The 56,034-nt window shown below is 38.0% G+C and overlaps 3 protein-coding genes and 1 long non-coding RNA gene across 5 annotated transcripts; 3 read left to right on the top strand and 1 right to left on the bottom strand.

Moving 5' to 3' along the window:
* Positions 1-23,686: 23,686 nt before the first annotated feature.
* On the top strand, positions 23,687-25,020 carry LOC103405226 (B-box zinc finger protein 32). Its single transcript, XM_008344201.4, has one exon. It carries the CDS (start codon positions 23,945-23,947, stop codon positions 24,755-24,757), a length of 813 nt encoding a protein of 270 aa, XP_008342423.3. The 5' UTR covers positions 23,687-23,944; the 3' UTR covers positions 24,758-25,020.
* Positions 25,021-27,242: 2,222 nt separating this feature from the next.
* On the bottom strand, positions 27,243-29,860 carry LOC103405225 (beta-glucuronosyltransferase GlcAT14C-like). The gene is made up of 4 exons (XM_008344200.4): positions 28,943-29,860; positions 28,579-28,654; positions 28,346-28,455; positions 27,243-28,164 (listed from the first exon to the last, which is right to left on the bottom strand). The coding sequence occupies exons 1-4, from the start codon at positions 29,481-29,483 to the stop codon at positions 27,614-27,616; spliced, it is 1,278 nt and encodes a 425-aa protein (XP_008342422.3). The 5' UTR covers positions 29,484-29,860; the 3' UTR covers positions 27,243-27,613.
* A 3,740-nt stretch (positions 29,861-33,600) lies between these two features.
* Positions 33,601-39,189, top strand: LOC103405224 (uncharacterized). Its single transcript, XM_008344199.4, has 9 exons — positions 33,601-34,090; positions 35,045-35,254; positions 35,423-35,525; positions 36,873-36,952; positions 37,036-37,113; positions 37,510-37,601; positions 38,134-38,245; positions 38,541-38,666; positions 38,752-39,189. Exons 1-9 carry the CDS (start codon positions 33,671-33,673, stop codon positions 38,860-38,862), a joined length of 1,332 nt encoding a protein of 443 aa, XP_008342421.3. The 5' UTR covers positions 33,601-33,670; the 3' UTR covers positions 38,863-39,189.
* Positions 39,190-39,953: 764 nt separating this feature from the next.
* LOC103405223 (uncharacterized) lies at positions 39,954-53,451 on the top strand. Of its 2 annotated transcripts, none has more exons than XR_524406.4 (4): positions 39,954-40,433; positions 40,543-40,687; positions 40,972-41,038; positions 53,186-53,451. It is a non-coding gene; the product is annotated as an uncharacterized lncRNA (long non-coding RNA). The 2 variants fall into 2 exon arrangements; XR_001786205.3 differs by lacking the exon at positions 53,186-53,451 and adding an exon at positions 50,473-51,778.
* The last annotated feature ends 2,583 nt before the right edge of the window (positions 53,452-56,034 follow it).

The raw sequence follows: 56,034 nt of genomic DNA on the forward strand, positions 1-56,034 counted from the left end.
GTTGGCCAATAGTATCCTTGGCGAAAAGTCTTGTGTGCTAGGGATCGAGACCCAGCATGATCTTCGCAGACTCCTTCATGTATTTCCCGAAGGACAATTTCCGCCTCCGCAGGTGTAAGGCATCTTAGGTATGGCAGGGTAAAACCGCGCTTGTAGAGTTGGTCATTAATGATCAGGTAGCGGGCAGACTTGTATCGAATCTGCTTAGCTTGGACTTTGTCATTTGGGAGGGTGCCATGGGCAAGGAATTTATAAATTGGGGTGATCCAACTATCTCCTTGTTGTAAATTGCACACCTCCGCGACCATGGTGCTTGGTGCTGCCAACAATTCGACATTAATTTTTCTCCCAATCTTGTCTTCCACTGCCGAGGCAAGGCGAGCCAAAACGTATGCATGACTGTTTACCGCTCGAGGAACTTGGGTGATCTGGTAGTGGAAGTGCTTGAGAAAAAGTTGTGTTTGCGCAAGATATGCTGCCATGGAGCTATCCTTAGCATCAAAGTTGTTCGTGACTTGGTTGACCACTAATTGGGAGTCACTGAAGATATCAATTTGTTTAACCCCAAGGTGCTTGGCCAAACGTAAGCCTGCTAGAAGGGCTTCGTATTCGGCCTCGTTGTTCGATGCCTTGAATTTGAAACGAATAGCGTATTCTATCGCCACTTTGTCGGGGGTAGTGAGGACTAATCCTGCTCCGCAACCCTATTGGTTGGATGAGCCATCAACATACAGACTCCATGTTAGGGTTGTTGATTCTATCTTCTGAGCTTCCGATGGTAATGAAGCTACTGCTTCAGGTGTAGAAGCAATGTCAACAAGATATGTGAAGTCGGCGATGAAATCTGCTACTACTTGCCCCTTTTCAGCTGGTTTTGGTTGGTAGGAGATGTCAAACTCACCCAATGCTATCGCCCATTTGATCATTCGCCCAGACGTGTCAGGACTCTGGAGTATCTGTCAAAAAGGGTGATTGGTAAGCACGATGATGGCGTGTGCTTGGAAATAAGGGCGAAGTTTTCGAGCAGACATGACCAATGTTAGAGCTAATTTCTCAATGTTGGAGTATCGTGTCTCCGCATCTTGTAGGGCCTTGCTAGCGTAGTAGACGGGCAGTTCGACACCACTGTCCTTTCGAATAAGAACAGAACTGACTGTTGAAGCCGAAACCGATAGATAGATAATGAGAATGTCACCAACTTCTGGTTTGGAGAGCAGATGGGCTTTACTCATGTACTCTTTGAGGTTCCTGAATGCCTTGGCACATTCCTCCGTCCATGTAATGTACTTCTTATTTCCCTTGAGTGCTTTGAAGAAAGGAGCACATATGTCTGTGGCCTTAGAGATGAATCTGGTTAAGGCTGCCACCTTGCCAGTAAGGGTTTGGATGTCTTTTGAAGTTACTGGCTCTTTCATGTCGAGGATTGCTTTGATCTTTTCGGGGTTAGCTTCAATGCCTCGTTGGCTAATCATGAAGCCTAAGAATTTGCCAGAGCACACGCCGAAGGCACATTTGTTGGGGTTCAACCTCATTTGATACCTTTTTAGAATGGTGAAAGTTTCAGATAGGTTGGTGATGTGTTGGTCAGCATGTTTGCTCTTGACTAGCATATCATCAACGTAAACTTCCATGCTCTTCCCAATCTGTTCGGCGAACATTGAATTGACCAGTCTTTGATAAGTTGCTCCTGCATTCTTTAGGCCGAAAGGCATGACTTTGTAGCAATATAGTCCCCTGTCAGTAGTGAAGGCTGTGTGTTCTTGGTCTGAGGGGTTCATGAGGATTTGGTTGTATCCTGAATAAGCATCCATGAAGCTCAAGAGCTCACACCCTGCCGTAGAGTCTATAAGTCTATCAATGAGAGGAATGGGGAAACTATCCTTTGGGCATCCTTTGTTTAGGTCGGTGTAGTCGACACACATTCTCCACAAGACCTTTTGAAGCAGGAGACTTTCCTTGGTCAGATTTTTCTTAACAAGGACAACATTTGCTACCCATGTTGGGTAATTGACTTCACGGACGAAACCTATGTCCTTGAGTTTTTCAACTTCTGCTTTCATCGCCTCGTATCGTTCAACATCATAAAATCTTCGCTTCTGTTTTACTGGTTTGGTCTTGGGATCAAAACTCAAGTGGTGACAGATGATATCGGGAGAGATGCCCGGCATATCTTTATATGACCAAGCGAAGACCTCGGCGTTCTCTTGCAAAAATGAGATCAGCGACAACCGAAGGGGTGGTGACAAAGTGGTGCCAATCTTCACCATGTGATCTGGATGGTCTTTGGAGATAGAGACATTCTCTAACTCTTCAGCGGGTTGTGCTTGCTGGGTGAAGGAGTCATCTCGAGGGTCATCGGGGTTGACTGTTGCCATCATGAAGATCTGAGTTGGCTTCATCTGGACTGGTCTTTACTGCTTAGTTATGTATAGAAAGGGTCTCCTTGGGGACAGGCAGGTGTTGCTGCTTAACTGAAGTGTTGTAACATGATCGAGCACTAAGTTGATCTCCCCTGATGTATCCATTGCCGAAAGGGGTTGGAAACTTCATCAACAACATATGTGTGGATACCATGGCCTTGAGATCATTGATGCCTGTGCGCCCAAAGATGACATTGTATGCCGTCGGGCAATTGACCACTAGGAAGTTAGTGGTAATAGTAGCTGTGTAGGGGCCTGTACTAATGGTGAGGGGTAAGTGTATAGTCCCTAAATGTTGCACGATATCGCCAGAGAAGCTTATCAGAGGAGAAATCGAGCGATCGAGCAAGTGTTCAGCTACATTAAGTGCCTTGAAAGCTTCAGCAAACATGATATTGACTGAAGCACCTGTGTCTATCAGGATTCGTTTCACATCAAAATTTGCTATGTACGCCTCCACGATCAGCGGGTCGTTGTGAGGGTAGATGATACCTCTTTCTTCTTCAGGGTAGAAACATATTGGATCCCAGTTAGGCTTTTGATACTTGCCTCCCCTGATGTCTTCCACGTGAAACACTTGATGGCCAGGTCTCAAAGTTCGTTCACTGTTTTTCATGGCCCTATTGGAAGATTCAGACATGGGTGTGCCGCCGCTTATGGAATATATCACATTCACCTGGCGTTGGTTACGGTTATCCCTTAGAGGGTGAAGGAGAAACTGATCAATTTTTCCTTCACGTGCCAAAGCTTCAATATGATCACGGAGGATGATGCACTTCTCGCCATCATGGCCATTATACTCATGGTAGCAACAAAATATGCCCGTGTTCTTCGTGGACTTGTAATCTGGCTGTCTTGGCATTGGCTTTGGTATTAGGTGAGCTATACTGGGGTAGATGGCCGCACATATAGCATTTAAATATGTGTATGTCTCATACCTCAGGATAGGGCCTGTCTTGACACGTGATTGGCCCACTGCGTTGATTGCCTGGGGACGGGCGTTATTGTGACGATATCCTGAGTTATCGCAATAGTGTCCCTTATTCTTTTTATTAAAATGAGATTGGTGAGGATGGAAATCTTTCCTTTTGCCCTGGGATTGATATGTCTGCTGACTTGGCGAAGCATTAAATGAGGCAGGGGGTGTGCTGCTACCGTTTGGAAGGTTGAGGCCTTCTCATTCGGTTGGATCTGGTCCCCACTCCCTACTTGCTGATAAGGGGTGACTGTAGGGGGTTTCCCTTGATATGTCTTTGCCTCGGCGGAGGCATGGTTGTAAGCTTGTGTCATCACCTCAGAGTAAGTCTTCCAAGTGTTGGCGTTGATCATGTACTTGAAGAAACAGTCACGTAAGCCTGCCGTGAAGGCCTTGAAGACGGTCTTGTCATCTGCCTCAGCGCAGTGAGAATACTCATGGCTGAAGCGGCCAGCATACTTTCGTAATGACTCGTCCGGCTTCTGGCGAATAGTGTACAAGTCATCTGCGGAATGCAAGCGATCGATCTGGAAGATGTGTTGAGAGACAAACAACTTCCTCAACTCTTCAAATGAGTCTACCGTCTCAGGTGGAAGACGGCAATACCAGTTTAAAGTTCCGCCAGAGAGGGTGGAGGGGAAGATAAGGCACCGTTCTTCGTCGGTGTGTCTCCGGTATACCATGGTGGACTCAAAGAGGTTAAGGTGTTCAATCGGGTCTTCCTTTCCAGTATAGAGTTGTAAGCCAAGCTTCTGCTTTGTCTTTGCTTAGAGGGGGGTGTTGAGGATCCTTCCTGTGAGGGGGCCAGGCCTGGGTTGGTTCCAGTCAGGTATCTCGGCTTGACGTTCAGCCTTCAACTTGTTTACTTTCTCCAGGAGCTGTAGGACAAGGGGGTCCTGAGTGGAGTCATGCACCACTGAAGTTTTCTTCCGTAAGTCCCCATCGCCTCTTGTAAGTAGGAAAGTTTGATCAAGATAGCGTGATTTTTCCTTGGACTCGCCATACTCACTCCTAGAGTGAGTATGTCGGAATATTTCTGAGTCCCCTGTACCTTCATGTTCTTCTGGGACTTGTTGCCCATTCCCTAGATTGGCTGCTGGCCCGGGTCGTGGAAGAGGACCGAGTCTTTCAGAAACTTTTGGGTCATTGATCTTCGAGCTTATGTGGATGAGATTCTCTCGACGTTGCTTTAGGAAGTCTCGACAATCGCGATTGACGGCTTTTGATCCTTCCACTCCCTCTGTGAAGAGGTGCTTTCCTCTACTTCTTCTGCTTCGGGTTGAAGCAGCTGGGTTGAGAGAAGTCTCATGTTGATTATCACGTTGATGTGTAGCTCGATCCCTATCAGGGATGTCCTTGTTGGATATCGGTGACCCTCCGTGTTGGGGGGCATTCAGATGATTGTTGACCTCAATAGGGGCGACGAGCTTGTGTGTTTGAGCATGCCTAGCCTCGTGAAGCATCTCGAAACGTTTTTCATATTGTTCCTGGAGGACCTCATTCTTCATCGTTATCTTGTTGTTCTGAACCTCTAGCTCATCGACTTTAGCTTGAAGAGTAACTCTATTTCCTTCCTGCTTTCGTTGCTTCATACTAGGTCCAATGTGGGTGTCATTCTGTGTGCTATGGCTTCTTTCGCTCCACATGTCGGAGAGAGATGCTTGACCAAAAGAAAGTGTACGAGCGGTGGAAACCAGCTTGACAAAGCTAAAGATAGTGGGAATAAGTGTCTTTCCCACAAACGGCGCCAAATATTGATGCACAAAATCAGCGAGGACTTTGGTACAACAGAAAGTGTCAGGTTCGTGACCTTCGCTTGGTTGCTTCGATCACTAGTGAAGATAAGTACGTAAATGAATAGGGACAAGGAAGCAAACACAAGATGTACGTGGTTCACCCAGATTGGCTACGTCCACGGAGTAGAGGAGTTCTCATTAATTGTGAAGGGTTTACACAAATACATAGGTTCAAGCTCTCCTTTTGTGAATTTTAGTGAATAGTTTAGTACAAAATGACATTAGAGATTATTGTGGGAGAATGATCCCTATTTATAGAAGAGAGTTTCTAGTTTTGTTCTGACATTGACACGTGTCGTGTTGTGATTGGCTTCTGATGTTGACACGTGTCGCGCTGTGATTGGCTTTTGATATCGACACGTGTCGCATTGTGATTGGCCTCCTGGTTGAAGGGAAGCTCTTCTGGGTCCTTGACGGTATAACGTTGACCGGTGCTCAGTAGTTTCGGGATTGGTCAAGTATGGTACAAACACACCCCAACCCAACTCCTAAATTTTCACTTTATTTCTTGCTATGTGGTTTGATTTTGAAGGTTTGCAGTAAATTATGAAGTTGTGAGAGGAAGTGAAGAGGGAGGGAGGGAGGGAGGGAGAGAGAGTCGGACAGGATAAGGAAAAGGGTAGAGACAGGGGAGAAAAACGAAGGAAATAGTTTGACCAAAATAGGCAAATTCTAGAAAACGAAAAAAATAAAAAATAAAAAGTAAATTAATTTTTATTATTCTGTTTTTTAGTCCGACACTGCACCAAACGCTTCACTAAGCTGGTCCAGCTTAGTCTAGTCTAAGCCAGTCCAGCTTAATCCATGCAGCTAGTCCAGTCCGAGACAATCCGATGCAACAAACGCACCCTTAGAGTTCATCTCTTTCATTATTATTATTTTTCATTTGATTTAATAGGTTGTCAATCCACTGTCTCATAGTTCAGAGCTTCATTTATCACCCAGATGTGTATTTGTTTACGTATTTGGCTGATTTCGTTGATTTGTGTATTTTAATATTGAATTAATGGAGAGGGAGCAACCTCCAACGCTGACTAACGGTTTAGGAGGAATTTAGGTTTATGTGTGGCTGTGAAGTTTAATATTGAGTTATTTACATTTACAAGCCATGAGACAGTTTTTGCCTATTCTACCACTTGGTTTTTGAACTGCACAGAATGATACTTTTATAAAATTGACGGTTAGCCCGTGCATTAAATGGACTGTTTATTATCTTTGAGTTAATTAGATTCAAGTAATTGAGGCTAACTAATGTTTTGATCATCAATTGTTGATGTGCTACTTATCTAATTGGGTATGTTGTATATATGCATGACCTGATGGTATTCCGTTAAATTACTTATATGCAAAAATTGTTTTCTGTGATGGTTCTAAATGATTTGTTAGATGCTTATTTGACTTCAGTTGTTTTTCTTTTTCTTCTACTAATATTTTCCTATATGTTTGATTTATAGGCCTCTTGAATTTTGAATTGTGATTGGAAATTGAAATCCACACATGGAGTATAGGTAAAACCACTACTTATATTTCTTATTACTTTTTCTTTAAATGTCTTTTGAGTCTAAGATTGAGTCTCTATAGATTGTAAATTTCCGACAGTTATGCATACTTCAGTAATACAAGAAAGCCAATGTTTTTCTTTTAGGTATAAAGAACCAAATACGTTATATAATATATATATATATATATAAAATATATATAATATAAATATATATATCTTCAACGAATGCTTTGCTGTTTTTACTTTTTAATTGTTTAGTTTAATGGCTGTTTGGATCCTTAAAAATATTCTTTGTTCAAATGTCATTTTGGATGGATAGTTAAATTGATATAAATTCTGTCTTTTTGGATGGATAATTAAATCGATATAGAATCCAATTTTAAGCCCTGAAATTAGAACTTAGTTTTTTTCACATGAAATTGAATTTTTCCAGGATTGAGAACTCTCTTTTTGTTCGAATTGTATTACCAGTTTTTTGTGTGTGTATATATATATATATATATATTTTTTTTTTCATCTAGCGGGTGGACTCAAAAGACATCAAGTATGCAGGGGAATGGTAGGATTATCATTTTAAAGGTAGAGGTCAACTCTTTCTCTCATGTTAAACTTCTATTGTGGTATTTTTATCATTAAATTTTGGTGAAAACATTGTTTAGTATAAAGTACAAGACTAGTTTGCCATGGAGCTTATAATAATCTTATTGATGCTCAAATCTTATTTGGCCAATTTGCTGGAACTAGAGTGTTATAAGGTTACATTCATTCTTTTGATGTTTAATTCACTTTTCAAATCTACGTAGATAAATACATTGAAATTGTATAAGTTGCACGTAGAACACCGTAAACATAAAAGGGTCTTCTGTATGTGCGTGAGCGCGTGCAGGGAGGCTAGTTAATTTATATGTCCATGAGGGTGTTTTTTTTTTTAAATCAGATAAAGGTTAGGCTTTTTCTTTTTTTTTTTTTTTTTGAGAAAAAAGTTTTTATTTATTGGTTTTAGTTTTTATGGATCTCTATTTCTGATTTTTTTTTATAAATTTGGAAACAAGAGTAATTGGAAATCTTATGATACATTTTTTATCAGAAATCTTCTGATATATTTGAAATTGGTTTCCTTTTCTTACAGATCCCCATTTTTCTTTGTACATTGTCATTTCAAATACATTGAATGGTCATCAAGTACATTGTATTTGACCACCAATTAGCAAGATTAGCATTAACTACCCTGCCAAGCAGTTACAAACCAAAAAAAAGGATAACAAAAATCTCACCCAGAAAAGGAAAACAAAAAGAATGGAAAAAGGGGCCAAAATTGCATAACTGAGCATTCCAAAACCTAAACCTAACCCTAACCCTATATACCCCTATACTTCACCAACCGTCCACCCTCCCTATAAATTGACCCAAATATTGAGTGTTTGTGCACACACAAAAAGTAAGTGGTCTTCTAGTGTGTAATCGGGGTTAATCTAGAGTCCTAGACACAGTTAGAATGTGAATGGCAGCTTCAAAACCTCTAGGTGCTGGTGAAGACGAGGCTGATGAAGAATATCTTACGGTTCTCAACTCAACTATCGAATCGTTGATTTACCAGAGAATTTACCAGAGAGGTATTATATATAAAGGCTTTTTAGCACCTCTCTTAAGGAATTCTACGACCTCTTTATTTATAATTTGTGTTGTTAAATTTTTTATTCATGACCATATGTTTATTTATGTTATCATAATTTGGTTCTTGGATCTAGTTCCATAGTTTTCAGCTTTTCATATTCATCTTCAACTTCTAATATAGTTTTTGGTGTCGTTAATTATAATCCAAGATCAAAAAGTAAATATAACCTCTAAATATATACAGGAAACTATTATTGGCACTCGAAAAATCTAATTGTGCATTACTTACAAGAGTATTTTTCTTTATAAACTTGGTGTCTTGGATACATTCATCTATATGACAAAACCACTCTTTTAATGCAGAAGAGGGAGCTAGTCGAAAAAGCTGTAGGGGTTGTCCTCGTGCTTCAACATGCAAGGGTTGCACTTCTTGTGTGGCTCGGGTTAGTTGGGTTTCTCAATTGTCGCTACACAGACTGCAACACCCGCACTTGTGTCTACCTGATGCAGTACCAAAAACCTTAAAAGCAGTGGTAGAGCCAGAACTTGTCGGAGAGATGGCGAAGTTTATAAGGGTAGGAGCTTTTTCCTTCTTTTCTATCTCCGCTTAGTTGTGTTTTTCAATTGTCTCTACACGGATTGCAACTGCTGCACTTGTAGTTATGTCTACCTGATGCAAAACCAAAATGTTATAGAATCCCCCAACCCCAGAAGCCAGCCTCTCCTTGTTTTGGCTTGGTTCCTTCAGCTTGAAAAATGAAGATTTAGGGCTCGTTTGGTGGACTAGACAAGTGTAATCTGAAATTGGACATCGAGGCGCATGCAGTACCTATAAAGATAGCAGAAACACAATGGCCTTCAGGTATCGTTAATTGAGTGCTTGGATTCAAATGAATTTTCTTTAAAATATCAACTGAGATATATAATTTCAAGTAGAGGTCCTTTCGAGTGACAATATAAACCTTTGAAATTGTTACTTTGTAAATATTTGTAAATTTGTATAGTTCTGTATAATGTCTTGTTTGAAAATGAACAGTGAATTCTTCGAGTTTTGATTATGATATTGTGTTCATATTAAATCGAGTGATGCTAGAGAGGTCAAATTTATTTTAGATTCATATTAAAGATTCGGGTTATGTTAGAGATGTCAAATTTTTAGACAATCTATTATAGATCACATGATGTGGCGGTTAATGATTAGACTCTTTGTTTAAAATCATTAAAAAAGGAAACCGACTACTTGTATCATACTTCACCAATCCTAAAATTACCAAGTACCGGTCAACTTCAAACCTTCAAGGACTCACTAAAGGATTCCTGTAGAGGCACCCCCACCGAAGTATGAGAGTTTATCTCCAACCCGGAGGCCAATCGAAACGTATCACATGTCAACATCAAAATAAAGCTCCTAAAGTCCCACATCGACCGTGGACAAAAGCAAGCGACTCTCCTCAACTATAAAAGGAGATTGTTCTCCTACAATTAGTCCATAATGTCATTATTGTACTTAAACTTGTCATTAGGACTTACTAATGATGATTATGTTTGAACCTATATATTGTGTAAACTCTTCACTATTCATGAGAACTCTTCTACTTCGTGGACGTAGCCTAACTTAGAGTGAACCACGTACATCTTGTATTTGTTTCCCTATCTCTATCTCTTTACATATTATCCTAACTAAGTGACCAGAGCAACCTTGCGAATGTCACAAATTTGACACTTTACGTTGTTCCAAAATCACTCTGATTTTGTACATCAACACCAACCATCAACTGTCATATCATGTGATCTACAAAAAAATTCTCAAAATTTGAACTCGCTAACATTTTCTAAAGATTGAGGCATACTAAAATGTTTTGATGATGCCAAGTAGTCCTATACTCCACAAAATAATTTTGATTAAGCTAAAATATCCAGCTTTCAGATTAGGGCTCAAGGTCAACACAATCCTGACCTAACTTTTACACTTCGGGCTCGGGTTCAGGTTGGGCTTCATTCATGTTCATTTGGGCTTGGGTTTAATTGGGTTAGGGTTTGTAGCAACTTAGTTTCCAAGAATTTCTAAAAAAATTAAGCCAAGTAGCATCAAAGCTAGCTAACTTTAATTTCATAAATCAATCTACTATAAAGATTTAGGATTTAAAGACTGAATATGGGCTGACTAATCAAAGTGGATGAGGATCCTCTTCGGATCCTCTTTGTGGGGATCCTAGGGATCCTAAGGATCCTTACATCCTAACCGTTCATCGTACATCGTGCGGCCATTTTTTATCAGGTACTATTTATGTTTAATTTTAAATAAAAAAAGTCAAATGATTTCTAAACGCACGATGTACGATGAATGGCTAAGAAGTGAGGATCCCTAGGATCCCCACAATTTGGATCCAGGTGAGATTCAAATCTAATCAAGGCCTCTTATTCTCTAAAAGCTTAAGTAATTATAAAGGGTAATTTATTAAAAAAAATATTAGAAAGGGCGTTGGTTTTTGGATTTGGCTCACTTACTTAGGTGTATTATAAGCATTAATTGATGGGTTACAATCTGGTTAGATTGGGTTTCGTTAGTCGGGCTGGGTTAGGGATGGACGGGCAAATGATCAACCCAACTCAACCCAATCAATGAAAAGGTTGAAATTGGATTGGGTTCGGGTGGGTTATGACAAAAAAAAACTCACTTGTTCGGGTTTAAAGTCGGGTTTGACATGGGCGGATTAGGATTGGCCCAACCCAAGTTGCACTTTTTTTTTTCAAATTAAGGCTGATAAAAAATAATTTAATAAATAAATCAAAGTTTGGTAAATTTTAACAACATTAGGTTTCGTTGAGAGTATATTTGGGTCAATTTAAGCCCAATTTATCTCATTTAGCCCAAACTAATAAATTGCAACTTCTCTCCAAGGCCCCTTTCAAAAGACAAATTATTTCCAAGTCCACAACATACATGTCATCCAATTTTTTTTTATCTTAATAATCATAATTTTGTTGTGGCCTATATTTAACTGACATGGAGAGAGGGCCAGCGACATAGAGAAATAGAGAGAGAGAGAGAGAGAGAGAGAGAGAGAGAGAGAGAGAGATGTGTTTGTAGGGTTGTGTAGAGGATGTGTTAGTCCCTTTACGCAGTGCCTTTATTTATAGTAATAAGGGAGAGAAGAAATTCTTCTCCTCCAAAGAATACAAGTCCTAATAGGGAAGAATAACTAGAATCAAATTCAATCTAGGATTTATACAATCACACTTAAATAAGAAGTTTATAAGACTTCCCCTTGAGTGTGTAAATACTCAAGTAGATTCGGCATCATGTAGAGTTGAGGAAGTTGACTCGTCGGCACTGATTATGGGAACACACTTGTCTCAAATAAGGTAGGAACTTGCATATGGAACTAAGTCTCACAAAAAATCCTATGACTATGGTAAAAACCCAAGTAGGGACAAAATCCATAGTCTAAGGAAAAATGAGTGAGTAATGCAAAGTCAAATAAAACGACTACGGGACGTCATCAGGGATATGATCAACCCAAGGTGGGTGCCTCGTCAAAACCTCGTTAGGTAGCAAAAACCTTGTGGGAAAAATGCTCCTAATCATAGGGAAAAATAGTACATTAAGATTAAGCAAGTATACTTCAGGATACTCCCCCTGAGTTTGACATAATTCCAAAGAGAACTAACAATGCTACAACTCATAAAGTTTACGCATACCAATTCCTTGAACAAGCTTCTGAAACGTGGCTTTCAGTAGTGATTTGGTGAAGAGGTTGGCCAGATTGTCTTGTGAACGGATTTGCGTGACTTTAATCTTATGATGTTCTTGTTGTTGACGTGAGAAGAAAAACTTCAGCGCAATGTGCTTACTATTGTCTCCTTTGATGTAACCCTTCTTAAGCTATTCAATGTGTTAAGCGCAAAACCGGAGGGGTCTTGGAACAACGTAAATCCGACCGTGAATCTGCAAGAAAGTAAATAACACAAGATGTATCGTGGTTCACCCCAATGTTTGGGCTACGTCCACACTGATATAGTATTTCTCTGAGAGGGAGAGAGAGCCTCTGTAATGAGAGTGAGGCTATTCTCTGAATATGAAAGGGTGGAGGGGATGAAGAGGCTTAAGAATTGGTCTCCCTTAATGAGGAGAGTGATGGGTCCTTTTATAGAATAAGGGCTCCTCACTTATTACATATTTGCCCCTTTCTTTATTACATAATTACATTTGTGTCCCCCGAGTATTTATACGAGGTCTAAATACGGAGGCCCTAAGTATGGTACAAACACAATGCATGATGCATTGTCTTCATAGATTGTCATCAGGACGTCATCGACGGGATAAATATCGTAGGAGTTTTGAATATGGCCCACAATTGCTCTCAGCCAGAAGCATTCTCAAGTTACTTCATGTAGGGTGAGAATTTCAGCATGGTTAAATGAAGTGGCAACTAAGGTCTGTTTAGTTAACCTCCAAGAGATTGTGGTGCCTCCAACAGTAAAAACATAACCCGTTTGAGAGCGCGCCTTGTACGTATCAGATAAGTATTATGCGTCGGCATAACCAACAAGGCGAGAATCAACTATAGATAAAAGGGTGTGACATCACTTGAGGATCCGTAGGGATAGAACAAGCCCAGATCCGTAGTACCTTTAAGGTAACAGAAGATGTCTTTAATACTAGTTTAGTGTCTGCGTGTCGGTGCATTACTGTTTCTTGCCAAAAGATTAACAGCGAAAGAGATGTCAGGTCTATGCATTGAGTTAAGTACAATAAAACGCCTATTGCACTTTGATAAGGAACTTCAAGCTCTTAAATTTCTTCATCATCATTCTTCGGACGGAAGGGATCTTGTTTTGCATTTAGCGATCGAACGACCATAGGAGTACTCGAAGGCTTCGTTTTATCCTCGTTAAATCGGCACAACACCTTCTGGGTGTAGTTCGATTGATGTACTAAGATTCCATCCGAACAATGCTCTATCTCGAGACCCAGACAATATCGAGTCTTTCCTAGATCTTTCATCTCAAATTTCGACTTTAGGTGTGCAGTAGTTCTCTGGAACTCTTTAGGAGTTCTGATGAGGTTCATGTCATCGACATATACTGCAACGATCGCAAAACTGGAATGTGACTTCTTAATGAACACACAATGGCATAATTCATTGTTCATATATCCCCGACTAGTCAAATACTCACTCATATGGTTACGCCACATTCTTCTGGATTGTTTCAAACCATAGAGTGAACGCCTCAGCCAAATTGAGAGCGTGTTCTGAGGTTTGGAAATATTTGATCCAGTCAATGTAAGTCATTCAGGAACTTTTATATAAATTTTCGTATTAAGATCCCCATAAAGATACGCAGTTACTACGTCCATCAGCTGCATACTCAGTTTTTTAGAAACTACCAAATTGATAACGTAGTTAAAAATAATCACATCCATAACGGATGAATAAGTTTCATCATAGTTAATCTTGCGGCATTGTGTGAAGCCTTGCGTAACAAGACGAACTTTATAATGCACAATTTTGTTCTTCTCATTACGCTTCCGAATGAAAACCCACTTGTAGCCAACGGGCTTCACATGTGGAGGAGTATGAGCTACAGGTCTAAATACCTCCCTTTTGCAGGCGAATTGAGTTTGACTTGGACTGCTTGTTTCCAGTTTGACCAATCAGTTCTACGTCGACATTCATCAACAAAACAGGGTTCAATGTCATTGCTCAACATGATCTCAGTAGCTACTGCATATGGTAATACGTCGTCGATGATCATCTCATTTCTACAACAAACATTATCCAAGCTAGCATAATGGACCGAAATCTCACGATTTTCTGGAGTTAGATTCGTCTCTTTAAAGATGCTTCCGTAATCTAGAATTTCCTCATGAGTTAAATAGAATGAGTAGGCGATAGTCGGATTCACGGTAGGCTCTTGAGATGCCTGTGTCGTGGGTTTCCTCTTCCGGGGGTGTGAATCCTTTACACCAAATGGTCTGCCACGCTTATGTGTAAGGGCAGATGATTAGCTAGTTACTAATGTACGTTGATCGGCCAAGGTGGCATCTCAAGCCTTTAGGAGAGAAGTTTGTCGCACATTTAGTACATCCATCCTTGCAGGCACATTTGCAGCTGTAATATGTGATCTTGTCACTCGCGCTAGATCGGTGAAAGCATCTGGCATGCTTTGAAGATATAATATATTCAAAGTCTTGGATTCGACAAACTTCAGAATTATATTCATTCATAAACTTAAAGTCTTGAAAACACAGATGCTACCAATCATTTCTTGCTTAAGGCAAGAGGATTTCATTTTGGTGATCAAAGCAATCAGCCAAAGCAACCCAAAATGCTTGTGGATCTTCCTCAGCAAGGTACTCAATTTGCAATGCGTCTTGAATATGTCTTCAGATGAAGATCATGGCAGTGGATTTCTCAGCTTCGCCAACTGATTGCCCGTTTCATCTTCAATGGCAGGACACAAATTCTTTGCAGTGAGGTGGAGTTTTACATCTTGGACCTACTTAAGGTAGTTCCTGCCAGAGACCTCTAAAGCAATGAAGTCGAGTTTGTTCAAATTCGGCATGTCTTTATCACAAAATAAATGGACAAGAATGTGGTTAGTGTAATGGAGAAAAAATCAATCCATTCACATAGGAGTAGAACATTCAAGTTCTAATAGACATTTATTGGTTTAAATTTACATGAAAAACTTCGGGTTTTCATGGGTGATGTTTTTAAAGAAAACTTCAGATTTTCAAACAAGGCATGTTTCTAGAAACTTTAGGTTTCGAAATAATTATGAACTTTAGGTTCATATATTCTTGTAGACAAACACAAATTTATATACATAAATATGCAACAAGAAAATATGCAAATAGGTCTTCAGGGTATATTATTATAATTGAATTATTTATTTGGACTTAGGGCCAAAATTAAAGTGGGGGTGAAAAATTATAAAACCCATAGGCCTAAAAAAATAGGCATTTAAACTCGGGGCCCAAAATAATGGGCCAAACCCACGGGTGGGCTAATTTGAAACTATGAGGTCCAGGCCTAAAAATTGGGCTGGAGTATGCACGGGCTGATCACGCCTCAAAAGAATTGGGCTGCTAGCTCATTTGTAGCAAACGGGCTGCAAGAATATGCCCAAATATAAGGGGCCCATATGGGCACTGATCAAGTGCGACAAGGAGTATGCTGGGGATGTAAGCCTATTTAGAGGCATGCTCTGGTGCTTTGCGGTGCAATGCATCGATGTTCTGGCTTCAGGCTGGAATTCGGTGCGACGTAAATGTATAAACCCAGGGAGACGGAATCCAGTGCATCACAGGACACGAGGACACCATAGCTATGGGCTGGTGTTGCGGGCTGAGTCCAATAGAGGCACAATTGCGCTCTGTGATGCGGGCTAGGAGAAATAAAGCCCAAGTGGGCTTAGGTCAAGTCCAAAACACCCCAGGTCAGAACTAGGTTGTGTTGCCGGGGAAAGAAAACGGCGCCGTCGTTTCAAGTGGCTGGGTTTTGGGACATAGTTCTTGGTGCAGGGCCGTGGGTTGGACGATAAGCCAATTCCTAATGACAAAGGGAGTAACTTGACATCGGGGGAAAGGAAAAAGGGAAACCCATGAAATTCAAACTTGAATAATACCCAAATTCGATGAAATTCTTCTGGAATTTCAATGATTTTGGTTCAAAAATCACGGCACCATGTCGGATTTTGCCAGAAAATTGTACGGCAAGGTTGTGGTCTCGCTACAGGCGAGTTAGGGTTTCTGGGTTGGACGCCATAGGCGTTAGGTTATCCAGTGGAGCTCGATGACTCCATGAGTGGCTCAGGTCATGGATTCGAAGAACCCTAAAAAAAAATTCAATTTTTGTTTTCTTTTTCAATTAATTCAATGCATATTTAATCAAATAATTGAATGCATGGACATATATATGATACAATTCATGGCAATATCAATTCACATAATTCAACAATTATGGATATAATGCATATACAATTTATGTAGAATCTAAAATTTGAAAAACATAAAGTTGTGTCATGCATTATGGTAAATGTTCATGCTATTAGGACTGCAAAAATATCGAGATAAAAATCGTTGTTTTGAAAGAACATGATTGCCTGATGATATTAATGAACTGGTTTAATGCAGAAACCTTCCACGTCAGATTCCTAAGCGCAACAGTAAAAGCGTGTTGATAACGTGTTGTGGCTTATATTTAACTGATAGGGAGATGGGTCAACAATACAAAGAAAATAGAGAGAGAGAGATGTGTTTGTAAGGTTGTGTAGAAGATGTGTTATTCCCCCTATGCAGTGCCTTTATTTATAGTAATAAGGGAGGGAAAAAATCCTTCTCCTCCAAGGAATACAAGTCATAATAAGGAAGAATAACTAGAATCAAATTTAATCTAGGATTTACACAATCACACTTAAATAAGAAGTTTATAACAATTTTTTATTTTTTTAACAACTTGAGATCAAGTGGAGAGTAACTTACATGGAACGAGTTCACCGTCACGTGGTGTTCCAATTTGATAATGCTATATCTACCACATATTTGTGGAGAGTAACTTACATGTTGGTTTATTAGAACAAGACACCACAGTGGTGGTGAACCCCTTCTATGTACGTCATTCTCTAGGTTGTGAGATATGCTACATCTACCACATATTTGTACCATCTCTCTAACAGCAGTAGGTTCCGCTAACATATGTGGTTCCAGTCTTTATTAAATATATGGTGCAAATGATGGTACAAATATGTGGTAAAAATAGCACTTTTGTTTATTTTCTTGTTCATGAAATATATGCATATCAGAACAAGTTTGATGGCTTAAATGTGCTAAAAAAATAAAATAAATATAGTAAAAGCATAGCTAAAAATGTCAATTTAAAGGCTTATAACTCAAGTAGTAAAAGCATTTATTCATGCACTTGAGATTAGTGGCGGAGCCAAAAATTCATGTTAGGAGAGGCGCACTTTAGATCAAAATGGACATAATATATATAGAAACTATCTCGTCATTTTGGTCGCCTTGGTATTAAATTCAAATGTGAGTGTCCATGCATTTATTCTTTATTATACATGGTCAACTATATCAAGAGTTGAAAATAAAACATTATTAAAAGTACACCATTTATTCTTCATTCTTGGTATCAAATTCAAAGGTGACTGGCCATGCATTCTCTTAGTGACCAAGAGAACATTTTTCTAAAAACATTAAGGCATGAGAGCATTTAAAGGGTTTTTTGTGCTAATTTGGAAAAAGGAAATATTTTTCTCTTCTTGATTTCATCGATGATCTAATAGACGTAAATGAGAAACTAACCAAAATAATAAGTCTGCAAGCAAAGGAAATAATTGCATATAGTCAAGAAACAAAGAATATGATCAACTAATATTTTTTATTTTTGAAATGATGATCAACTAATATTAGTATAGAACTATAGTTTCAAATCTTTAATGTAAAAAATTTAAGGCTTTGTATTTGTTGGATTGAAGTTAATTGAACTAACCAATACAATTACAAACTCAAGTCAATAGTGGTATTATAAAATTAATTAATGATATTAGAGGTTGTTAGTAAAAAATAATTTGAGGATAGGCCCAAGCTTAGTCTAACCTTAAGGTGGCTCCGCTATTGCTTGAGATCTTAGGTTCGACTCCATCTATTATTAATTGTATCCAAACAAGTAATGATTACACACACAAAACATTGTTAGTATTTAACTCATTGTCTTATGTTTATAAACTAATAGAATATTGATACAAACAAATTTTTAGTTTAGCAATATTTTTTCTTCCAAAAACTTAATAAAAAATCGAATCTAAATTTCTCATCCGAACCCACAGTTTAAAAAAAATACAAATAAATAAAAAAAATCTGATAGTACTAGTTGATTAAAACACATGTAAAATGTGTTTGTATATCTGTAAGTTGGGCAGGGAAAATCGCCATGTGACAAAAAGCACTAGTGTTTTTCAGTTAGGCTTTTGTTAACACATGCACAAGTTAGGGATGGATAGTTATGGTTGGCATGGGGCGATCAAATAAAGGGGTATGATACTCACACATTCATTTTTATTTCTCTCATACTTTTTTGGTTTTCGATCATCTGATCGGATGAGTTGAATAAGATCAATTAACAGAAATTAACAAGGGGTGTATGAGAAGTAAAAAATGATGTGTGGATAACACACCCCCAAATAAATAAATAAACATGTTTTAAACTCCTAGCTACAAGCCTAGAACCCTAAACCCAACCACATGTCTTGCTCGTCTCAGACGTCACAACCTCACAGTTAGGTAGTCTCTGAGATTTTAGAGGTTTGAAATTCATAAAAATGCCCTTTTTATGATAGTTTTTTGAAAAAAGTTGGACAATACACATGTTAGAAAACAATAACTTAAATCAAAACAAACTTTAGGACTAACTGATTGTAACTTTACAATGTCATTAAATAATAAGTGAGAAGAAATACAAACATAACATTCACTGAATAATCAAAAACACTTTAATCTTAAACAACCAAACAAGAAAAAAAATGTTTCAAAAACTCTAATTTCAATGTTTCACTTGAATATATAGCATTATTATATAATATAATTGAAAAAAAAAATTGTTTTTTAATTAGAGTGTTGTTATTGGCACTTCAAATATCTTGTTGTACACTCTAAATTTTTATATTTAGAAAGAAAATAATTTACTCTTATAAGGAGTGCATAATGAAAATTTTAAAATGCTAATAAAAATATATTTTTTTTTATATTTACATATAAATTTTAGATGACAAAACAATTTTGGGGCCCCAAATTCGCAGTTGTGTGCAATTGCACCTCTCGCTACCTTTTGACGCCCCCTCTGCACATAGTACCTTCTTTCTTTAGGCCATCTCCAACCGAAGGGTCCAGAGGGCCAGAGGGCCGAAAATAGCCCTAAAACCGTCTCCAACCGAGGGCTAGGCCAGAGGGCTCTGGAATCTGGGAGGGCCCCACGGGATCGGAGAGGGCTGGCTGCTTTCGGCCAGCCAGCCAGCCCCGGGCTGGCTATTTTTTTTTTTTAATGATTTCCTATTGCTGTCGGTTATAGCCGACAGCATTAAAGATATTATTTTTTTTTTAATAGTTCTACTATTAGTGTCAGTTATAACCGACACTAATAGTTTGAAATGTTTTTTAATATAACGGCTAGTAGCCGTTGTATTATTAGGCCTCTTTTTTTTTCTTTTTTTTTAATGAATTTAAACTTCTTTTTTTTTTTTTTTAATGAATGTAAACTTCTTTTTTTCCCCTTTTTTTTCCTTTTCATATGAATCAAATTTTGTTTCATATTTTTTTTCCTATAACTTTTATTTCACAAAATTTGTTTCATATTTTTTTTCAATTCTATTTTTTTCGTATAACTTCCTAGGCCATTTATACAACATTAAATTGTAGTTTTTAAATAATAAATTATGTTTGGCCCTATGGCCCTTTGGCCCTCGGTTGGAGACGGTTTTTTGTGACAGGGCTAAAACGAGCCCTTTGGACCTCTGGCCCTCGGTTGGAGACGGAGGCAAATATGGCCCTGTACTGTTCATTAAAATATTAATATCTTGGGGAATCTTGGAGGGCTAGAGGGCTCAAACGAGCCCTCTGGCCAGTCTTCGGTTGGAGATGGCCTTACATTCATTCTTGTATTCTGCCCGTGAAACTTATGGCATCATCCAATAAATGCAAAACCATATGTCAAAACTAATGATAAATTTGGTCTATAACCAGCAAAGTGTTAGGATTAGTCACGCACACCGACCGAATATATTTTATTGATTTCCCGAGTCTAATTTTTGGATCACACCATGGGCATTGGTCTTTTGCCTGGGAATCTTTATTGTAATCTGGCTTAATTAGGGGATTATTGTATGTTGATGGACTTATGTTGGATTTGCATAAAGAGAGAGAGAGAGAGAGAGAGAGAGAGAGAGAGAGAGAGAGATTAACTTTGAGTCAATCGTATATGTTACTTAAGAGAGGGATTTCCCTTTTTATACAATAAATGGAGACTAGTTCTGGTGCCTGTTTTGCATTCTTTTACAACAAACTGTAGTCTCCATTCATCAATCCATCTTTTGCAAAAAAATCAGTTTAATCCGAAACTTTATCCATTAGATTCTCATAGTGAAGTTTTAATATTTCTTAAAAAAATATATTCGTCAAATTATTTGATCACGACTAGATGTCTCAATCATTTTCAACTTTGATAATATTTTGCAATGATATCTTCAAAATGGAACTTAAAAAGTAGTCAGTTCATATAGTTAAAATTCAATGCAGAACATGTCCCGTAAATATTTTATAGTTTCTACTAAAAACAAATGAAGATCTATTTCGTTTAAGTATTATTACAATATGCATGTCAATGTAACAAGGTTAGCATGAAACTGAAGTCACATATTATGAATAAAAATTTAATACTATTAATTATCGATGCACATGTTAATGAAATTTGGTTGTTAATTTATTATAACTCAACATACATTAACGATCAAAATCAGCCAACACGTTCCAACATAACAAACCTTATTATGAGATTCTAAGAAACATATAGACTACCCCTACGTAATTTAAAAACAACCAACACATTACAATTTATGTTGTTCTCTCATTGCCCAAAACGCTTCAACAAAATCTCAACCATTCTACACCTAGTGTAACATTTCAAAAACGAGAAATACGATACCTTTCTCTAAAACAAACCTCGCATGCAATTGTTTTTTGTACATTGATTTTGTGCACATAATAGTGCGATACCTTTTGCATTATTACAATTTGAAGCATTTAAGAAATAACTCAGTAGTTGGAGACGAATAAATTATGAGTTCAATTTCTGATGTTGATGAATCGCACGAAGATGGTCAGAAAAGCTGAAATACCTCTATGAGTCTTCTTAGATTCCAAAACAATAGACTGTTATATTGAAATCATCAGCAAGTCCTCATTTTCCTTTTATAAAAGGAAAAAAAATAATATTATACAATTTGAGTGACAAATAAAAAAAAGGGAAAAAGATAGCTCCGTCCCACCTACAAATCATTCCCATTCCAATCACGCCAAACTTGCGCACAACCACCGCTCCCTTCGGAGGTGGATTGTGCTCTTCCATTTCCATACTCTTTTCATTCTCTCTTGTTTTGTATGATTACGGTTAAGATACGCTAATATTTTATATTCTTATTACTTTTTATTTTATTATTTTTATAAAAAAATTTAATATAAAATATTAACATGGTTTAACTGTGACCACACAAATAGAAGAGTATAAGAAGAGTATGAAAATGAAAGGGCAGACAATTCAACTCCCTCCCTCCCTACCTACTGCGTGGTTCTGCATCAGCCGTCAGCTTTCGCCGCACACGTGGTGCTCATCGGCAGGGTCCCCGCTGGATTTAATTTTTCCCCATTTTTTTAATTCCTTGTGCTGTCACTTGCAGTGGTTGAATCGCTTGTGTGGTTGAAATTGGAGCTGGAAAGTAACTGTGCGCTCAGATTTGCCACGCGTCGGTTTACCGTATGGCGAGGGGTCACGCTTCACGGAGGAGCGTTCTCTCTACGCAATGAAGGCTATGAAGCAGCTCCGCCGTGACCCCACCACCCTCTGCAATATCTTGAATAAACTTGCTTGACTATAAGTTTTTCTTCCCCACTTTATGATCATTTATGTTTTTACCCAAAATTCAAAAATATCCTTTTTCTTCTTTTGTTTTCTTTTCAAAAAAAAAAAAAAAAATCTAATTATGTTACATGTTTTAAACCAGACGGTAAAACAAAAACAACAGACTTTATTCTACTAAAATTTTAAATGGAGTCAGATTTATGAATCTTAAAACATTACTGTTGATTTTACGGCAAGTTTAGTTTTCATTATCATAGCAATTCGAAATGAAAAACAAAACACCATTGTCGAGTAAGGTAAATCATGTATACTCTAAAAAGTTATTTATTTGAATAATCGGAATTTGACTCCAATTATCCCCTTTAAAATATATATATATATATATATATATATATATTGTTTTTTTCAACGTAAAAGTTTCTATGAGTATTAAAATGACATTGTCAAGAAGTTCTCAGCAAAAACAACTTCCAAAATTTTGCAAGGTGTTTGGAGGATGTGATTTCCAATGATGGTGAGGTAGTCAAGTAGTGACACGTGTCAAATAGTGATATGTGTCAATAGTGACACGTGTCTCCGGAATGTCGTTCCAACTTCTGGTTGAGTATTAGTTGCCGTTGGGGCCCTTGAGGCTCACTTCGCAGTCGCACCACAGTTGGTAGCAGCCCGATATTTAATCAGAAGAAACTCACATTTATTGTTTAATATTACATAGGCCAAAAAATATTTCAAAAACCATAATTTTTCCCTTTTGCTAATTTTTGTTATCGTTTTACTTAATTCACCCTCAACACCAAATAATATTTTTGATAATACCCTCATCACCAAATAATGCCATAATGTATTTTTAGTAGAGCTCGAATGTTAGTGGGTTTGATGGTTAATTATTGTAAGAAAAAATAAGAATCATATTCACATCAGAGTTTATTTTTAGTTTTTCTTAATATATTTTAATAAGAAGATATTATCCTTATAAATGAGGAAATATTACAAACTCAGTGATTATCTATATAAAATACTGCAATTGAAATATTACTTATGATTCTTTTCCAATGCAATTAGTTCTTGAGGGTATTTCTCTACACATTCAAATTTAGAGTTCAAGCAACAAGCAATATTCTTGCATTTAAAAACCTCGGTGTGAACTTTGAAAATTGTTATTTGTTACTTAAAGAATTTAAACTGTAAAATCAATGGGTCAAAATATATTAAAATTATAGAAGATGGTAGGTTGTTCGATTGACACTAACTCATAATTGCTTATGGTTGTTCTCTCTTATTTGAGCCTAACCAAATTCATCTAGAGTACGTTGTTACGAATTCCTCACAACTAATGTATGCGTACAATCACACCCAAATCCACTTTCACAACGTTTTCAAACACTTCGTGACCTTATATACATGGAAGTGATTTTCAGAGTGTTCTTATCTCCTCCCACAAGTGCAAACAACAAACCAAAAATGTCGAACGCAATCCTAAATATAACGCAACAATACAGATAATTGGAAGGAGACAAAGAGAAAGCAAAAAAATTTCAAGTGATCTTTATTACATTGGGTGATTTCATGTATTCGAAGTTTACTTTATTGGTATTAATATAAACCGATAATAGAAGGTTTGCTAAGAAAAATAATTAATTGGGGATTAAATGAATAATCAAAAGTAAGAGGAGTGAAGGTTGCAAAACCCAAAAGTTGGAATATTATATATATATATATATGTAGAGAGAGAGAGAGAGAGAGAGAGAGAGAGAGAGAGAGGAGGTTTAGTATGTGGACAGAGACTGAGTTGAGTGTTTGAGGAGGAAGTCTTAAAAGCCAAAATACGGACACTCAACTCACACACAACCTTCTCATCCTCCATAACCGCATTTCTCTCCATATAATCCCCCTCGCCACACCCACATATCCTCTCACCGCACCACCTCCCCGAATTCCCAAATCGTCTCCGAACTTCCATTCCTCTTCTGCTCTCCGCCGGAAATCAAGAAATGAAGAAACTTTTCAGGGCTTGCGAACTCTGCGACCAGGAAGCCTCTTTCTACTGCCCTTCCGACTCCGCCTTCCTCTGCTCCCGCTGCGACGCCCGCGTCCACCAGGCCAACTTCCTCGTCGCCCGCCACGTCCGCCACCCTCTCTGCTCTAATTGCAAATCCGTCGCCGAAACCCCTGATCATCACTCTCTCTGCTCCTCCTGCTCGCCTGAAATTTTTTCCGGAGACTGCGACGGCGACGCCATGTCGTCATCGTCGGATTGTTCCGCCTGCATATCCAGCACAGAAATGGGGACCACAAAGACCGGATACGAGAATCCGAAATCCGAGAGCTCCTTGACGGAGGTTTCCGGTTCAAATACTCCGCACAGATTCCCCGGCGCGAAGAGGAATATGCTATGGAAATTCTCCGGCGCCAAGAGAAATTATAGCGTACCGAGTGCGCGAGCACGAACTTCAAGGCGAGTGGACGCGAGAGCAGAGGGCAGTTTCGTAAATTGGTGTAAGAGCGTTGGGGTGAACGGTAATTTGGCGGCTGCCGTGGTTTCGACTGCTTCAAATGCGTCGGGATTTTGCCTGGAGCGGTTGGCTGGTGTGCCTCTGAGAGTATCCCTTGCGGCGTCGTTTTGGTTCGGGTTGAGATTCCGTGGGGATAGATCGGTTTCTACGTGTCAGAATCTGAGACGGGTCGAGGTGCTATCCGGGGTGCCGGCTAAGCTGATCCTAGCCGTTGAAGCTAAGCTCGGGAGTGAGCTGAGAATTAGGCGCGCACGACGGGACGATCTGGAGGAAGGCTGGGCAGAATGCTGAGACTTGGGTGTGTGGAGTCCTTTCGCACGTGCGAGTGCAATGAACGCGTGTGAACTCTAAGTGTCAAGACTCAATTATGATGGTGATTAATTAGTCAGTAGAACATTTAATTAGGCACCAGCTGTGGGGGAAAAGGATTAAATTAACTTTGTAATTTCGTTTTTTTTTTTCTATTTTTTTTAGATCACAACCCGAAATTCTTGAAAATCGATCGATCTTGGCCGCATTTTCATCATTAATTTTGGTTCTTATTAGTGGTTTAATTCTTGACCGTTTTATGGCTATTTTTTTGTTGTTGTCAAAGAGTAGACAATATTAAATTCGAATTGAAATGTTTACATCAAATGCCAAAACATTAAACAATCATTCTTGCTCATAAAAATCTCATACATGGACACCCTCCACACGAGTAGATAATATTGAAATGTTTTATGGCTATTAATGCTCTAAGACCACGAGGGCTCAAAGTCCTACGGCCGAGGATTTTACTTTATATTCATGATACGACAAGAGTTTGACTCTCGAGTGACCTCTCGTCCACATTTTTAGATGTGAGAGCAGAAAATTAGCCACACATGCCCCATTTTTTCTTGGTGAAGTGTTAAGAGAGATTTAAATGTGGACCAAATCTTTAGTAGGCGATGGTTGTGATGTCCTTCAACGGATCCAACAACTAATTAACCGTAATTTTGAAAAGAAAAATCTATTTTTACTAGAATGATGGGATTCCGCCAATAGGAATACTAAATAGGCAAGTTGATTGACATAGTAATGGAATTGATAAAATAGGTCGGTACCTTTTTTTTAATTTTAAAGAGCCGATATATTAATGACTTGAAATGAAAATTACATCAAATCTTGGATGAGAAGATCGTGATAATAACATGTGGATTCTCGAACTAAATTACTTCGTTGACACTGCAAACTAAGCTAATCTATAGGGTTTCCCATTATAGCTTTTAGGGAGCCGCTACCTAGAACACGTCCTCCCGCAATCAGACCAATGGCGGAGCAATACCTAGAGTGGTCGTTAATCGCAGCAAGAGCATGAGCATATCACTCTTGACCACAATCTGTTGTGCACCCATACGCTCTGCTAACCAGGGTCCTTCCCAAACTGCCATCAATTCGATCTGCTACAGACACAATACCTTCTCTCCTCCAAGCACTGGCTGCCTCAAAGTCCTGTGCCAATCACGAATTACAACCCTCACAACTTTTATAAATCAGATTCACCAACACTCGGTATGTCGGTCCAATAATGCACTATTATGTGGAGAAGAAAAAATTGTATTATTGTACCAAAACGTACAATTGTGGTATAGTTGTTCCGTGCGAGTCACTCTAAAAAGAGGGGTCAATAATAAAGTAAAGCAGATATTAACAGTTAATAATTATAAAGGTGAGGACTGAAATGTGGGGAATTCTGATTTTTGAGGCATTGAGAAGGTTTGGTGGAGGAGAAAGAAACAGTCAACAAGTTTGGTTGTGGCTGCGGTTGGAAGTTGTTGCAAGAATCCAATGAAAAGAGAGATTAGTGAGGGGATTATTTTCAACCATAATTAACTAATTCTTAATTGGTGTTAATTAAATGATTGTCACTGCAAAGGGTACATTTCCATCTTTGTACTACCCTCATCTATAATTATATGTCTAATCTAATTACGTAAAGGTATAAAGATGTTGAGATCGTCTCTGAATTTTTATGTCCAGAGTTTAAGGATTCGGAGATTCAGGTCGTTGAAGAAAGAGAGATTCGCACCCTTGATTTGTATGAAATGAGTAAAGGAATAGGCTAATGAGGACCGCATAATTTAAAATGAATGGCACAGATCTCTGGATTCAGGTTGTTTAAGATGTTGACCCTGCATCACATTTTTTATTTTTTATTTTTATGAAAAAGACACATCTTTAGTTGGTTGAATGTCAATTATTTTCTGCATCCATGACCAGTGACGTTTCTAGGTTTTTCTCTTCGCCGGTAGAGAGAGAAGAATGTATGACCACACATCAAGAAATAATATATATATATATATATATATATATATATATATATGTGTGTGTGTGTGTGTGTGTGTGTGTGTGTGTGTGTGTGTGTGTAACTTGACATTGTTTAAAAAATATGTTCAAGCCTCCAAGGTACAAAATATGGAGGTTCAAGGAAACAGTCAGTGAGCCTAAACATAAGAAAATTATCGGAAAATATCGTCCTATTGTATTCGTGAGCATTTTATTACAAAGTTTAGAGGGAGGGGACTTCAAAACTTCGGTGCAAGGGGCGGGTAAAATGTCCTAGGTAGCCCCATATATGCACATAGTTCAATGATTTTGAATAATGAAAGATAATTATCAGCTGTCATTGGTTTTATGGTCAAATAATATTTATCTGCACTTATAAGCGTGAAGTATTAGTATAGATTGCTATAAAATGACGAGTTCAATATTGAATTAGTGTTAGTTGATTGTGTAACTTAACCCAACCACATGTCCTCAATATCGTTCAATAATACTAAAAATTATTGTCAGTTAGCAACTTTCACAGCCTTTTCGAACACAGGCTAAAAGAAAGTTTAATCGAACATCAGAATCTGTCATCAAATGCAGGGGGAGAGAATGCAGATCTTATCTTCCTGATTCACTAACCATACATACCTCAATCAAGTAGAAAGCCAAGCCTTCTACTCAAATGCAGTTTGAAGTGTTATTTTGTAATACACACACACACACACACACACACACACACACACACACACACACACACACTTATATATGCGTATCATGATGATATATATATGTATCATCATCATCATCATCATCTGATTCAAGAAAGATTCCAAATGCAAGCTTGGAAAATTATCAGTGTTCTTGGCAGTGACCGGTTGTCAATCTTCCTTCTACAGCAAGCTTAGCCAAAAATTCTCGGAGACTAACGCCGCGAGGACCCGGGGTGACATGGTTAATGTTGCCCCAACTTGGACACAACTCTTCCTTATCAGGTGTTGAATTCTCTAAGCTCTTACTTCTCCCTATGCCAGGGCACCATTCTCCCGGAACCAACCCTTTCGAAGTCCGATTCAGAACACTCTCATCGATCTTGTTTAGCACTGGATCATCATCTGTTTGAAATGGTCTAGCAAAGGCCGCTCGACTTGCTAACATTTGATCATAGTGTGACATGTTAAGGACTTTCGCTTTTCCGAGTGCAGACGTGTCCCAAAGAATGTACCTTAGGTCATTGTTCACTGCAGAGTTTTTGAACTCAGGTGAGCTGCAGATGATTGTGTGGAAGTAGGATTCAAGAGGGTAAGGCACGTTGCTGAGGTACATCAGCAACTTCCTGGGAAAGTTATCCCATCCCTTGACACAGTAGTCCATGAAATCTCTGGTTAAAATCGGCCAAGGCGAACCTATATATTTCACAAGTTATGATCAAACTTTAGAATTTTTCCAACTTGCAGCTGTTTTAATCTTATAACACGTTGAATACGAGAAGTTTTTCAGTAACACTATGTGTCAGTATGACTATCACGCTCAAAAGTTTCTCTTTGAATACGCATTTCATGCTCAATTTCAGTAAGAGCAACTTACCTCCAAAGATTTTGAAAGCATCTGGCATGGTTCTTTTCTCTACAGCATACAAAAGTGGAGCAACCTCTTGAAGATATAAGTTAGGGTCATTAACGATTCGATCTGTTTGCCTGCGGACAATCAGCTTCCATTTAGAAAATTCAGGACATCGTAAATTGTCAGTGAAAAACGCAAGGTGCCTAATTCAGGACATCGTAAATTGTCACTTTAGTCAAAAGGCTGATATTTCTTACTCTTTCCAGCCAGTCTTGTTTGTAAAATGTATAAAATTGGTATTCCTTGGCAATAAAGCGAAAGCATGGAGCAGATCTGAACAGAAAGAGTTCGAAAAAATTCCTAGTCAGTGAATCACGTTGATCAATTAACCAATATGGGTTTCCAAACTAAAGTGATCAAGTTCCCAAGTGTGCATGCATTTTATCGAAAACGAACGAAATGGTTATCAAACTCGCCCTGAGGGTACTGAAAGCCGAAGATCAAATTTATAAGCCAAAACAGATAATTAAATCCTTAAACCTTTCAAGCTTGATTTAAATGATGTTCAGCATTAAGTGACTTTGCCGATAATATAAGTGCTTTTGATGTGAAAGCACTTACCATCCTGATTCATGAGGGGATAGTCAGAAGCACTTAAAGTGATGAACCAGTCCCAATCTGTACTGAGCTTTAGATGCAATGCTGCAGCATGAAGTGTGGCAGCAAGAGCAGAAGACCCCATCTGGATGAGGGCAAAACTTTTCCCAACAACATAAACATTTCCATAATTTCGAAAAACTTCTTCGGCTTGAACAGAGAGAGCTAGCTGCCCTCTATCATAATCCGACGAACATGAATCAAGCTGCAGCAAATACCGATTTCTCGGATGATATATTGCCTTCAAAAGCCTCAAAATCCTCTCACTTTCTCCTTTAGTTCCACATATCCAATAAGCAAAGATAGGGGGGTTGGCATTCCCTTTCAATGGCACTCCCACTGATAGTTGGTTTTTGTTTCCATATCTAGAAAACACATTGGGAGATGATCTTGAAATTGCTCCCAACAAGATTAAAGTAACCAAAAGTGCTAGGATCCATAGAAGATAACCCGAACACCACGAAGAAATGTTTGATGTTCTCATTGAGGGAAGCTTTAAAACCATTCAAATGCGAAGATCTTGGCGTAGTCAAGTTGGCTGGACTATGCTTCCCCTACGCACTAAAGTTCAAATCCACCTTCACCGCAGTTTAGCTTAGATTAGAATATCGCTCTAGTGAAGAAGAAAAACCATTCAAATCCAAAAGCTTGGACAAAACCTTAGAGATGGAAGTAGCTTTAGTGCTCGTAAGAAGAGGAAAAATGAATCCATGAACTTGAAAAAAAAGGTTGAGTTTGGTGAAGGGTTCATGGGATCAAGTTGTACCAAAACAAATGAAAAAGGCAGCTGTGGGAACACGGTTGGGGAGACTGGTTTCTGAAGAAAACAAGGAGATATTTTGTCAGGCCTTCTGAAAAGAACAGAGAGAGAGAGAGAGTTGAGATGTGGCTTTTTTGTTGGTTGAGATGTTAGTGTCATCATAATCTTGTTAACCGTATGCACTTTGATCGTACATTTGCGTAGCACCGCTTGTCGGTGTAACAGTGAACGTTTTGTCATTGGCTGAAAACTTTGAAATGCTAGTTTTTTGAAAGACTAAAAATATATTCTTGGCGTGGTGCTTTTTCAAGGGACCAAAAAACAGACCCGACGATGAGCACCCATTAATTTCACACGGATGATATCAAACTCATTGGGTGTGTTAATAAGAAATACAGGGGATGATGACCTCGTTGGAATCAAACTTGCACACAGTTGCTTATGTTTTCGTCCCTCGTTCGAGTAAAACCAATTTTTTTTATGTTGGTTTTCTAGTCCTAAAGGTAGAGCATTGCAAAAGTTCGACTCTCGTTTTTTTCTTATATATTTACTTCTTTTCGTATTTGAAGAATGACGATATTATTGATACTTCAAAAGCGTCATCATTTACCTCTACTTATACAAATTTTCTCGTCTTTTTATAAATTTGGAGTAGATTATGATCTTTGCTCCCGATAGATTTTTCAGTGTGACCGGTACACGAAGTGATACATTACGTGTCACTATACAAATGGTGAGATATGTGTGTTATAAAAGTAAATAACTTAAAAAATAAAAAATTTCACCACTTATATAAAAATACGTGGTGTACCACCCATGTCTCCATCGCACTGAAAAATTTCTCCTTTGCTCCCTATGAAATATGAGTTAAAAAATATTCATACTATAGGGCCTAGGGTTGGGTTCGGTTCCGTTTGGTTCGGTTTTTGGCCGAAATCGGAAACCAAACCGAAGTTACTGTTGGGTTTCGGCCGGGTTCGGGCTTTTTTTTTTTTTTTTTTTTTTGTTTAAATCTGAAGCTTGAAGAACGTGCTTCCCTACCTTGAGCATTCTCAGTGAGAAATCAACCTGTAACATCAGTTATTAAAATTAACAAACTTGTAGTCAAATCCATGAAGCATTCCTATAATGAACACATGAATTAACAAACCTGCAACATCAGTTATTATAAAAAATAAAATAAAACCCACAATTTATTCTTTTTTCCTGTTCACCCAGAAAGCCAAGAATTAAAGCTTTACCTCCATCTTGCAGATCGAACAAAACAAAATCAAGTACATACCAGGCAATTCCCGTGGCTCACATTTGTAGAGGTCAACCTTTGGATAATTTCTAGCTCAATGGTGCGACCATTGATTTTTCGATCTAGATAGTAAGCAACAAGCTCTTCATCCATTGGATAGAATTTGAATCCAGGAGGAAGACTCATGGGTGCCATTGCAGTACTCTCTTAGAGTGAGAGAGAGAGAGAGAGAGAGAGAGAGAGAGAGAGAGAGAGAGAGAGGAAGACTCATGGGTGCCATTGCTGTACTCTCTGAGAGTGTGAGAGAGTTGAAGTTAGAGAGAGAGAGAGAGAGAGAGATATGGGAATTGGGAAAGATGGTTTTTTCGGCCAGGGTTAAGGAAAGATGAAAGATGCGAATTGGGAAAGATAAAAGATGGGGATTGGATGAAAGATGGGAATTGACAACGTACTAAGCAATTATGATCCAACTTATTTTAAATATGCTACTCATAATGGTATTGGCAAGAAAAAACTTGCTATCAAGATGGTTTAAGTGGAAGATACTCAACCAAGTGGGAATGGGTTTGAACCTTTTTGGGTGTAATATTTTTTTTTATATAATTAAAATATATTCAGTTCGGTTAGGTTCGGTTTGGTTTTCGAACCTCAAAAACTGAAACCGAACCAACCCAATTCGGTTCAATTTGGTTTCACAGTTTCGGTTCGATTTTTTTTTCGTTTCGGTTTTTTTTGGCCTCAGTTTGGTTTTTGAACCCACCCCTAATAAGGCCAGTAGTTTGGGCCAGTCAAGTTTCAATTTATGTCTTATCTTTATGAAGCCCACTATGTGGGCGGGTTGAAATGCACCTGACCTAGTTTCCATCACCTCTCACTGTCAATAATACACCTCTCACTAGGGGTGGGCACTTAGAATCAAAAATCGAAACCGAACAAGAACCAAATCGAACTGCACCGAACAGTTTGGTTTTGCGGTTTTGAAACCGAACCGCAACATAGAAAACGGTTTGGTTTCGGTTTTGGCTTTTGAAAATCGCACCGAAACCAAATCGCACCGCAAATATTAATAAACATTTAATTAAATGTCTATATTATATTTCATGTTTTAATTGGTTGTTTGTTAGAATCTATACACTTAGTATGAGACTCAACCACACTAGAATCTCATCATTCATCACTTTCTTTCATTCATTAACTTGAAGGACCTTTGTTATTTTATACCATCACACACACATATATGTACAAGGGTGGACTAATCTTGTTATCAAGAGTCGAACAATGATCTAATGAAGTCCACTCATTTGAAGCATGATATCACATATTATAGTATTAAAGTTTTGCTCATGTTTAATGAATTCAAATTTATTCAACTTGTTTTATGATAAACATTGTACGAGACACCCTTTTGTTGCACAAACATGTTTTAACATCACAACTGCATGCAACATGCTAATTGTTTACATAACAAATGTCTTTTTCTTATTGCTATTGGGAAATGCTTATTAATATGTTAAATTGCAAATTGTACATTTTTTCTTAAAAACCAAACCGAAACCGTTTCAAACTGCACCGAACCGAACCAAACGGTTTGGTTTCATTTCAGTTTTGGCTTCAAAACCACAAAAAAATTCAGTTTCGGTTTTGGTTTCACTCAAAACCGCACCGAACCAAACCGTGCCCATCCCTACCTCTCACTGGCATGCATTTTTTGCAGTCCCTTAACCTTTACACTAAAGTAACTGAAGAACTCTCAAGAGAATTCTGCATCGTGGCATTGTTGACAAATTGAAGACCCTTTTTTGCCTCTCTGTTTCCCAAATTCAAATTCAGCTGACAAAAATGAGACGTAAATTGAAAAATGGAAACAGTATGAGCACCTTAAATTCAAGAAAACAGAAATGGATAAGGCTAGAAAAATTACCCGCACTCTGTTGCGGGTTTTGAGACCGCAATCCACAACAGCTATGAATTATTTCCATAAAAAGATACACAAAATCTGGATAACAACAACTAGCAATGAATCATACTCAATAGGCAGCAACAACACAATCACATCCTCAATCACATCAATCTAGAAAATGCACATTTTACTTTTGTAAATCCCACGAAGCCACAAATCAACACAGGTATTTCCAAATAATTCAAAAACTAAACAGATAGCTGAACCAACATGGTAGAATAAGAATTTCGGTTTGCATGTACATTCTATTTACATTACATCAACAACCTGTGTACAATCAAAATGCTGGATCTAATAACAACCTTAACAGAAGTATGAAAGTGTCCTAGAATTATGATTTCAGGTACCATTCTGGGATAAAAAAACTTCGTATACCAAATGCTAAAACCCAAGAAACTTCAGAATAGTAAACTAAGATTAACCCTAAAAATTAAATTAGTGGGTAATTTGTGTCCTTTTAATTAAATATTTTTTTAAGTGCTTTTAATTAAAATAAAATTTAGTGAAGCTCTTTCAGTTAATTACATTCGTTCATCCTACGTCGTGCGTTTAGAAATTATTGTAAATTTTTTTTATTTAAAATTGAATATAAATAGTACTTAACAAAAATTTGTTACACAATATATAATAAACAGATATAATTAGAGGATCCCGACAACTCGTAAAAGAATCCGACGAGCATCCTCACTTCATAGTTTAGGACCCAAATTTATCACCTTCCTCGATTGCATGCCACATCCAAAAAAAAAAAAAAAAAACACAGATTTTGGGGCAAACAACGTAAGACAAACCCAAGACAATCACCATCTCCAACCCCAAAATCTGTCACTCAGTTTCGCCTCCGCAGTTTACAGTACATCCAACCAAACACTTAATCCACCCTCTTTCTGTCTCTGTACATTCTCCATGGAAGCCCTCGCAAGCTCTGCCTTCGTTCCGGAGGCGCACCCAGTTCTGAACAACCCTACTTCAATCAGAACGCCGAATAATCGAAGTGGGTTTCTGAAAGTCAGTCAAAGTTCTCGTTTTTCTGGGCTTCGGGTTCGAGCTCTGTCCGGGGAGGCCTCTGGGTCCGGCGAAAGTGAAGAGCTGAGGCCTCCGAATAATGGGTTCGGCTTGCTTTCCGAAGACACTCTCTCTTTCTCTCAGGTATTTGCTTTTGCTTCTTTCTCTGCATATGTTTGTCTTTGTGTTAATTTGTGAAGTTTTCAGCAATTTTGTGAGTGTGTATGTTTTTTTTATTAATTTAAAATTTTGATTAAATCGTATTTTGTGTTAAGTAGTTGTGGGAAGTGCAAATAAGTGGAAATTGGAGTGTAAGTTGTTGATATTGGTTTAGTTTTTTATTTGTAGGACTTTTAAACTTTTGTGATCTAAGAAAAAGTGAAGAATTTGACATGTATTGGAACCGACATATTGGTTTTGCTGAAAAATCAACAATCTTTATCAAGAAAGGAATCTGGCAACTATCACAGATAGCTAAAATTGTGAGTTAAATCCTTGATATTCCAAAACATTGCTCAGCAATGACACCGACAAGGGCTATTCTAGAAATATGCCCCGGTGCTGGAGCAATATGTGAACAATGCCTGGTTTCTTCGAACCATAGGTCATACAACAGATTGGTCCGAAACAGGCAGACGATTTAGTAGAGAGAAACTTTTTGCGATGCACATTTAGCCAATTCACAATGAATGTCACTGAAAATTCAACTTTAAACCTTCAATTGTATGCCTCCATAGCCTGCTATTAAAACTGCATTCAGAAAGTAGGTGAGTTTGGGACACCATAGAGCATTGCCTCCCTTGCCAACTTGCCACCCTTTGTTTTGTGGTTAAATGATTTTTAACAGCGAACCAAGCTCTAAATGTTGCTTTGGAATGACCTCTTCAGCACAAGGTGGTTTTTGACATGTAGTTCTATTACATATAGCTTCAATGTGGAATTATAAACGCTTGAATTTTTTTTAAGAATTGACAATTAGGTCTCTCACATTTGTTTTGCAGTGTTGGTCCCTTCTTTTCAGTACATATATGTTTTATAGTTCTCTGATTTTATAATTGTATCTGATCATAGTCTGTTTCTGTTTTTCTTGTTCTGAAGGGCGATTTAAATCACTTCGAAAGTAGTGAGAAGAATGTGGATGAGGCATTAATGGTAGATATGTCTCTTACATCCCCTTCTGCTAGTGGATCAGGAGGTGGAACAAGAGCTGGGCTCTTTAGAACTCCAATTTCTGGCGGGGTACAGAGTGCAACTTCAGCTCATGGTTTACCCCGTCCCGCCTTAGCTGTACGCAATCTTATGGAGCAGGTAGAGACACTTTTTGTTATTTTTGTTGATTCTGAATGAATATATATATATATATATATATATATATATTTTTTTTTTTTAATTTTTTTTTTCACTTGAAGAGGATTTAATAAGCTAGCTGATTATTTATTTTTAAGCTGCTAAATACGTCTTGCTTCCTCATTCAAGGCCAGATTTGCTCATTTGTGCACCATAATGTCTCGCATGCACCACAGGCGACAAGGATATCCATTTGGTTCTCTAGTTGATTTTGCACCTGATTCATCAGGGCGTAAGTTATTGAACTTTTACATTTTTCTTAATCAGTTTTTTGTCATCCTTCGGTAAAAAAGAATTTGCACATAAAGTTTAAGTCTAGGTGGTCTCTAAAAATCCTCTTCACCATGTTTTTTATTATTGGGTTTTTATCACAAATGGTCCTTAATGTTGTGGAAAATCATAATTTTCGTCCTTTATGTTTTGATTCATTGGTCCTCCATGTTTGTTCCCACACCAGTTTGGTCCTTCCATCCAAATTTGTTTAAAGTTCTGTTTGTGTGCTGAATTGGCACATGTGTGCTATCCCACAACACCAATCACATGACGCCACATGGATTTACGCAAATAATTAAATTTTAAGAAATGTTTTAATTTCAAAACTGAAAAAAAATAGGTAAAGGAAAATGATAAACCGTTCACATCCCCTCTCTGCTGAGGCCATCACCGTCCCCCTCCTCCAACCCATTCAACCAGTCAAACCCCCCTCCTCTAGCAAAAAAGGAAAGATGAAGTTGGACTGGAGAATCAGAGATGTGCCTCAGCTCATTTGATTCAACCACCAATTCTTTCATGGGTTTCATTATGAAAACCATTAAGGTGTGTCTGTTTGGTTTGTGCTGAGGAAACAAGATTTGGAGATAAAAGGGGAGGGGGGGGGGGGGCTTTGTGCCTCACATAGATAATTGGGAAGGAGGTTGGGAGATTGGGGAAGTCTGTAGGTGGATTTTTGGTGAGTGGTGAAGGGCATTGACGGGCAGGGATGTTGAAGGGTTGCAACTGGGTTGGAGTGGTTGTGCGGCCAAGGTCGTGCACCCAGACCCAGAGTTTTTGGGGGGGGGGGGGGGGCAGGGATGGCGGATGAGGTTTTTGAGTTTTGGGTTGTGTGTTTTAATAGGTTTTTAAGTTTTGGTGGATGAGGTTTTAAAGTTTTTCTTTATGGTTTTAAAAACTTTGAGCTATTAAGTTGATTTTTTTCCTAAATTCTACATAGCAACAAATAAGTATAGTTGTGGGTCCTGTGTGCCATGCCAGCACCGTAATGGAGTTTTTAACGGATTTGGATGGCAGTGACCAAAACTGATATGTGGGAGCAAACATGAAGGACCAAATTGATTGAAGTGAAATATAAAGGACGAAAATTATGGATCTCCAAAAACATCAAGGACCATTTGTGATAATTAGCCCTTTTTATTTGTACAACTTGAACAGTTGCATGGAGGCTGTTTAGCAGTCTATTTTGTCTTTGTTTACGGTGGTTGACAATTTGAACTGTCATCCTCTATATTGGACCATTTTGTTTTCTTTGATCTGTATTTTGGACCCCCGACTCATCAATCTATTATTCGTTGATGATATGCAGATCCTATATTTTCGTTTTCACCATTGGCTATCCATACTCGGAATTTGTTAGCTGATCCAAGATGCACACTTGTTGTGCAGGTTAGTGATTTGATTGCTTCTCTTTTGGCTTTATTTACTCTATTGTTCTCCATTTGGATATTGTTAAAAGTTAGCTCGTGTAGATTCCTGGATGGAGCGGCTTGTCAAATGCAAGGGTAACCATTTTTGGTGATGTCTACCCACTTCCAGAGCATGAACAGGTGATTTTCTAACCCATACCCTGGCAAGGACGTATTTGGTTACCTGGGCACAAGTTTATTTTTCTTCCACTAGCCACAGTGGTGATCTGCAACAAGAAGCTCTCACCTGTAAGAAGTGAAAATGTGAAATGAATGATTTAGCAGATAGTAGTGAAAAGATTAGGTGCTTGAAGCTCATTTTTGGGGTCAATTCTTCGTTTTTGGATTAATTCTATAGTTGACTTGCAGTTTGCCCTTAGAATCCGGTCATGAAAAGTTTGAGTTGTCAGCGTATTTATAACTCGCAGCTGTTGCTGCTACATGTTTAGCTTACAAGTTAAATATGTGTGATAGAGGACAGACAATGTATTACTAGACAATTAGCAGTAGGTTCATTGCATTTGGCTGTGATTGTAGGAATGGGCTCATAAGCAATACATAGCAAAGCATCAACAGGGGCCTTCTCAACAATGGGGAAACTTCTACTACTTCAGGATGCAGAACATAAGGTTGGTGAATTGTTTGGGTTTGAGTAATTAGTGTTGTTTATGTTGATTCCATGACTAAAAAATTTCTTGTGTTTCATGTTGTTTTCTGCGCATTGTGTCTGTAATTGGTTTTTGACTGCTAGGCTCTTCTGAACCATAAATTATCAAAACCAATTTGGGACAGGGAACTTTTTACGGACTCCTGAAGTATACCTGTGTCAATGTCCTCTTAAAAGCATTGTTCATTTACAACTGGGGCGGGCTAGTTGTATTTCTTATTACGTGGTAAAGTTTTGACCATGAATCATTAGGTAGAATCCACGGTGCAGGATGCTGCCCTTCTATTTTGCTTGTTCTTACAGAATGGAACTTTTAGGGCACAATAATAATGCGTGTTGGAGTGGGAATTTGTACCTAACGATGAATTAAGTGATGCCTTGACCATGTAGAAGTAAAACTCCTTGGCCAAATATTTCCATGTTTTCTGAGGTGATCAAAAGTGGTACTAAATTCATTTCTTGGCATGCTGAAACTTTCTTTTGATTTCTTGCAGCGACATATATTTCATTGGTGGCTTTGGCACTGTTGCTTGGGTCGACGTCAAAGAATACGAGGCCCTGCAGCCTGATAGGATTGCAGTTAATGGAGGGGAGCAGAACCTGAAGGTAAACACTCTCAATTTTTTTTTTTATTTGAGAGAAAATTATGTAAAGGCTAATAGGAACTTTTGAATTTTCAATAATCTTAACCACACGTATGCATAGTGCTGCAAGGGATATTTCCTTCGTGCTTTGATTACGCTGTCGATAGATTTTGGTCAACTTTTAGCATGCTCGTCTTTATCTGCTTGTATGGGGCCTTTAAGTTGATTGTTGTTTTCCCCAAGTAAATTTTGCAGATTTGCATATCACTCCTCTTTGCCAGTTAGGCCTACTCAGTTTTAATTTTCTATTCATCTAGGAACTCAATGCAATGTTTTCGAAGCCCCTAAAAGAGCTTTTATCCGCCGAGTCTGAGGTGGATGATGCCGCTCTCATATCCATAGACAGCAAAGGAACTGATATTCGGGTCCGCCAAGGTGCACAGGTAGGTTTCTAAAGTAACAACCTTCTAAATCTCTAACATTACCCGGTTTCTTATGATTAAAAATGACCTTCCACTCCGTTTGCAGTTCAACGTACAGAGGATATCATTTGACGAAGGCCATTCTGTCGAGACACTGGAGGAAGCAAAGGTTGCTCTCCGAAAAGTGATAAACAAAGGGCGAGTATTCAAGTTATAGAGGTGATGACAGGGATTCGCTCGTGATGCATTTCCTTACAAGTGAATGGACTGATTGGCGTGGATGGACTGTAAAACAAGTCGCTGTTGTTTCGAACTGGGGAAAAAATAACCGTACCGTGTTTTGTCAAGTTATATATAATTCTGTTAACCTATAGGAAATGTAATAGCTCCATTATTTAGTTTGGAATTGCACGCGAGGTGTGTCTTGTTCTTAGACGTCTGGTGGCCCTTGTGCTACCGACACCCTTCATCTTAGACACACAGAACTCTGCCTCCTCTTATTACTCTCGTCATGTGCTTCAATAATTTACTGGTCTTGATAATATTTATGAATCTGTCAAGTCTAGTAGTGTGGTTTCTAACTAAACAGAGTATTAAAATGATTGATTGTATGAGAATGTTGTGTCGGCCCTAAGTCCTACGGCACACCCTATGTGCTACAGGTAGGTAGCAAATAACAAATTATTTGGGATTTTATGAATCCTTTCACAATGCTTAGTGATCCCTAATGTACCTTATCAGTTGTTGTCACTAGAATATTTATTTGCTTTGAATATGAGTTAGAATACAGTAGAAGTTAGGTAATTTTATACCCGTTAAATTAATAATTTCGGTTAATAATTTTTATGTTCGGTTTCGATTTGGGAATAAAGAGTAAAATTAATAATTTGTCAAATTTGTCAAATTTGTAAGATAATACATTACAAGAATTTATATAGGTCTCACATAATGTGACGACTCGTCCCTAATTTTTCTATTCCTGAGTGTGTAAGTTGACATTTATGCCTTTGTTGGCAAAGTGACGTGGACGTACTTATTTGGCTTTTAATTATTTTTCTCGTTATCGTAATTAAATAGTAGTTGTTGTTTCAAGCACGTAAGTGCGAGTTAGACCCAAAACGGACTTGTAACAAAAAAGTTACATTTATTTAAAGTGCGTTAACAATGGGTAGAATTGTACATGCGTGTGCAAATTATCCAATGTTGGAAACATTGTTTTAGATAGGGTGAGTTAGATTTTATAGATTTCTTGTAGTTTTATATTGCATGAAATATGATCCCTTCCCTCTTTAAAATTGGACCCGTGACCTGTTTTCACCCACCAATCAATCACTCTCCTCAATTCTCTCACCAAATTAGATTTTTTTTTCTTCTCCTTAACCAATCAGAAAGCTCTCTCTCTCTCTCTCTCTCTCTCTCTCCCTAGACCCTCTCCTCTCAGCAACACACATACACCACCACCAAACTTCACAGATTGAGCTTTGCAACCACCACCATCGTGTTCCTCTCGTTCCCACGAACACATCCCTATCAACCGATCACAAAATGGACGAGTTTTGAGTGTTCAACTTGGAAGCTCTGACTCAGAGGTGATTTTCTCCACGATTTTCCATTCGAGTTGCACATTTTTAGAAGGTTTGGAAGCATCTAGGCGACTCCCCGAGGCCACTAGCCTAGTTTTGAAGTGGAGCCGACGAGGAAAACCACGGGTTTCAGACAACAAAAGTAAGGCCGAGAGTCTATAGTCCATTTTGATCCATTTCCCATCCATTTTTGGACTTTTGGAAGGTACAAACTTATTCTCCTCTTCCTGAGCTTCATTTCCATATAAAGTTTGTCAAAAATGGTTGAGAAATGAAGAAGATATGAAGGTTTGAAATTTTCTTCATTTATTCAGAATCCAGCCAAATTCTTCAGTTTCCAACGAACCAGACCGTGGTAGCGGCGGCGGCGGCGGACGGCAGTGATAGCGGCGGAGGTCCACCGAAGAAGAAGACAGAATATTCCATCAAACTTAACGGAATATTCTGACGCCGTTAAAGGTAACTAACATTGTTAGGGTTAACGAAATATTTCGTCAGATCTGATAAAATATTCTTCAGTCAGTCAGTCAAACGTGTGTCAAGTGCGTGGCCTACGCATGTGGCCATGACCTGACGATGCGTCCGGCCACCGGTTGGTGAGTGGTCGACGTGTACGGGTCTGCGTCATCCAGGAGAATGTTTTCGTATATTTAAACCCTCCAGTTGAGCAAACTATGGGGTTTTTTCCTAGCCTTTTTGTTTATATCCTTATTAATTAATTAGTTTAGTTATTTCCCACATAGGTGAGACTTATCTCGAGGATGTACGAGGACAAGTGAGGCTAGGAGGCTATGATCCATCGACGTATCAGTGAGTGGGAATTTGTTTTCATATATATGATATATAAAGTTTTATAGTTTCCACAAATGCTTTTGAATTGATTTATGCCTATTATGCCATGATTAAATAATGTTATAAGAAATGTTGTATTGTTGTGAAATGCTAAAATAATACTACGGGATGCGCAGGTAAGTTTATTATGTTGACTAGAATTATTGAATCATTATGGCATGCTTATATTTATGTAGTCTACTCATCATTGCTGCACCCTGTGTTAGTACTCGCCCAGGGCCGGTCTTTCACGTGTATGTTCACATCTGCACCGCACGCTCACCTTGGATCCAAGTAGGTGCCAGTTATGTTGTACAAGTTGCAATAGGCAACTCCAACATCTTGTCGTACAGGTTGCAATAGGCAACTCCGGCTCGTATGTGATTGCAAATAGTGCCAATTTTCACGTGATTGTAGCACTAGAGCGTATATTATGATTACACCCAGTCTTGTCGTACAAGTTGCATTAGGCAACTCCGACTTGTGTGCTAGTGATGCGTAAATTAGAGCAACCTAAAATAGATTAATTGTAATCACGTTTATCCGTAAGTGCACGGTTCGTAGATGGTATAGAAGTGCAAGTACGGAGGTGAATCCCACAAGGAATGGTGATTTAATTAGATAACTAACCACTTAACGCACAAATGAAATTGAAAATATTATTGAGCAAGAAAGTTAAAGGAAATATTGGTTGTGAAGATTAATACTAAAAGATAAAATTGCTAAAAGTTTAAGAAAATAAATAAACCAATAACAATAAAACTTAAGAACAAACACGACGTTAAGGGCTAAGGCATCCAATTTCACCAATAACAATCCTATTCCGATTCTTAGCTATCAACTATCCAATTAACAACTCCTATGTTGATGATTAAGTTTCCCAACTCTATAATCCGATCATGATGTATGCATCAAATTATATTCTTCTAAGAAGCAACCTAGCATGGTGTATGCCTAGATTTCACACCTTGAAGTTCCCTAAGTACAATGGAAACTTTTAACAACCACACAAAACCTAGAACATGGTGTATGCTTCTAGTAAATTGTGATCTCAAATTCATGATTCGATCAAGAACATAACATGGGTGTATGCCTATGAACCTGCAAAAAACACTTATTAATTCATAGAATCATCAAGAACGAAAAAACAAGCGAATTAAGCCCAAAATTTGAGATTCAACATAACAAATATTGTCTTGGATAATCAAATAGCTAAAAACACAAAATATTTTTGTATGGCTACATTGTAGCCTTAGCAAAAGAATTTAGAAACACATAGTCATGGAAAACATAATTAAAGATAAGAAAAGCATGAGAAACCCTTGAATCGAAGGAGATTTTTGCGCTCCACAAGCTCCTAAACTCTTGCGTGCCTTCCTCCCCTTCTTCAGCGTTTTTTTTTCTTTTCTGCCGCCGTTAAAGTCTCCAGCCGTTTTCCCTTTTATTCCCTTTTATTCCCAGCCACTGCTGCTTGGAACCAAACCGACCAATCCCCGCAATTATTTTTATATGTTTATTTTTTTGCTTTTCATCTCCACCCTCCACTTGTATTTTGATGAAGATTAAGTGCATTATTGGGTCTAAAAGGGAAGCTAATATTTTTCTATCACATTGGTTAGACTAATTTACTTGTTGGGCTTTTAATCTCCAACTCAAGTGAACTGCGCAGATTTTAGCCCAAATCACTTGAAATGCAAAGTTAACCGAACCTGGAAATCCGAACAGCAGTCACTAAGATGATCATAATTCACTGCAGGAACATCGGATTGACATGATTCTAACTCCATTTGAAAGAAGACTTCCATATCTTTTGATTCATATAGGTATGCAATGAGACTCCTCAGGATGAATACATGGCAGCCCATCAAAATCGCTGGACAGAAACTCTCATATCCCAGATTTGTCACCTCCATGTTTTAGGCATCGCATTGATATCATGTGATCTTCCTTTGAATGTTTACGGACCGTTTTTAGGCTCTCAAAACTTCTCTTATTTGCCTCAAAATCCCTTTCTTTGCAATTAATCCTACAAAATAAGAGAACAACAAGTAAACTACTAATAAGGGATGAAAACTATACATAATCCAAGTACTAAGGTAATAAAAACTTGTATAAATATTAGTTTATCAGCTAACATAGATTGATGAGCATCAGTTCAGTCATATAGGTTGCATTAGGCGACTTCGACTTGTGTGCTAGCATAGATCGATGAGCATCTGATTTTATTATGCTACTGTTGAGATATTGTGATTGACATATTTTTAGAATTATTGTTGATTTGCATTTGATTTCATACTTATACGTAGTATGATAATCTGGAAACTATACATGTTTTACAGCGAGAGGTTAGTATGTTTGGAAAATAACTGTGTTTTATAAACCTTTGTTTTTGCCCACTCACCCTTCTGTTTTTCGCCTCTCCAGGTCCTAAATAGCTGAATTACTCTGTGGCGTACTAGGATTAGCAGGCGATTATGACATACCCATAATAAATGTAGGAATTATCTCCGGTTGTGTATTAAGTACTAACTAGTTTTGACTGCGCACTCACTTTATTAGTTTAAATAAGTTCTAGCTTAGGTTTTAATTTATTCACATTTTTACATCAATTACTTTTTTGGTTACGTCACCTTCAGGTGATGGCTAGCATGCCTCGACTCCGGTCGGGGTGTGTCAGTTTGGTATCAGAGCATATTTTTGGTAGTCCTGCATCCTTCGTATGTGCTATAGGTTCTAATCATTTTTTATCTCTTATGTCAAAATCATGCCACCTTGTAGAGCGTCACCTGTCCCTTCTAAGACTAATTTTCTCAATTTTGGGCAACTCGTGAGGCTATCGCCAACGCCATTCAGTCCACACTTTGTCCTCCCTAGAGGACCGCCTTAGAGATTGTATCCCATCTTCAGATAAATAATTTCTTTGGCAATGAAGGACTTGAGAAATCTGAGGTTTGGATCGACCATGTTGAGAAGACTTTTTGAGTTATGCAGTGACAAGGGAATTTTCCAGAGGAGAGATTTATTGAGATAACGACTTGGTTTTTCCGTCTGGGAGATAGATCATGGTGGGCTCAGGAGTCACGCTCGTTGTCTGCTCAAGATGCCACGAATTGGGATGTTTTCAGATGCCTATTTGAGGCTAGATTCACACCTACGGAGTACAAGGATTGAAAGAAAGAAGAATTCATAGAGCTGGAGCAAGGTAAAATGTCAGTCACAGTACCATCGAAAGTTTACTAACTCATCTTGTTATTGTCCTGAGATCGCTGAGAATCCTAAAGAGATGCTCTGTTATTTTAAGAAGGGGACTAGTAAGCGACTGCGTTATTTGGCAACTTCTACTCCCTGCTCTACCTACCAAGAATTCTTTGAGGTTCTGCTTCGTGTTGAAGATTCCGAGAATGCTTTTGATGATGACGAATAATAATGCTCATATGAATAATAACATAGGGCAGTCATCTTTTGGCACTTGAAAGATTCATAATTTCAAGAGAAGTGGTAATAGTTCTAGATCATTAAGCGGTGGTTCAAGTTCCAATACAATGCGAAGGGGCGGTAAGTCCACAAGTAGTTCCACTTTCAGAATAAAAGAAACCCTAGAAATTTTGACGCTCCGCTATGTCGTAGATGCAATAACCGTCATTTTGGTGAGTGTAAAGAGGAAATAATGAGTGCTATACTTGTGTTCAGATGGGGCACATAGCTAATCAATGCCCTCAAAATCAGAAACTTCATCCTCCTACTCTACCACCTGCAGTTCCTCTCCAGGAGATTTAGGGTAATATACCCCAATACCAGGGAGGAGTATATCAGTACCCACTTGAGGTTTCCTATTACCAGGGAAACTATCCACAGTACTAAGGGTTATACGCCGTATCAGGGAGGCGGAGCGCAATGGTACGCTGGAGGACAGTCCTAGAATCTTGATGGAGCCTCTAGCAGTGGCAGTTCGACCAAGCAAACTAATCAAACCAACCAGGGTCGAGGCAATCATAGATGCGGCAACCAGGGAAACAGGGGTCATGAAGGCCAACAACAAGCATATGGTTGTGTCAATCACATTACCTTGCAGGATGCTCAGGGTAACCCTGACTTGATTATAGGTACGTTGAATGTTCTTGGCCATTTTGCTAGAATCTTAATTGACTCGGGTGCTACATATTCTGTCATTTCCTATACATTTGCTTAAAAGATTCAACCTCACCCCACTCCCCTCAGTTATGAGTCGGAGTTCTCGATGCTTAGAGGTGAAGTTTGTTATGTTAGTTAGGAGTATCGAGGATGTCCCATTCTTATCGAGGATGTCATAATGCCAGCTAATTTTGTTCCCTTGAACATCGTTGATTTCGATGTTATCTTGGGCATGGATTTGTTGGATTACAATCGTGCCATGTTGAATTGTCACCAAAAGATTGTTACCTTCCATCGACTGGGCATGCCTATGGTAACTTTTATCGATGAATGTGGCGGTCTGAAACATAGAGTTATCTTTGCCATGAAGGTGAAGCAGATGTTAAGGAAGGGTTGTCAAGGCTACTTGGCTCATGTAATGGTAACTGAAGATACTTTTGCTCATGTGGAAAACGTTCGGGTAGTCAGACACTTTCACGATGATTTTCCCTGCGATTTACTTAGCCTACCACGGGATTGTAAGGTAGAGTTTACTATCGACCTAATCCCAGGTACCGGCCCTATTTCTTTAACTCCTTATCGTATAGTTCCTGTGGAGTTGAGGGAATTAAAAACCCAGTTGTAAGAACTTGTTGATAAGGGTTTTATTCAGCCAAGCAGTTCCTCTTGGGGAGCTCCAGTCTTGTTTGTAAGGAAGAAAGATGGGACGTTGATGCTATGTATTGATTACAAACAGTTGAATCAGGTGATGATTAAAAACCATTATTCGTTGCCTCATATCGATGATCTTTTTTGTCAGCTTCGTGGTGCTTGTGTTTTCTCAAAAATCGATCTAAGGTCTGGCTATTATCAATTGAAGATCAGAAGTGATGATGTTCCAAAAACAGCCTTATGAACTCGATATGGTCATTATGAGTTTCTCATGATGCCATTCGGGTTGACTAATGCTTCAGCAGCTTTTATGGACCTGATTAATCGGGTATTTCATCCATACTTCGACAAGTTCATAATTGTTTTCATCGATGACATTCTGGTGTATTCTAAGAGCGAGACTGACCATGCTAGACATTTACATTTGGTTTTGAAGAAGCTAAGGGAGAATTAACTATATGCCAAATTTAGTAAGTGCCAGTTATGGCTGGATCATGTGTTTTTCTTGGGACATGTGATATTAGTTCAGGGTGTTCTCATGGATCCCCAGAAAGTAACAGTAGTGGAAAACTAGGAGCAACCTTAGACTGTCACTGAAGTACAGAGTTTTCTTGGTCTTGTTGGCTACTGTCGACGGTTTGTGAAAGAATTCTTAGTCATAGCCCTGCTTCTAACAAGGTTGCCCAGGAAAAAAGTTAATTTTGAATGGAGTGATGTCTATGAACGGAGTTTTCAATAATTGAAGTACTGTCTCACTTGTGCACCTATTTTCACACTTCTCGATGATAGTGGGAATTTCGAGATCTATAATGACACTTCTTTGAATGGTCTGGGTTGTGTGCTGATGCAGCATGGAAAGGTGATTGTGTATGCTTCACGATAATTAAAACCCCATGAGATGAATTATCCTACTCATGATCTTGAATTGGCAGCTATTGTTTTCGCTTTGAAAATTTGGTGACACTATATTTATGGGGAAACGTGTCGAATCTTCACTGACCACAAAAGCCTCAAGTATATCTTTACTCAGAAAGAACTTAATCTTTGGTAGCGTAGATGGATGGAATTGATCAGCGATTATGAATGCACTATCGAGTATCACCATGGTCATGCAAATACTGTAGCAGATGCTCTTAGTAGGAAATCTTATGGTCGACTCAATGCTTTTTATACATGTTATGTTCCTCTTCTAACCAACCTAAGATCTACTGGAACCACTTTGGGAGTAGGTCACCATGGAGCTCTACTTGCCAACTTTCAAGTTAAACCAGTTTTATTGGATCCTGTTCTCGAGGCTCAGACGAATGACTCCGAATCCCAGGAGTTAAAGCAAGTGATGTTAAACCACAATAGAGGAGATCTAAGGATTCGAAGACTTGATGGTATGCTCCTGCAAGGCGATCAAATGTATGTATCGAAGATGGAAGAACTGAAGAAAGAAATACTCGATAAGGCGCATATCTCAGCTTATACGATGCATCCCGGGACTACTAAAATGTATCATACTATTCGACCTTTTTACTACGGGCCGAGAATGAAAAGAGAATTTACGGAGTACGTGAGTCGTTGTCCGATCTTTCAACAGGTTAAGGCAGAAAGAAAGAAACCATTCGGGTTGCTACAACCACTTCCGATACCCCAGTGGAAATGAGAAGATATCGCAATGGATTTTGTGTACAAGCTACCTCGTACATGAAATGGCTATGATGGTATATGGGTGATTGTTGATCAACTTATCAAGTCAGCATACTTCCTACTTGTTCATGAGAACTACCCATTGAGACGGTTGGCCGGACTTTTCGTCTCTGAAATTGTCAAGTATCATGGTGTTCCAATTAGTATTATTTTTTATCGGGACCGATGGGTAGTCAGAGAGAACTATTTAGACGTTAGAAGACATGCTGAAATCTTAAGTCCTGCAGTTTAGAGATGCAAGTCAGAGTGCTTACCTCTGATAGAATTCGCCTACAAGAACAACTTTCACTCCAGCATTAGTATGTCACCATTTGAGGCGCTTTATGGGAAACCATGTCGTACACTGTTGTGTTGGTCCGAAGTCGGTGAAAGAGTTTTGGTGGGCCCTAAAATCATAAATGAGATGACACAGAACATCCAAGTGAAAAAAGGGTAACCTGAAGGCAGCCCAGGATCGACAAAAGAGTATAGCTGATAGACATTCGACAAACAGAGTATATAAGGTTGAAGATTGATTATTCTTAAAGTTGTCACCCTGGAAAGGCATTGTACGTTTTGGGAAGAAATTAAAGCTAAGCCTTCATTACATCAGGCAATACCATATTATTGAGCGAATTGGTGAAGTTGCTTACTGACTGGATCTACCTCCAGAGTTTTCGAGAGTGCATAATGTGTTCCACGTGTCCATGCTACGAAGATATGTCTCTGATCTGTCACATGTGATTCCTTCTTAGCAGTTAGAGATTAATCTAGATTTGACTTATGATGAGGTTCCAGTGATGATTCATGACTAGAAAGACAAAGTTCTCAAGAACAAGACCGTTCGCTAGGTGAAAGTCTTATGGAGAAGTCACTTTGTTGAGGAAGCTACATGGGAGACAGATGAGTGTATGCGAGATCTTTATCCATGCCTGTTCTTTAATTATGATTTTCAGTAGTATTGAAATTTTGGGGATGAAATATTCTTAAAAGGGTAGGTTGTGACGACCCGTCCTTAATTTTTATGTAATTCTATCCCCGAGTGTGTAAGTTGACATTTATGCCCTTGTTGGCAAAGTGACATGGACGTACTTATTTGATTTTTCTCATTATTGTAATTAAATAGTACTCGGTGTTACGAATGCGTGGGCGCGAGTTAGACCTGAAACGGACTTGTAACGAAAAAGTTAAGTTTATTTAAAGTGCCATAACAATGGGTAGAATTGTACATGCATGTGCAAATTATCTAGTGTTGGAAACATTGTTTTAGATGGGGTGAGTCAGATTTTATAGATTTCTTATAGTTTTTTATTGCATGAAATCTGATCATTTCCCTCTTTAAAATTGGACCCGTAACCTGTTTTCACCCACCAATTAGTCACTCTCCTCAATTCTCTCACCCAATCAGATTTTTTCTTCTCCTCAACCAATCAGAAAGCTTTATCTTTCTCTCTCCCTCTCTCTCTCTTTCTTTCTCTCTCTCTCTCTCTCTCTCTCTCTCTCTCTCTTTTATCTTCTCATCCTCTCTCTATCCCGACCCTCTCCTCTCTGCAGCACACATACACCACCACCAAACTTCACAAATTGAGCTTGCAACCACCACCATCATGTTCCTCTCGTTCCCACAAACACATCTGTACCAACTGATCAGGAAATGGACGAGTTTTGAGTGTTCAACTAGGAACAACTCGGAAGCTCTGACTCGAGGGTGATTTTCTCCACAATTTTCCGTTCGAGTTGCACATTTTTAAAAGGTTTGGAAGCATCTAGGTGACTCCTCGAGGCCACTAGCCTAGTTTTGAAGTGGAGCCAACGAGGAAATCATGGGTTTGAGACAACAAAAGTGGCCAAGAGTCTCGAGCCTATTTTGATCCATTTCTAATCCATTTTTGGACTTTTGGAAGGTACAAGCTTATTCTCCTCTTCCCGAGCTTCATTTCCATATAAAGTTTATCAAAGATGGTTGAGAAATGACGAAGATATGAAGGTTTGAAATTTCTCCAGAATCCAGCCAAATTCTCCAGTTTCTGACGAACTAGATGGCGCCGCCGATGGCGGCGGCGGAGGTCCATCAGAAAAGAAGATAGAATATTATGTTAGACTTAACGAAATATTCTGACGTCGTTAAAGGTAACTGACGCCTTTAGGGTTAACGGAATATGCCGTCAAATCTGACAAAATATTCCTATGCCAGTCTGTCAAACATGTCAGGCAAGTGGCCTACGCGTGTGGCCATGACCTGGCGACGCGTTGGGCGACCAGCCAACGAGTGGTCAACGTGTACGGGTCCTCATCGTCGAGTAGAATGTTTTCGTATATTTAAACCCTCCATTTGAGCAAACTATGAGGGCATTTTCCTAGCCTTTTTGTTTATGCCCTTATTAATTAATTAGTTTAGTTATTTCCCACATAGGTGAGACTTATCCCAAGGACGTATGAGGACAAGTGAGGCTATGAGGCTACGATCCATCGACGTATCAGTGAATGGGCATTTGTTTTCATATATGTGATATATAAAGTTTTATAGTTTCCACAAATGCTTTTGAATTGATTTATGCCTATTATGCCATGATTAAATAATGTTATAAGAAATGTTGTACTGTTGTGAAATGCTAAAATAATACTACAGGATGCGCATGTTAGTTTATAATGTTGACTAGAATTATTGAATCGTTATGGCATGCTTATATTTATGTAGTCTGCTCATCATTACTGCACCCAATGTTAGTGCTCGCCCATCATTGCTACACCCAGTGTTAGTGCTCGCCCAGGGTCAGGTGATAAGCTCATATTTATATATATTTTACATAAAATTCACTTGTCTTTTCTTAGTTAGGTCCTTATATTTTTGAGCTATTTACTATGTTTTTGTGTTTTGTGTGATTTATCAAGCAAAGAAAAGAAAAGTAGCACAAGTGAGATATTAAGTAACAAATCCGTCAAAACTGCCTGTGCAGATTAGCTGACTTTGGAAGCATGTTACGAACAGCTCAGAATTAATGAGAGAATGAGCCTTATATGCTTGAAAAGCTACGGATGTCTATTTTCTGGAACAATTTACGGATTGTTAATATCATTTTTCTAGAAGAAGTTATGGGCATTGTAACACTGAAAGATTCATAAAAGGGCTAAGCAGATTTGGCTAATAAAATGAGAAAGTAAAGGCACTTGTTTTGTGTTTTGCTTTGTCATCAACACTCAGTAGCAAATGGGGTTATGATTACACTCATTTGGCTTTGGAGCAAGTGGAAATGCACAACTAGAAAGAGAAGGCATGGCACATGCAAAAGAGAAACATGGACAGCTACACACATGCAAACTGCACAGGTTGGAGGGCATACCCACACTCTACATGGACATCACACACATAACAAGAAAGGCACGGCATGGAGGGCTTGGCATAGGTAGAAAATAGATGGATTGTTGGCTGAAATAATGAAGAACATGTGTGTGCAAATGCAAAGGAAACACACACACATGGGCAAAGGAAAGACACACACATGGGCAGAAAATGGGTTGATTTGTGGCTGAAATGATGAAGAACATGTGTGTAAATGTAAAGGAGAAACATGGCAGAAAATGTGTTTGTTTTGTGGCTGAAATGATGGAGGTCATGTGTGTGCAAATGTAAAGGGAAACATGGACATCACACACCCATACAAACTGCACATGCAAGGAATTGAAGTGGTCCTCTCCTTAGCCTATAAATACATCCACCATTCCCCTTCCTAAGAAGAATCTTGATCCATAAAAAAAGAGCTTCATTCACAAACACAAGTCCCTTGCCGTGAGCTCCATTCCATTTCATCCATACATTCAAACACATCTCCATACACTTCCATTTTCCATGCCATGAGATCCATTCCATCCATACATCCATAAATCCCATGTTTCACAAACACAAATACATTTTCCTTCCCTTGGCCGAGACATTCACCAATCCTAAATACATTCCTAACCTTTTCATATATCCATACACATCCTAGACACTTGTGCCGCAACAAAGAGAAGAAGGAGGACCCTTGGACGTGCTTGCCATTCAAGTTGGATTGTTGGAGCATTTTTAGGTGTTTTCATTATTTTATTTTCATGTCTAAATTTGGTTATCTTTGCTTTGTGAATATGAGGAACTAAACCCCCCTTAGCTAGGGGGGAATTCGAAACCATGTTCATGCTTGCAATATGATTTGATTACTTTCAGTTGTGATTCATAAGTTGTGAATTCAATTTACTTATCCATTTGAATTAAAACTGATTTGTGTATGTTGGTTGAGAGTGCACGCTTAATTTTCATGCATAAATCTGATGCTAGGATATAAGGGAGTTTCACCCAATCGTTATGAACTTATATTCACAAGTACTGAAGGTTGCTCGTCACAACTGTGTTAAGTAAATTCTTGGCATAAGTTTCATGCAATTCATAGTTACAAGTGTTTCGTCAATGCTTATGTTTTTCATAGAACTTAATGATTCTTGCTTGTATCTCTATTATGCAATTTATGTACGGAACTTGTGGGGAATGCTTTGGGTTGTTGTATGCAATCATCCAATTCAATGAAATTAGGAAAATCTGAGGGTTAATTAGTGCAATTCACAGTTAATCTGGGGCGTTGAGAATTTGTAGTTTTTTTTTAAAAGCAACTGGAAATCGTTTTGTTTGCAAGTGTGTCATGAGTGGAGAAGAACCTCCTAGCTAGCCTTCCATCCATTCAATTTACTCAAATTCGTGCAGATTTCATTAGTTCTCTAATTTACTTGTTTTGTTTTCAAATTCATCAAAACCAAACCCCCTTTACCTTGTTGAGTCATATTAGTTAGAAACTGATTTAGTTTGTGCTTTTAAGTATTTCGAACCAAGTTGAAACCAAAATTCGTCCAAAAGTGTGTTTAGAGTCTAAATCTGCCCAGTTTGTGTTTTTAGCTTGTTTTGAGTTCTTTGAGTTTGTTTTGAATTCTTTGAGTCTAGTTTAGTGTTTTTAAACTTTGTTTATATATTTTTAAGTCAGTTTAGAGGTTATTAGCAAGCCCTCCTAATCCTTGGTCTAGAACGATCCTTACTTATACTTATACTACAATTGTCAAAAGAAGGTTAAATTTGTATGTTAAGTTAATTTTCGCATCATCAGGGCCAGTTTTTCACGTGTACGTTCACATCCGCATCGCACGCTCGCCTTGGATCCAAGTAGGTGCCAGTCATGTCGTACAAGTTGCAATATGCAACTCCGACATCTTGTCGTATAGGTTGCAATAGGCAACTCAGACTCGTATGTGACCGCAAATAGTGCCAGTTTTCATGTGATTGTAGCACTAGAGTGTTTATTATGATTACACCCAGTCTTGTTGTATAGGTTGCATTAGGCAACTCTGACTTGTGTGCTAACATAGATTGATGAGCATCAGTTCAGTCGTACAAGTTGCATTAGGCGACTCCGACTTGTGAGCTAGCATAGATCGATGAGCATTTGATTTTATTATGCTACTGTTGAGATATTGTGATTGGCATATTTTTGGAATTATTGTTGATTTGCATTTGATTTCATACTTATACGTAGTATAATTTTCTGGAAATTATACATGTTTTACAGCGAGGGGTTAGTATGTTCGGAAAATAACTATGTTTTATAAACCTTTGTTTTTGCCCACTCACCCTTCTGTTTTTTGCCCCTCCAGATCCTAGATAGCTAAATTACTCTGTGGCGTACGAGGATTAGCTGGCGATTCTGACATACCCCTAAGAAATGTAGGAACTATTTCCAGTTGTGTATTAAGTACTAACTAGTTTCGATTGCGCACTTACTTTATTAGTTTAAATAAGTCCTAGTTTCAATTTTAATTTATTTGCATTTTTACATCACTTACACTTTTGGTTATGTGACCTTCGGATGACAACTTCGGTCGGGGTGTTTCACTTAATATATAAATTAATAGTTTCTTGATATATGGTGCTTTTACTTGGTTAAATGTTCATTAAAATGGAATAACATAGCATGAGTTTTATTTGGTTAAACAAATACATAGAATTGTTAGCTTGTAAAACGAAAAACTACATAGAATGTACAATATTTTATAAACATGAAATACCTTAATAAAATAATAAGTTACTAATGAATAGATAAACTAATAATTTATTTATAGGGTTTTTTAACTTTAATCCTTCAAGAAGATTGAAATTTAAAATAAACTTGGAGTTAAATTACATATTGATTATAATCCCTTGATGCGTCCTTAATTCAAAATAATTATTGTGCATTTTATTTAATGTCTTCCATTAAATATTTAAATTTATTGACATACATATTTTAATTTATTTTGACCAAAAAAGAGTTTTTTAATTTTTTAATTTTATTTAACATTCTTCAAACTTGAAAGACTCAATTAATGTACCTAAATGTTAATACCGAAATGTGTGTACCGAAATGTATTATATTGAACTAATGTATTTAAATGTTAGTACTGAAATGTATGTATCGAAATATATGCACCTAAAATGTATTATATTAAATTAATGTATTTAAATGTGTGTACTGAAATGTATGCACCGAAATGTTAGTACCAAAATGTATTATATTGAATTAATGTACCGGAATGTATGTACCAAAATGTGTGTACCTAAATGTATGCACCAAAATGTATTATAAAAAATCTAATGTACCTAAATGAAGAAGACAAAGTAAATCGAAATATATTGTATAGCAAAAATTAGTTTATCTAAATGTTTACAACAAAATATATTATGATAAATGAAATGAAAATGAAAATTATATTGAAATAAAATTAATACATTAAAACTTAGGAAGAAAAAGAGAAATAATTAAAACTCAAAATATAATTAATAAATGACGTTATTAATGTATCAAGGGACTAAAATTAAATTTTGATCTTACTCATGGTTTTAATCTAAAAGTCATATTTGCCAAGAATTAAAATGAAGTTTTCTATTTATTTATCAATTATATCTTATTCGCTAAATTAATAGAGTCTCATTTGTTCCAAGCCTATTAATTTATAGAGGTTCAATTGTAGTTAAATTGGTTTCACAATGCGCTTTCTTTTGTATGTTACTCTGGTGAAATTCTTAGGTAGGGTTACATGTGGCACGTCACCTATTTGTCCAAGACTCATAGAAGGGGACCTTTTGGATTCTAGTTCAACATGGTCCCCTTTTGTTGGGAAAAGGATCCTTGCCGAATCCTTTTTCTAGGGATCTTAGGGATCTCATGATCGTGATCATTCATCGTATATCGTGCGGTCAGTTTTCGTTAGGTACTATTTATATTTAATTTTAAAATTTAAATTTTGAAATGATTTTTGACCGCATGATGTATGATGAACGGTCATGATCACGAGATCCCTCGGAAAATGATCCAGCAAGGATCCTTTTCCTTTTTGTTGAACTGGAATGTAGAGGTCTCACTTGTTCTTGGCGAACATTTGACATGGCACAAAGGTTCTCAATCCATTGCAAAGATTTTTATGTACTTGAGATGTTACGTTAATAGTATAAGTCAATGACATATTGTTATGAAAGAGTTACAAAACACCTTATTTTTAACAGTTATTTCGTATAAATACAAGGATTTTTATCACAAATGGTCCATGAAATTGACCCTCACCATCAAGATGGTCATTAAAATTGAAAATCAATTAGTGTAGTCCCTGAAAATAGGTGTCGCAAATCAATGTGTTCCTTATGTCACAATTCTATTAAAAATTCTGTTAAGTGCTAATGTGGCACATAAATGGTTCCCATAAGTCATTTTTTTCCTCATAAATAGTCATTGAAATTGACATGCGACATCAAAATGGTCCTTGAAATTGAAAATCGATCAATGTAATCTTGCAAGTAAGTGTCCCAAATCAATGTAGTCATTCCGTCACAATTATGTCAAAAATTTTGTTATGTGCTGATGTGATACATTAATGGATCTCACAAGTCTAATTAAATTAAAAAAATTACAAATAGGTTTAATAATTTAATAGTTAATAAAAAGTTGTGAACCCAAAAACCCAGTCCTGCAATCACCTTCGATCCCATTCCACATTCCTCTATCTCCTTCATTGTCTATTCTCTAAAAAAAATCTGAATACACCCATCTTTACACACTCAAACACTCTTCATCGAATTGAACCTAGATCAAGATCACCTTTGGTGACGGCTTGATTGGTTGGCAACGACTTTTGGGACATCACCGTTAGCATTTAGGCAATCAACATCCTCACAACCATAATCTTGGAGAGCTTGTTAGGTGCTTCCCTAGTGGTTTGGTGACTCAAAGAACGGTGAGGTATGCCTTGAGATAATGAGGTTATAACCGAGGTGCATCTATTGTTGGTTGAAAACTATTTATAAACCCACTCTTAAGCCTTGGTTAAGCCTTGTGCCTTTGAGAATTTATAGAAGGGATCTCTCTTTGGAGTAGGTCCTATTATAAGAAAAAAAAAATTATTGTGCAAAAATGTATTTAGACCTTTTTAACTAATTATTAAACCCACATCAGCACATAACAATTTGTTTTTAC

The sequence above is a fragment of the Malus domestica genome, chromosome 17 (genome assembly GCF_042453785.1).
Source record: "Malus domestica chromosome 17, GDT2T_hap1".
In the NCBI taxonomy this organism is placed as follows: domain Eukaryota; kingdom Viridiplantae; phylum Streptophyta; class Magnoliopsida; order Rosales; family Rosaceae; genus Malus; species Malus domestica.

Bases quoted from the DNA above. Each gene is read 5' to 3' on its own strand.
- LOC103405225 (XM_008344200.4), bottom strand. From the start codon at position 29,483: ATGGTTTTAAAGCTTCCCTCAATGAGAACATCAAACATTTCTTCGTGG. The intron at 28,456-28,578 runs GTAAGAAATATC...GATTGTCCGCAG, and splicing joins AACAAGACTGGCTGGAAAGA to GCAAACAGATCGAATCGTTA. The intron at 28,165-28,345 runs GTAAGTTGCTCT...TGAAATATATAG, and splicing joins TGCTTTCAAAATCTTTGGAG to GTTCGCCTTGGCCGATTTTA.
- LOC103405224 (XM_008344199.4), top strand. From the start codon at position 33,671: ATGCCACATCCAAAAAAAAAAAAAAAAAACACAGATTTTGGGGCAAAC. The intron at 37,602-38,133 runs GTTGGTGAATTG...GATTTCTTGCAG, and splicing joins TTCAGGATGCAGAACATAAG to CGACATATATTTCATTGGTG. The intron at 38,246-38,540 runs GTAAACACTCTC...CTATTCATCTAG, and splicing joins GAGGGGAGCAGAACCTGAAG to GAACTCAATGCAATGTTTTC.
- LOC103405226 (XM_008344201.4), top strand. From the start codon at position 23,945: ATGAAGAAACTTTTCAGGGCTTGCGAACTCTGCGACCAGGAAGCCTCT.